We start from the raw sequence: 72,089 nt of genomic DNA on the forward strand, positions 1-72,089 counted from the left end.
ACAAAGCCATATTCAACATTTCTTAAGTAAAAATATGTACTTTACTACTTGGATTCTTTTATTGCATCCAACTCCTCCTCATTTGAGATTCTCAATATTCTTGAGAGTTCTTCATTGATTTTGAAGGCTTAAAATTGTTTATTTTCATGGTATGCTTTGATACATTTCTTCAATGAATGAATCTTATGTTGACAACCCTATAGTTTTTACAACAACTCATCTCTATGTTTTGTTAATAAGTGATTCTCCAATCCAAGCACATTCTTCTTTATAATAAGATTAAGCATATGTCCTAAAAATCTATTATAATCATCACCAATAAACCTCATCAATGAAGAGCTATTGTTAAAAGGAGTAGTATTTTTTATAGGAACTTTGTGGTATAGTCTTCTATCCAACAAAAGATCAAGCTTTTTATTTTCCTCAAATCTAAACACATGTTTCAAGACTCTGTCATGTATCCATTGACTCTAAAATAGTGTTTGGTGGGTCTTTTTTTTTCCAATTAATTCGTGCTCACATTCTAGCTCAATGTGAAGATGATAGAGAGATCTTTTTCCAATACTACAAAGATTATTAGATGATTGATCCATAGCTAAGGATGTGATCTACAACTTTAAATGGAAAAAGTATATGAATTTGAAAAAAAAGAAGAATAAGGAAATAACTAGTAAGCAAGAGAAGAAAGGAATAAGAGAATGAGAATGGAGGAAGGTAATCAAATATCTAAAAAATCAAATTGGATATTCACTTTCACTTTATTAAAAGAGAAGGTAGGATTTTATTAAGTCAATCATTGTCACCTTTATGGTGGCCTAGATTTTTTGGTTTGGTGCAAACTACAATAATATTATGATAATGACTTTTTAATACTTTTTTATATATTTATTTATCAAAATATAATTTTTAAATAATTTTTCAATAATATTTTTTTTATCTCTAAGATCTCTTTATAAGGCATTTTGGAGACATCAAAACTCCTTTAATACTAGGCTTGACATTATCTTCTCTACAAGAGACGATTTTTGAACCACTCTACGAAGTGAAGATTTTGGTTTTATTACTACACGAAATAAAGCATTAATTTCTAAATTATTTATCATGTGCTAAGGATTGAGTTTAACTAATCCTATTTAATGAATTAATAAAAGGGAGCTATTTTAATGTGTCAAAACAGTGTGATAGCATGCTCTACTTGATTAAAACACTAAAGCAAACCCAATCGAGAAAAGTGGGAGGCTTCTATTCTAATGATCAAACACCTATGGTGGCTAGGGAGATTTGATAAGTTAGGTAACTTTCTAATGCTAGATAGAGATATTTAGTTCGTGACCTTTTCAAATTCATTAGGAATAATTACCCAAGTTCAACATTGTTTTACAAGGGCAAAGCTGAGATTTTACCCTATATGTAGGAGGATCGATTTATAATCTCCCCCATCTCTCACTCTTTTTGAACCAAATGTGATGTTAACCCAACTCTCATCTCTGATAAATTAGAAAGTGATATTCTCAAGTGGATGCTACACTCTTATTAGGGGTGAGCTATCCACACTTTTCTTGTGAAGTAGAGCTAGGATTCCCATGTGCAACTAAGCCCAACGTTTCCTAGGGCAAGATTGGATAGCGTTATGCATAGACATGAATTCTAGTCGACTACTAGAGGACTCTTTTGTGCCTAATTGAGAAGGCACCTCATACGTGGTATCAAAGCTAAGGTTTCAAGGTGAAGTAGTCAATGGATAAAAGGAATTGATTAAATAACCACAACTATTTGAACAAATTATTCTTGGTTGTTTTACATTGACTCTAGTATACACACTATGGTCATGGAAAATTAGAGATCATTGGCCATAAGATCGGATAACTTTTCATATAGAGAAGCCATATTTGAGGTCCTAGAGATAATATTCATTCCTCTGAACCTATTGTAACCTCACCTTGAGTCATGATGTATGAGTAAATTTTTGCCACAAGGTAGGTCACGTATGGGAATCTATGCTAGCTGAAACTACCTTCTTCATTATAAGTTGTGGAGGATTCAATGGGCTGAATGGTTAAGGATAGTCAAGATATATATTTTATCTCCTACTTTTGATGAATGGTTACTAGTTGTTGGTAATGAGACTATACCTGAGACATTATGGGTCTATCGATAACTATTGCAAAATAGTACGATATGAAAGAGTTGCTATAGTTTCAATGAGAAGGTCTACTTTTGGAAGTGGATGTTGGGGTTATCTCGAAAAACCACCAAGATGTGTTATTTGTCGTGTATGAGAGACCATTGAGATATGAGGAAATAAACACTAAAAATTTCCATACTAAAAGGGTTCATGAGATGGTGATTTGATAGATCATTTATGATCGATAAATATTTGTAAAAGAATCTTTTGCATTAATAAAAAGCCTTGTGTATGCTTGTTTGCATTAATAAAAAGCCTCGTCATAGTTTTTTTTTAAAAGTCAGAGTATTGAACCCATGTTGATGATTAAGTTACTTTGGCAAGTAAGTAATGAAATGCACTTCATGAAATGATTTCTAAAACCATGTATGCCGTTGCTTGTCACTTGAATGTATTGGAATTTCAAGAGAATGTGGTTGTTATTCTAGAAAATTCATTTTTTGGACTTTTCTAAGTTTACAAATAGGTTATAACTAGAGCTCAACTTGGGGACATGCTAATCCATACTTTTACTTAGATTCTAGTTTGTAAGGGGATGTGAAAACCCATCTCAAGCTGTTGAAGTGGCTTGAGGATCTCAAGCTAATAGGATGATACTTGTATGACACACTTCAAGGGACAAGGTTAAAAAATGGATGCATGACTAGTATACAAAAGTTATTCCTCCTGATAGGTTGTCCTTTTTGGGTATCCAAATTCAAAGAACTATGAGTTCCATGATTTAACTTGATCTCCCAAAGCATTATCGATTCCTAGAGGCTCAACCAGTTTGCTTGCTTTTGTAAACAAAGAACTTGATGAGATACATTGTTAAACTATTGTACTTCTCATGAATTAATAAAGATATCATCCTTTTCTGATAAGTGTAACTATGATCTTTCAATAGGTTGGCCAAGGTTATAATCAATTTCACAGTATTCAAGATTATTTATGTAACTACTTGTTAATAAGAAAATATTTAATTTCTAGAAGCTATGATGACAATCCATGAGAATATGTCAAATCCTCAATACACTCAAATCCAACAAGGATGGTCTAGAGGAATGCCATGGCCCGAATGACTCATAACTTCTTCACAATCAATCTTGATCGAATGGATAACCTCCAAACTAATCTCAAGAGAGTCCTGCAAATTGAAGAATTAATGTTGTTCTAATGATTCCGATTTGAAGGACAAAGGGTTAATGATAGAATAGCAATCGATGGAGAAATGATTATCTTACATCATGGGGTATACGAACAAGTCCTCCTAGCTATACTTCCTGACCATATACTAGTTCATGGGAGATATGCCTAAAATGGTTATACAATCAAAGGATACCCTTGCTTGCCTTCAATTTACAAACCCTTAGAAATAGATAAGAAAACCCCTTATTTGTAAATATATCGTTACTCGAAGATCGCAATTGAAATTGTATTGTAGTCCTTTTAATAAAGATTACCCTAGTCCATAAAACTATATAAGAGAGGAAGGACATAAACTCATGAGTGATTGAATCTAACATTCAACTCATGTGGTAATTAGAATTCTCACCAATCAATGTGAATCAATGATACAAACAAAGAGCTCCAAGAGAAAAAGTTTATTCTAAAGTAGAATTCTCGCCAATCAATGTGAATTAATGATACAGACGAAGAGCTCCAAGAGAAAAAGTTTCTTCTAAAGTAGGCATTGCCATCCAAGTTCCGTGGGGAAGGATCCAAGGTGGAGCAAGATTTAAAAGCATATATTGAAGCCATGGATGACTATTTCTTGGCTACTAAAACTACTGTCACAAACCAATCCATGACTACATGCCTTCGTCTCCCTAGTGAAGCTAAGCTTTGGTGGAAATAGTGGTGCTGAGATAATAGAGTGATGGAAGGAAGCTTCCCAAATTTGGAAACAAATCCAAGAATATGTGAAAGGCCAATACCTTACCACATCCTTTGAGTCAATTAAAACAAATGAATTCTATATCATGCATCAATAGCAATTGAACTTAACCTTAGAAGGGTATTACTAGAGTTCATAAGTCTTCACAAGTATGTAGTTCTATAGTGACTACAACACAAATTGTAAGGTTTTGCCAAGAATTGAATCCACCCTTAGAACACTTGCCTTGAATTAGTTAGGCCAAGGACTCTAGAAGATACCCAAATGTGAGAAATGCCCATAGCCAAGGAAATTTCTCCAAACAACAAAACAAATCTCCCTACAAACAATAACTACAGAAGGAATTATTCAAACCATGGTCCCAACATGGGCAATGACAAAGAAAATGGCAAGGCCAATAACTACGGAAGGAATTATTCAAACCATGGTCCCGACATGGGCAACGACAAAGAAAATGGCAAGGCCAATGCCATCACTCAGAGACCAAATGGCCTAGGCAATAAGTGATGCTACCAAATCAAACGGTCTAAATACCTAAGGTCCAACTTTCCAAATAGTCCCTCAAAATCCAAACCCAAACTAGCCTCTTCTTGGAAAAGGTTGTTGGAATGGAAACAACAAATAAGGCCATGGACATGGAAGAGTGGCTAGAACACCATGATAGTGCAACTAGAAGAGTATACCTTAGGTGAAGAGATCAAAAGAGGATCAATACATGTTGCCACAATTGCCTCTGAACTCTGAGGTTGGCCATGCGATAGAGTTGATTCATGGAGCTAAACTAGTATTCAAGGTCAAATCATAAAAGTTTCAAGTGGATCTTCACCCAAACAGACCTAAACATGAGGCAAAGGAGATGGATAGAGACACTACAAGAGTTAAATTTTGAAATCAAATATTGACTAGGAAAGGGCAATGGTGTTGTGGATGCCTTAAGCTAGAAGGCTTCTCTTAATAGTGTTATTGAGCTATGAAGCCTAAGAACAATGTCCATACCTAATAACCCTATCCTTGAACTTATATACCAAGCTATTCCTTAGGATAGGGAATATGAGGAGTTCACAACTAACATACTTCAAGGTGAAAGTTCTAATAAGTAAAGGATTGAGATAAAGGACTAGCATGCAAGAAATGGTCACATGTATTACCATGATTGTCTTTGTGTTCCAAAAGGTCACGAAGTAAAGGCAAAAATCCTATGGGACGCTCATGATAGCCCAATTTCTACTCATTTAAGATATGCCAAAACTCTCAAAGCATTCATTTAAGCTATCACTAGACAGCCAGCATTGAAAAGAGATATGCTAAGATATGTAACCCAATGCTTGACATGTCAAAGGGTCAAGGCCAAAAGGATTTAAATGTTTGGAGAATGGCAACCCCTAGATATTCCACAAATGAAATGGGAATCCATAAGTATAGATTTTTTTGTTGGACAACCAACTACTGCTAGTGGGTATAATTCCAGCATGGTAGTAGGGTGAATAAACTACCAAGGTTACACATCTAATTCCTATCAAAGAAACTTATAAGTTATTTGATATTTCTCAAGTCTCTGCCAAATAAATATTTGGATTGCATGGACTACCAAACAATATAGTGAGTGATCAAGTACTCCAAATTTACCTCTAAGTTTTGCACTTGCTTGTTTCAAGCTAATGGAACATAGTTATGCTTTAATATAGCATATACACACAACCAAAAAGATTGATCATCTAAAGGCAAAGACATACCAAGGAAGAGCTAATGTTTAAGCTAATGATAGTTGCACCTAGTGCAAGATCAAAGGAGAAGGATACTAAATCAACAACATTAGGTGTCAACGCTAAAAATATAAGGAAGTTGAATAGAAAAAAGTGAGAGATTGAGGAAGAATTCATAATCCTAGAGATTCAAGAGAGAGAAAACATTTACATGGGTCAAGAGTTGATAATACTAGACATTTGGCAATGAGAACACATGCATAGGTCAGATACACAAGAACTTGTCATTGCAAGAAGAATCAATAGTGTTCGTCTATCTGTTGAGAGCTTGATACTCTATTGACCTGCTTAATAATGGACTAGATTGAGAAGTATACAAGTCCTGAAGCATGATGAGTCAATTAAGAGATAATGTTCCCATCCAAATATCCATCAATAAGATGATTGAGCTAGCAAAACAATAGCCTAGGCCATAACTAGCAAGTGATGGAGACCAACACATATCATGAGGCTAACCTAAGATTGAAGATTTGGTGCTTAAGATGAAAAATCCTCTTCTTGTCTATCAAGAAAAGAAACCTAAGCCTACACCAACAAAGGTGTAACAGGTTGATGCAATTTCTACTCCACTGCAAACACCAATGGTGTTTGAGAAGCCATAAACTTGAAATGTGAAAATAATTTGATCACGTCCTTGTGATGCTACTCAAATCATTGGTAGAGAAGGTCCTAAGGGGAAGAAGGTAGAGATATCATGTGTTGATAAGAAAAAACCCAAGGAAGTTGTTGGTCCATCTACACGTCAAAAGTCTCCTAAAAACAAATAACTTTCATCACCTAATTTAAAATTCCAAATCCAACAAGGAGTAGCTTAGTACAATTGGTCATTCCAAGAAAAATGATCCGCAAGAGAAATCCAAGAAAATATCAAAGGATCAATGACCTTCATTTGAGAGTGACATCAAAAGTGCAATTGGAAATTCCAAGGTTGAGAATACTTTTGATCAATATGAGGATCCAAGTGCATAGTCATCCTTGACCAACACGATCGGCCAACACAGTGAATCCATAGTTACTACTTCCAAATCCAAACTGGAATATGCACAATGATAGCCTTTGGTTGCAATCAAAATTATCACTCTTACTGAGGAATAAGACTCTAGTGCTTTTTCATCACAAATGAATACAAGTTTGACATAATAGCCACCCTAATACCCAATATTTCACAAGTCATGTTCTTCTCGATCCAAATCGATAGCACTTTTGAAGCCTAAGAAATCTCTAATTGACATGTTGAGTAAGTCTATGCAAAAAGAAGATCAATGGGAGGCTAAGTGCATGAAGGAACTAAAAAATTAAGGTTGTCAAACTAAAGAGCATGAGAAGCTCTTAGAAAGACCTTTGACACAGGTAGAGCAAGCACAAGTCTATTGAACTTACCCACATGGTAGAAGTCATGAAGAAAATAGCTAATCCTAAGCAAGAGAAGCATTAGTTGATCCCATATTCCACATAGGGAAATATGAGATAAGCAAGGAAAAATTTGTGGCGTTGACCCACAAAGTATCCTAGGATAGTGTTCATTTGAATAGAATCAGGATCCTAGTCAGGGTCTAGCTACAAGATATGGCAATCATATAATGACTATTGTTGAGAAAAGTGACTAGCTCTCACCCACCACAACATAAAGCACAAAAGTAGGATTAGGTAGCAAACTATATGCTTATAGATTTGTTCCTCACCACCATGAAGCCTAAAAATAGACCTCCCTTGCCGTAAATACACACACATGAAAGAATCAAGACACACCCACATTGATCAAGAGATGAGATCAGGTGACTCCTCCTCTTCCTCTACACTCATAAGATCCATAGTTCTTGCACAAAGATAGAGGAACAAGAAGGATGGACAAACAAACTTTGGAAAAGATGAAAGAGAGATGTTAAAATCATGTTATTTGTGAGTTGTAATCTCCCAAGCATCTCAAGGATACATTGCCCTCATGTTGTTGATCTCTCTCTTTCATGCTTTCAAACATCAGATTTTACATTAAATATGTTTACATTATTCTACACCCAAACTCAGCCACCCTGAAAGCCCTCAAAAGTTCCAAACAACATTGAATCAAGCCAAAAAAATCTCTAGAACTTGTTATAGCCTTGGATTTACCCCTAGGTATCAACAAACTTGGATTTTAACGTATGTTCATGTACACTCGTAAAGGTTATATCCGAAAGACTATTTCTATGGCCCCAAAGTGTTGAGGAAAGATTATACGTGCTCCCATCAACAGCGAAGGGATTAGTGAAGCTAAGGCTCAAGGACATGCAACATAAGAAGCCTTGAAACCCATGGAACCTAAAGATACGGTAATTGCATGCCAACCCAAGGTTATGGTCACACGTCATAATGACGATACATAGTCGGACGATAATAAATAGGTTAGATGTAATAATTAAAGTTTTGCAATCACTCACATGAATTTCACAATAATTGAAAAAATCACCCCGAGATGGTAGGAAACAAACATAAGACTACTCTTATGCTTCTTAAAATCAGCTATGGCTATTAATTACTTGAAAACAAACTTAGGAAACATTGAAACACTTTAGAATATCGTATTTTCTCTTTTAGGAAAAGTCCGTTGTCGTGTTGCTGCGCATCCGAGTCGTATAGACCTCCATTTCTTTTGTTGTGCATTTGTGTTAATTTCTGCGTGTGATTCATTGTTTGTGTGATGCATTTTAATAATCCGCATCCAATGTATATATTCCCTTAGTGCATGCATATGATTTTGTTTGGATGCATGATGTGCGTGTATTAGAAAAATATTAAAAAAAACTGATGCCAAAGGACATTATCCAGCTGATAATTTTAATGATGAACTCGAAGAAAAGTGCAGGATACCGTGGAATCAAAGGAAGCTTTATAGAAGCTGGCATTTAAACTATGAAGACAAAGGTGTAAATTCAGGAATATCATGTGTAATGGGCAAAGCTTAAGGAGTGCTGAACGGGTTCCCTTGTCGAGATGTAGACTCTTGGAATGCACTTATTGCTGGGTATGTACAGCACTTGGGACTGCTGTGGTGGATATGTATGCTGAAAGTGATGCATTTGGCATCATCTTTGTTATCTTTTCATTTGGGCACATATCTGGAGCATAAGTCAACCCAGCAGTGACAATAGGATTTGCAAGTGTAGGGAAGTTCCCTTGGCTTGATATTCGTTGGTATATTCTGGGGCAGTTTGCTGGTGGGATCCTTGGATGTGGCATAGGAACATCACTTTATGGAGTGAGTTTAAAGGTTGCTTTGGTAATACCAAATGCTTGGGGATCCCTTGGCTTTCTGCACTGTTTCAGAGAAAGAAAAGGGGGAAAGAATAGCAAAAGATATTCTTAGATTTGTCCAAGAATATCGAGCGGTGGCGGCAAAAACTGATGGGGGAAGAATTCGAATAAGGAGAGCAGAGGAGGCTACGTGTGGCAGAAAAGGCGGAGGCCATTATTTCTGGCACACCATCCATTACGGTGGGGGCAGCTGTAAATGTTCGGAATTTTCTGAAAGAACGGATGGCATCTTATTTTCACTGAGAAGCTTTTGGAGAATGGTCCGTGTTGTGTGGCGTGACATGTATGTGAGGAGGAGAGATGTTACTGACACAGAGACTACATCACAAGAGTTTCCCAATTGGACTGACTCTCACTTAAAGATGGGTGATGCTGCTCTGGAGTTCATCAATTGTGTCCATCGTGTTTTCTCTTTGGGATCAAGGAGTTCAGCATGAAGTGCTGGTAATGCGGAGAGATTTCAGATGTCTGGGATTGGATCATGGATGCTGGCTAGACTACCGGCCCCCGTTTTCCCTGCTGCTCTGTAGCTTACCAAGTCCTTGATCCCGACGTGGCTGTTCGGGCAGTTCGGAACGCAACGCTTCCTTCTTCGTTCACAGGAAACGATCTACAGAAGATGAGATACTGGCTAACCTAGTAGAAAAAAGAGTTCATGGGAGGCTCTTCCTTTCTGTTTGTACGGAAGGCTGGACACAAGGCCTCCATCACCACCGATAGGAACAGCAACAGGGAAGAAGAAAACGAAGATCATGGTCTTAGGAGGAGGGGGGGGGGGGAAAGAAAGAAAACCTTAGCCTTCTCGTTTCAAAGCAGCCCTGCGCCCTCCTGATAATGATGGCCAGCCGATCCCTTCTATGAGCCCAAAAGCACAAAGCCCATTAACTACTGCCCTGAAGGCAGGATTTACTCCCCATGGAACTCCTTTGCTCAGACCTCCCTCCGAACTTCCTTCCACTTCCAGCGGAAGAGCGACTGGATAAACGATCTGAATGCTCCAAAGTACTTTAATGGTTGGAACCATCTCTTCTACCAGTACAACTCAACTCAACCCTACTGGGGCCTTATCTATTCTGTGAATCAGAAGGGAATACGCAGGATGAAGGTGGAGGATATGGCTTTCGCAATATCCCAGAACGAAGCTCGCCTTCTTTTCATGATTTCTGTCATCACGAGGTGTGTTGAACCTAGAGTTTGGGGACAATCCAATTCATTGAGCTCCTGTAATCATTGAGCAAGATAAGCTCTCGACTGAAGCAAGAGATCAAGACATGCTGATAAGAGCTCTCGTCTAATGCAGATGAATCCAAGACTTATTGCTTCATTTTGAACGGAAACCCGATTTAAGCTCTGGTTTTTTTTAAACATGTTCCGTATGAAGGAAAGGAATTAAACTTTCAGCTGGTTATGCATCGAAATGGAAAATTTTTGAGTTCCTGGGCTTGCTCAGCCACATCTACAGGCGTACCTTTGACTCTAGCTTCTTCTACGTCATCAACCATTCTGCAACAAGAATAATTGAAGCTATAATGGACCCTGGATGGCAAACCAAAGAACGAAGAATGCATTCTGTGTTGTTTCCTTGATTGTGGACAGCAGATTTCAATAGGACTGTTATACCACGAATGCAACAAGCAACTAATACTACTACTTTTTATCAAACTTAATCATTGCGAGGCTTTCAGTTGGTTCCAATCATCTTGTGGAGAAGTGGATTTATTTTTGAAGTTGAAAGGCTGTGACTATTCACAGAAGTGAAAATTCCTTGGGAGCAACCAGAATGGAGAATTATAACAAGTATTGAGCTTCATTTGATCTTCTTGGCATTATTCTTTCTTTCAAAGATTCTAGTGTGCATCAGAGAGCAATCGTGAATACAAACCAGCATGGATATGGAGGATTAGAAACCTTTGAAGTAGTGTTGCCTGTGGAGCTGTCAATGTTTAACAAGGACAGCATAGTTCAGCACAACACAGCTATACATGGCTAGCAGCATATGGTTACGTGATTCCAAGTGAAAGATCAAGAGCTTTAAACTATTTAGCAGCCGGTGTCTGTAATTACATGCTGAAGTGGCTGTGACATTATCCTATTCTTTAGCCATAAATCCATTCAACACAAGATGGAATTTGTGATTCTAAACAGCTTGCAATTAGCTTTGCTGGTGGCTACATAACATGAATTTTCTGTCAATGACTCACAACTAGCTATCCATCTTGTGTCATTCCTAAACAACTCAAAGGATGAACAATTTGTTGTAACTGCTTTTCATGTATGAAAGAGTTGATCACTACATTAAATGCTGAAAAGAAGAACAGGGCAACACCTGAATGGAAACAGATTATGATGAACTTCAATTTATTATGAACATGAACTTCTTGTAACTCATTTGACAAGGAATATAGTGAACTTTGGCATCAAATTTTTGAGTTTTTCTTGTTAGTCTCAATTCTTACTGTATCTTGAACCCCGTGTTCTGCAGCCCTTGCGTGAACTCTACGACATTTCTGGTAAACCCGACGTGAAAGTGTTGCGTCATCAGCAAGATGGGAGACTCGCAAGAAGAGATGACAGATGATAATGTTATGAAGAACCTGTTTCAGTCATTTACCATGTATATGCAGCAGCAAGCTCATGCAAAACGAGACAGTGATGCTATGGATGCCTTGAAAGCTGTCCAACAGGAGATGAAGTAGTTTAATGGCCAGCAAGTGTCAACTTACCTGCATTTGTATGAAGAAAAGATGAAGTTTTTTGGGGTTTCTCAAGATGTTTGGAGCCGCTACTTCTTGCGGATTGTGGTGCGCGCTCTTGAAGGTCGAATTGCAGAAATTCAAGAGGCACATGCAGGTTGGGCTGAATTTAAAAAGGCATTAAAAGATGAATATTTCTTGGAGGATACATGTCTTATGAATCGCATGAATTTTTTAGCATGGGTTTCTATGCCTAATAAGGGACTTTCTGTTACCGCTCTTCTGCGAGAATTTGAAAGCCGTTATGATAAGTTGGATGGGACTGAACAGCAAGCTTTGGAGATGCAGAAAGTGGAGTTATTTTTGCAAGCTGCAGATGCTGATTTACAGGAAAAGTTGGATGATCTTTTGGAAGATCAAGCTACTGATTCAAGTTTAAAGACTGAGTGGAGACATGTCATTGATGTTGTGAATGCTCTTGTCAAGAAGCAGCGCAGGAGAGTAAGATTGCATCGAAATACAGGATCAGTTCCTGAAAAATCCTTGGAGACTTCTTCTTCTACCCTTGCTGCAACTTCTTTGCCTAAGCCTACTCCTTCTGTTGTGAATCCACCAGTTCCTGCTGCTCCAGTGCCCTTATCTGTAGATGATGTTATTAAAGGCCTGGCGGATTTGACGATTGAAGCAGTCAAAGCTGAAGTTGGTAAGTTAAAGGAGCAACTTATGTCAGTACCTGCTGTAGCACCTGCTCCAGTGACTGCTTTTCCAGCTGGTCAAAGAAAAGGACGACGATGTATTTGGTGTGATAGTACAGAGCACCAACACTGCAGAGATTGTGATGCTTTTCAGGAAGCATGTAAGAAGAATGTAGTGTTCTGGGGACAAGATGGGAAGATATGGCTGACAGAGACTGGCGCTCCTCTTGACACGAACTTTGGTAAGGGAGGTATGAAGAAGCTTGTTGATGATATGGCTGCGCGATCAGCTTATGTGAGTGTTAGAGGAGATGCTTCAGCTTTTGGAGTCCAGCTTGAGCAGAAATCTGATGGAGACTCTGCTTTATGGTCTTCTGCCTTGGAGATAGCGAGAAGAGGGAAAGTTCAAACTTCTACTATGACTTGTGTGGGCTCTAGCATCCGAGGAGAAACAGGATGGGATTCTCCTGTTGACAGGTATTCTATTTTTGCTTATATGGCTAAAACGCAGGGTTTAGATGCCATGGTTGAGGAAAAGAGAAGAAGAGATGAGGAGGGTCCTAGCTCCTCCAAAAAGACTAGAGGGGGTGACTTTGTTTCACCACCTGTTACAGCTCCACCTATGTCAAATTCTCTAGCTCAAACAGGTTCTGATCAACCAATGGGAGACAAGTAGAAAGAAAAGAGGCAACCAAGAAAAGAGCCAGGATTCAAGCTCTTGTCAGACCTTGATATGCAAACGGATATGAGTAAGATTTTTCATGAAAGAATTTTGAATAGTGAAGTCACTTTTACTGTTGGAGAGGCTCTTGGGATTGCTAGAAGAGAAATACAGGATCAGATGCAGGATCTTTTGCGGAGGAAACGACATGCGATGGAAGGACCTGCTTTACAGGGATTGTGGCATGGAGCTCTTGGAGAAGAGCATGATGATGCAGTGATGGTTGAGAATGCTTCTGTTAATCCGCAATTGGAGAAAATAGTGCAGCCTATGCAGTATGAAGATGATGAGACCCCTATTCTCATTCCTCGCAGCCATTTTTCACGAAGTCATTGGGCTAGAGCAACCACTGAGACAGTGGTAAGGATTGGAGAGAAACAAATTCCCTTGATCGCTTTAGTTGATCATGGTTCTGAAATTAATCTTATTGCTCGAGGTGTTTATGAGAGTGGCAAGTGGCCTATGGATGCAGAGCATGGCTGGCGCATGAGAGCCGCCAATAATACTTCTGGTGATATGTATGCTGCTTGTTCGAGTATCAGAATTTCTATTGGTAATGTTGAAGAGGATTATCATTGCTTTGTTCAGGATTCATGCTCTTATCCGATTATTCTTGGACAGCCTTTCATTACAGAAGCAAGAATGGAAACAAAAGTGATGGATGATGGATCAGCTTATGCATGGATACGCAGTAAAGATGGTATGTGAGCTATTCAGTTTATGACTGTTGGGGTAAATCATCCGAGAAACAGGGACTCCTTGTGTGAGGCACCACTACCTGCGAAGGAGTTGGATTTTCATTAGGTACCGCTGTCTTGCGAGACGCCAGTGGTACGGAGCGGAGAAAAGAGGAGATCTCGCCTCCTGGCAGCCAATCTTTCTCCAATAATTTTGTTGGTTTTTCTTCAGATAGTTCAGTGAGTTATCAGAAAATTTCAGATTTGCCTAGAGCTGCCAGGCAGTACATTGGTCGTAAGGAGAAAGAGTTGAAGAATGCAGGTATTTTGCAAGCAGAAGAGCATGTGGATGGATTGTATGAAGGGATGTCTTATGCAGATACATTGTTTGAGATGAGAGCAATGCTGAAAACTGATGTATGCAAGGGTTCAAAGATCATACCTGTGCAAACCTTGGATATGTTTCAGGAAATTTCTGGTTTTATGCTGCAAACAGAGTTAGAGGCTGAGAAAACTCAGCAAACTGAATTTATGGCTGATCTTGATCAGCTAATAGAATTGCAGAGGGCTGAATCCATTTAGCCAACAGAGTTGAATGCAGAAAAATTTCTGCATACAGAGTTTCAGGATGCATCTATGCAGTCCATAGAGCCGAGGGCTGAATTCATTCAGCCAACAGAGTTGAATGCAGAAAAATTTCTGCATACAGAGTTTCAGGCTGCACCCATGCAGTCCATAGAGCTAAAGGCTGAATTTTTTCAACCAACAGAGTTGAAAGATGCTGAAAATTTGCAGAAATTGCAGCAAAGAAAAGAGTGCTTGAATGATGCCAAGGTTGACACAAAATATAAAACAGTTGATAAGAAGGTTAAGCCGGTTGCAGGCCCGCTTCCTTCTGATAGTGATGAACAGATTGAAAAAGCTATGAAGCAGCCTATGTTGAGGGATCCTGCAAATATTGGACATAAGTTTACAGCTGAAACTCTTGCAGAATTGAAGATTGGAAATGAAGATTTTTTGCTTCCAGTGGAAAAAGAATGTTTTAGAGAGATGCTTGGACGTCATGGTAAGGCATTTGCTTTCTTTCCACATGAAATTGGCTGCATTAGCCCCGAATTGGTTGCACCTATGGTCATCTTCACTGTTCCTCATGTACCATGGAATATACGTCCTATACCTGTGCCTAAAGCACACTTGCCAAAGCTGATAGAGTTGCTGAATGAAAAGATTAAAATGGGGATTTTGGAACCCTCTTCTGCACCCTATTCTAACAGGTGGTTTACTGTACCAAAGAAGAATGGTACTTTGAGATTTATTCAGGATATGCAGCCCGTGAACAAAGTGACAATCAGGAATGTGGGAACAGGTCCAGTTGTGGATGAATTTGCTGAGGCTTTTGCAGGACGAGCCATCTATTCACTAGGTGACTTGTATTCAGGTTATGATGAGTTTCAGCTTGCCTTGGAAAGCAGGGATATTACTACTATGCGGACACCTATTGGTCTTGTAAGGATGTGTACCTTGCCTCAAGGTGCTACAAACTCAGTTGCTCATATGATGAATGCTATGCATAGAGTTCTTTGAGACTATATTCCGTAGTATACCATGCCTTTTCTAGATGATGTGCCTATTAAGGGTTGTGCAGAAGAAGAAAAGAATGAAAGTCTTGATTTGCGTGGATGTAGATAGTTTGTGGCTGACCACTTGATTGCTTGTGAGCAAATATTGACACGATTAGAGGAGGTAAATTTGACACTTTCAGGGCTGAAATCTGTCTTTGCTATTAATGAAGTCATCATAGTTGGGCATATGGTTGGATATTATGGCAGAAAACCTTCTCCTGCAAAGGTGGATGCCATAAACAGGATTGCAGAGTATTGCTCGACTACTTCAGAGGTGCGAAGATTTGTGGGAGCTTGTGTATTTTACATGATTTGGATTCCTCATTTTGCTCATATTGCAGATGTTCTCTATCAGCTGCTTCGAAAGGGGCAGAAATTTCATTGGGATGAGAAGCATTCAAAAGCCATGCGTAAGCTTAAGAAGCTGTTGCAATCAGCTCCTACTCTACGCAAGGCGGATTATCAGTGTGGACGGCCGATCATGTTGACAGTTGATACTAGCCCTATTGGCATTGGTTGGGCTGTGGGACAAGATGATGCTGATGGAAATAGGTATGAAATCCGCTTTGGAGCTAAAGTTCTTAATGAGCGACAAAGGAGATACCCGCAGATCAAAAGAGAGTCGTGGGGAGTAGTCACTGCACTGAAGTGTGACAAAGGGTATTTTATTGGAGCTTCAGTTATTGTGGAAACAGATTGTTTGCCTTTGCTTGGGATGATTACTAGTTGCTCGACTCCAGATATAGCGATGCTTCGGTGGATTGCCTATATCAAATCATTGAATCCAGAATTTCGACACATAGCAGGGAAAGATAATCCAGTTGCTGACATGCTTTCTAGAGCGAGATATGAGGATGAGGAGTCAATGCTTGCAGAAGATGATGAGACAGAGTTTGCTGCTTCTGTCCTTATTCATGATTGTCATGTATCTACTGTTGAAGCTTTTATTGAAGAACTTTATGTTGATGAGTAGCTACAAATTGGACAGTATCTAAGTTCATTGACTCGAAGAGCTGATTGGACAGATGATGAATTCAAGAAAATCAGAAGGAAAGCTTATGGGTATTTCTTGAAAGATGGTTTTCTTTGGAAGCATCCAAGAAAGAGAGGAGGCTTGCCCTTGAGAGTAGTTTGTGATGTAGCGATGCAGATACAGATTATGCGAGAGTTTCATGAGAGCTCATGGGCTGGACATAGAGGTGTGTGGGCTACCTATGAGAAAATCAAAGAAAGATACTGGTGGAAAGGGATGTATAAAGATGTTTCTCACTTTGTGGAGACTTGCAGGGACTGCCAGCTTTACTCTTTAGTGCGACATCGTGATGAGTTGCATCCGACTTATCCACTATGTATGCATTACAAGTGGGTGGTAGACTTGGTTACTTTGCCAGTGGGACTTTGGCAGATGAGATATCTTGTCTTGGCTAGGGAGGATCTTACAAACTATGTTGAAGGTAGACCGTTGCGGACGAAGACCACCACTACAGTATGTAAATTCTTGTTGGAAGAAATATTTTGTAGGTATGGATGTATAGGCAAGATTATAGCTGATCGTGGAGAGCTAGATGCTGATGAAGCTAGAGAATTCTTCTCACGGCTTGGAATTAAATTGGCTCTTACTACTGCCTATAATCCAGAGGGAAATGGCAAAAGTGAAAGAGGACATCCGCGAATAGTTAAAGCATTGGCAAAAGCTTGTAGAGGTCGGATTGGAGATTGGCCGAGATTACTACCTTTTGCATTGTGGGCTGATCGCTCTACACATAGTGTGACTACTGGATACATGCCTGCGGAGTTGATGTATGGGCAAAAACCTGTCATGCCTACTGAAATTTGTGCTCTCACTTGGAGTGTTCTTCCGTGGCATGAGAATTTATCAAGGGAAGAGCTGTTAGCCCTTCGGATTCGTCAACTAGAGAGAAGGACAGAAGATGTGCAGCTAGCAGTTGATCGTTTGAAGGCAGCCCGTCTCAGAAATAAGGACAGGTTTGATTTAAGGCATCGCTTGAGGCCTAGAGCCATAAAAGAAGGAGATTGGGTTCTAGTCTATGACAGTAGTCTAGAAAATCAGCATAGTAGTATGAGAAAAATGGTTCAAAGATGGTTTGGACCATATGAAGTAAAGCAGGTTTTTGAAAATGGTACCTATGAGCTGGCTGAATTAGATGGAATAGTACTGAGGGTACCTATTGCTGGAAAACGAGTCAAGACTTTCAAGAGAAGAGAAGATGAAGAATATGCACTTGAAGCATTGACAGAAGAAGAGCAGGTAGAAGAAAGACAAGCAGAAGAAACAGAGAGCATAGATGATGAAGCTGATCGAGAAAGAGGTCTACTAGAAACAGAAGATGGACTTGACCTGTTTGTGGACTTGAATGATCCTGGATAGTTGGCACATCCGGAGGATGCCCACGTTTAGAGGGGGTGGATGTCGTGTTGTTGCGCATCCGAGTCGTATACACCTCCATTTCTTTTGTTGTGCATTTGTGTTAATTTCTGCGTGTGATTCATTGTTTGTGTGATGCATTTTAATAATCCGCATCCAATGTATATATTCCCTTAGTGTATGCATATGATTTTGTTTGGATGCATGATGTGCGTGTATTAGAAAAATATTAAAAAAAACTGATGCCAAAGGACATTATCCAGTTGATAATTTTAATGATGAACTCGAAGAAAAGTGCAGGATACCGTGGAATCAAAGGAAGCTTTATAGAAGCTGACATTTAAACTATGAAGACAAAGGCGTAAATTCAGGAATATCATGTGTAATGGGCAAAGCTTAAGGAGTGCTGAACGGGTTCCCTTGTCGAGATGTAGACTCTTGGAATGCACTTATTGCTGGGTATGTACAGCACTTGGGACTGCTGTGGTGGATATGTATGCTGAAAGTGATGCATTTGGCATCATCTTTGCTATCTTTTCATTTGGGCACATATCTGGAGCATAAGTCAACCCAGCAGTGACAATAGGATTTGCAAGTGTAGGGAAGTTCCCTTGGCTTGATGTTCGTTGGTATATTCTGGGGCAGTTTGCTGGTGGGATCCTTGGATGTGGCATAGGAACATCACTTTATGGAGTGAGTTTAAAGGTTGCTTTGGTAATACCAAATGCTTGGGGATCCCTTGGCTTTCTGCACCGTTTCAGAGAAAGAAAAGGGGGAAAGAATAGCAAAAGATATTCTTAGATTTGTCCAAGAATATCGAGCGGTGGAGGCAAAAACTGATGGGGGAAGAATTCGAATAAGGAGAGCAGAGGAGGCTACGTGTGGCAGAAAAGGCGGAGGCCATTATTTCTGGCACACCATCCATTACGGTGGGGGCAGCTGTAAATGTTCGGAATTTTCTGAAAGAACGGATGGCATCTTATTTTCACTGAGAAGCTTTTGGAGAATGGTCCGTGTTGTGTGGCGTGACATGAATGTCAGGAGGAGAGATGTTACTGACACAGAGACTACATCACAAGAGTTTCCCAATTGGACTGACTCTCACTTAAAGATGGGTGATGCTGCTCTGGAGTTCATCAATTGTGTCCATCGTGTTTTCTCTTTGGGATCAAGGAGTTCAGCATGAAGTGCTGGTAATGCGGAGAGATTTCAGATGTCTGGGATTGGATCATGGATGCTGGCTAGACTACCGGCCCCCGTTTTCCCTGCTGCTCTGTAGCTTACCAAGTCCTTGATCCCGACGTGGCTGTTCGGGCAGTTCGGAACGCAACGCTTCCTTCTTCGTTCACAGGAAACGATCTACAGAAGATGAGATACTGGCTAACCTAGTAGAAAAAAGAGTTCATGGGAGGCTCTTCCTTTCTGTTTGTACGGAAGGCTGGACACAAGGCCTCCATCACCACCGATAGGAACAGCAACAGGGAAGAAGAAAACGAAGATCGTGGTCTTAGGAGGAGGGGGGGGGGGGAAAGAAAGAAAACCTTAGCCTTCTCGTTTCAAAGCAGCCCTGCGCCCTCCTGATAATGATGGCAGCCGATCCCTTCTATGAGCCCAAAAGCACAAAGCCCATTAACTACTGCCCTGAAGGCAGGATTTACTCCCCATGGAACTCCTCTGCTCAGACCTCCCTCCGAACTTCCTTCCACTTCCAGCGGAAGAGCGACTGGATAAACGATCTGAATGCTCCAAAGTACTTTAATGGTTGGAACCATCTCTTCTACCAGTACAACTCAACTCAACCCTACTGGGGCCTTATCTATTCTGTGAATCAGAAGGGAATACGCAGGATGAAGGTGGAGGATATGGCTTTCGCAATATCCCAGAACGAAGCTCGCCTTCTTTTCATGATTTCTGTCATCACGAGGTGTGTTGAACCTAGAGTTTGGGGACAATCCAATTTGTCGAGCTCCTGTAATCATTGAGCAAGATAAGCTCTCGACTGAAGCAAGAGATCAAGACATGCTGATAAGAGCTCTCGTCTAATGCAGATGAATCCAAGACTTATTGCTTCGTTTTGAACGGAAACCCGATTTAAGCTCTGGTTTTTTTTTAACATGTTCCGTATGAAGGAAATGAATTAAACTTTCAGCTGGTTATGCATCGAAATGGAAAATTTTTGAGTTCCTGGGCTTGCTCAGCCACATCTACAGGCGTACCTTTGACTCCAGCTTCTTCTACGTCATCAACCATTCTGCAACAAGAATAATTGAAGCTATAATGGACCCTGGATGGCAAACCAAAGAACGAAGAATGCATTCTGTGTTGTTTCCTTGATTGTGGACAACAGATTTCAATAGGACTGTTATACCACGAATGCAACAAGCAACTAATACTACTACTTTTTATCAAACTTAATCAATTGCGAGGCTTTCAGTTGGTTCCAATCATCTTGTGGAGAAGTGGATTTATTTTTGAAGTTGAAAGGCTGTGACTATTCACAGAAGTGAAAATTCCTTGGGAGCAACCAGAATGGAGAATTATAACAAGTATTGAGCTTCATTTGATCTTCTTGGCATTATTCTTTCTTTCAAAGATTCTAGTGTGCATCAGAGAGCAATCGTGAATACAAACCAGCATGGATATGGAGGATTAGAAACCTTTGAAGTAGTGTTGCCTGTGGAGCTGTCAATGTTTAACAAGGACAGCATAGTTTAGCACAACACAGCTATACATGGCTAGCAGCATATGGTTACGTGATTCCAAGTGAAAGATCAAGAGCTTTAAACTATTTAGCAGCCGGTGTCTGTAATTACATGCTGAAGTGGCTGTGACATTATCCTATTCTTTAGCCATAAATCCATTCAACACAAGATGGAATTTGTGATTCTAAACAGCTTGCAATTAGCTTTGCTGGTGGCTACATAACAGGAATTTTCTGTCAATAACTCACAACTAGCTATCCATCTTGTGTCATTCCTAAACAACTCAAAGGATGAACAATTTGTTGTAACTGCTTTTCATGTATGAAAGAGTTGATCACTACATTAAATGCTGAAAAGAAGAACAGGGCAACACCTGAATGGAAACAGATTATGATGAACTTCAATTTATTATGAACATGAACTTCTTGTAACTCATTTGACAAGGAATATAGTGAACTTTGGCATCAAATTTTTGAGTTTTTCTTGTTAGTCTCAATTCTTGCTGTATCTTGAACCCCGTGTTCTGCAGCCCTTGCGTGAACTCTACGACACCGTAGGAGTGAAAAGGGAAGTTTCTATACATTGCATATGTTAGAAGTGCTTTAAAAACAATATTTTATAGTTAAGGCTACTTTTCTTTTTTAGAAGTGTTAAGAATATATTATCTTATGGTTCTAGCTTATAACAGCTAGATGGATTAAGGATTATGATGGTTCATGATGTTAGGATCCCCAACACAATGATCCTTAACATTCTACCAGATGCTATTAAAACTCACATATGGGCGAGAGTCCTGCGCTTCCAAGGGAGGTAGGTGTTTTTTGTTTTTTTGATCACTCATGCACATGAGAGGGCAAAGGGTGGAGTGATAAGTTCCTATAAGCTTAGAGGGATTTTGAGCCAATAAATTTCATGTGTCTATAGAAAGAGGGTGATTACCTCAATCTTGTGATATTGAAAGATCCTATCCTATGCTAGACAATGTATTCACTGCGAAGCGACCCTTTTTGTACCATTCTATGGAGTGAAGGTTTTGGTTTTATTATTATGAAATAAAGTATTGTTTGTCATGTGGTGCTAAGGATTAAGTTTAACAAACCCTATTCATATTAATTTTAAAAATCTATATTTATGTGTCAAAATTAGTGTGGTAGCTCTGTTTAATTGGAAAACTAAAGTAAATCCAATCAAGGAAAGTGGGAGGCTTCAATCCTTATGATCAAACACCTACAGTTAGGTAGACTTGATAAGTCGTGTAACTTTCCAACACTGGATAAATTTGTTTAGTACATGACCTTCCCAAATTCAGTACGACTAGTTTCCAAGTTCAACATTGTTTTAGGGGGGTTATAGGTAAGATTTTACCTCAAGGGTCAAGGGATTGAGTTACACTCTCCCCATCTCTCACTCTCTTTGAACCAAGTGCAGTGTTAACCTTGCTCTCACCTATGATCGAAAGCGATCTTCTTAGGTGGGCGCTAGTCTACTATTGGGGGTGACCTATCTACGCTTCCCCTATTTCAATCGACTACTAAATGACTTCTTTATGGAAGAGGCACCTCACATCAATTTTGGAAATTAGTATTAGAGCTTAAAAGACTTCAAGCGAAGAACTTATCATGAAAGTGCATGCCCCTAGCCTCCTCTATGCTCTCCTTCTTTCATGATCATATACTTATGCAAAAGCACCCCCATCTCTTAATTCTCTCAATGGTATTTCCCATGCTAAAAGACATTACATCCTACATGCATAATGTCCATACAAGCTTGGAAGGCCAAGGGTTTAAGAAGTCATTCTAGTAAGAAATTCATGACACATTTATGCCATGTTTTATTCTTATTTACATTATCATCTAGGGTCCACATGTGGCATGGTAGAAAATCTTCCACATTTCAAACTTACAAATGTACATGTAATCACCCATGCAAAACTCCTAGAAAATACATTCACATGCCAATCAAGACATTGGAACGCACACACATGCATGTGCATGCACATGCTTGCATGTACGCACATGTGTGTGCACGCGCGCACACACACACAAGGACAAGGAAGAGTACAGGTCAATATTACAAAGAGAAAGGAGTCATTGATACATGATAATATAATGAAAGAGGCGCAAGAAGATCGAATATAACAAGGAGAGAGAGAGAGAGAGAGAGAGAGAGAGAGAGAGAGAGAGAGAGAGAGAGAGAGAGAGAGAGAGAGAGAGAGAGAGAGAGAGAGAGAGAGGGAGGGAGGGAGGGAGGGAGGGAGGGAGGGAGGGAGGGAGGGAGGTCATTGAGATCAAGATAAGAATAGTTACTCACACAAAATTTTGAACATAACATATTATTTTCATGTCTTGTAGTTTGTGTGCTATGGAAAAATGTTGCCCATAATCTTCATTATGGCATAGGGAAAGTGAAAAATATTAACCAATGAGAGACTGAACCTTTCAAGGTGAAAACAAGCATGATGCTGAATCCATGACCTAGCGAATGAAAAGAGTGCGAGAAGAAGGCAAACGTTTGAAGAATGATTCATAGAAATGTTGGTGTCCGCTCCCTGAATGTGTAGAGCATAATCCTTATTAGTGACAACAACTTGGTTGGATTGATTTTAAAGTCATTTGAAAACCAAAAAAAAAATGTTGTTTTGATGATTATAAGGATATTTTCCAAAATATTTACAACTATTAGATATTTTGGTAGTTCCTGTTAAACCAACCAAGGGTAGTCAAACCCAAATCCATAGATTTTAATGTGCTTACCAACTAACAAAATCTTAAGAGACTCAAGTGGGACCTAGACCTTCAGGATAAAATGAAGTTTGAACCTGAACCTTTGGGATAGCCTTTGTCTATTTTGGTGTGAAATCATGGAGGCTTTTCCAATTGCTTCTTGGTAGTGTTCATAGAAAATCATCCTTTAGTGTATTTTATTTGAGCAAGATTCTCAAAAAACCGATTGAAATTGAAGCTTCTCTTGATGAAAACCGGCCTTTTTTTCACATTTTAGTTATAAAACTGTCTATTTTTTTCCCAAAACTGGTCAGGGTTAAGCATATTCCTTTTTTCCATTGGATGGGAACAAAGTTTTTCGTGAGCAATGCTTGGGACAGAGGATAGTTTTCAACATAGGTCCCACCATTGTGGATAGGTTCTTCCAATCCCACTTATTGGGAGTGAGGATAGTTTTTTGCATGGGTCCCGCCATTGGGAACAGGATCTTCTAGTCCCTAGTAGCATAATTTCTCAGAATTAGAGCACCCCTTAAAAGGGGATTGGCCTATGCTTGAGTTGGTCTCACTAAGATTTGATCTCATCCCAGTCATTGCCTCTTTATCCTAGCCCCACACCCAATCATGATGCCTGCATGTGATCATCCAAAATATGGGATTATTCGCAAAAAATTATATTTAAAGACATGACACACCTAGGAGTTGACAAAGGTTGGGTTCAAACAAGCAGTAAGGCAGAGATATATCAAAGGGGCGTGCTTTTGATGTGGCATCTCTCAGATGGTTGAGACTTCCCTTCCCTTTCTATCGAACCTACCCTCTTTCTACCAACCCCTTCCCCTTTGGAAGAGCCTCGGTACTCATAAAAAACCTCTCTTTACCTTCTTGTGGCACATTGTGCCCACAGCTTCATTGTTCATAGAAAGGAGGTGGAAGGTTGGTCATGGTTTGTAGTGCTACCGTCTTCGTCTGAACCCACATCCAAAGTATGAAAGAATTAAAGCGTGGCATTGGAACTAGTTGCAAAGCAAACTTTCAGCAACTCCAAGGAGTCCATGTAGTCTCTTCAAAAATGGAGGGACTACATGGACTTTCAAAGTTAGGATGATGTGGCAATCATTCATTTGAAAAAAGGAACACTTTCTCTCTCCTCTGACACTGGAGGAGATCGTTCTCTCTCCTCATTGTCGTTTGTCTCCCTCTTGATTTGAACGAAGGAGGAGCCCAACAGGGTTTTCTTTTTAGGGTTGCTGAGTCCTTCTATAAGCATTTTGACCTTCAAGAGAAGGAAAAAAAATTTAAAGCCTTGTCATCGAAGGCCAAGATTTTAAAATTTCCCTTCTTCAGGAAAGGCAAGTTTTATCAAACCTTGCTTTAGAAGAGCACTTTTTTTAATAAAAAAATTAATTAATAATATTATTAAGAGTCAACTTTGGACTCTTGACTCTTGGCCTACCCAAAACCCAAGGCCAAATTTTAGAGGCTCTCGACTGGCTGCCCGGCACCCAAGCAAAAACCCTAATTTTTAACCTAAAGGCAGTATTGAGTACACTCAAAAGTCGTGAGTACGAGAGTCTAGAGATGAGGAAGCTTGACAAAGCTTGACAGTGAGATAGATGAATGATTCACGAATCCATTATCCCCTAAACTTTGAAGGCCTAGGCTCCAATTTCGCTTCGTGAAGAATCGGAATCGTGAGTTGTGTTCAAATTCTAGACTCGTCACTCCACACATTCCAACTTCCAAGCCTCAAGGCTGGAGCCACAAGCGTTGAACGGTGAACATGTCCTATGACTCCAATAGGATGTAGCGACTAGCTTGTGAGTCGTGACCTATCATGTGGGACGGTGGGGCCAACTTCCAAGCCAAGCGGCAGGCCGCAAACCTGTCCAGTGTCCAGAAAATTTCCACCTAGCACCATCTCACATACAAGCGAGGGCTGCAGTTGTTCTCGAGTCCCATAATACTCACATTCCTTGGTTAGTAGCTGCAGCTGCTCTTAACTCCTGTGCATTGTCACAAGAGACTCACGACTCACCACGAGGTATAGTAGGCGACCTGCTTGCTGCGTGCATCGGTGAGACCGAAGCTTGAAAGCTGAAGGTGAGGTAAGACTCAAGATCCATCGCTGCTGCTGTTGTCAACAACGTGCCATCACAGTTGAGGACTCAAGTTCTTAGTGCCCTATCAACTTCAGTCTTCAATCATATTTGTCTCATGATGCTAGCAGCTAGAGGGTTCGTCTAAAGTCAAGTGATGTGTTGGAGGGCTGCTCATGCATCTCTTTAGTTCGTTGCCTCTTGCTTTGGGTCATAGGACTCGAGACTCGGGAGGGATCAAAGTTCAAACTTCAAACACAGCTAGCCTGCCCAGTGCTAGGTGAGGGGGGTAGCCTAGCATTGCCCTCATTGAGAAACTAAGACTATTGTTAATTACTAATCTCTATTATCTTATGTGATACTAAATGGCTATAAATTTATTACACAAGTCCATTGGAATTTGGAGGTTGGTGCATCCATATTATTGAAGTTTATTGTACAAGAGTGAGAGAGGCAGCATATTTTAGCGCAGATCTAGTTTGCAAGTTGATTATCAATCAAGTCATCTAAGATTTGACATGTGAGTTGTCTAACTTAACTAGTCATCAATTGTTATATGTTTATGCAAATTTAAGATAGTCTTGATTAATGTCGGTTGAGAGAGAAGGCATATATTTCAGTGTTTAGGATTGAACTAATGTTAGTTTATTTCTTAAAGTGACTGTCATATATAATAAAATCTTTATGTGTATCCCCAAAACATAAGTACTCGAAATCTTTTGATTGGTGCCCTTGGTCAAATGACTCACATGGTGGCTTAGATAAGAAAATCCTTATAGTAGGAACCATCTTGATTATGCATAAGTTTGACTATTGTATAGTAACATATATATGAAGCATGTATCATGCCATCATGCTTTTAAACTAATTCGTGAGATTAGAAAAATAAGTTGGAATAATCACATGCATGATGCTAGTATACACTTTATAGTTGTATGTTCCATCATTATGTCTTCAAAAAATTTGATTTATCTTCATGGTGGGACCTCAATGATAAGTTATGCGAATAATAAACCATTTTTTCTCTACATTTACTATCAAGGATATCCTCATTTTTCTTTTGTTTGTCTTTTCTCGTAGAAAAAATATGGTATTATAATTCCAATTTAACTAAGAAATGAAACCACTTTTCTTTGAGATGGATGGGTGAAATCTTGACCTTACTAAGATATGTAAGATATAAAATAGTTTATATGTTTGAAAATTTATTTATTTATTCAAAACTTATGAGCTTATTGTTATTGATAGTGAGACCAATTGCATTTGAAGTTATGGCCTTGTCAACAAGATTTGGGCACCCTAAAAAGGATTCTCAGCAATTAAGCCTCTCAATGGCTTTTATGCGACATAGAAAATCAAAGAATATGCCCAATAGTGTTGGGGAGAATGATGTTCCAAATGCAAGCTCTAGTGCATACACACATCCTACAAGGAATGTGAGTGTGGACCTCAATGTGAGGTTAGAAGAGGAGGAAGATAACATTCACATGGAATGCATATAGGAAGTAAGAGAACAATATGAGGCACCTGTGGATGCAGTTTTAGACTATGAAGGTTCAATGTCAAAAAAAGCAAAGTGCCAACATGTGTATCAATAACATTGGAAGGTGTACTTTCCATGGAGCTATGCTACACATGATGCAGATGGAAAACAAAGAATTCGTTGCAAGATGTGTACACACTTTAAGATGAGCAATGTTTTTGCTAATATTGGTAGCTCAGTTCTCCAACGACCATCATTGGAGATACATGAAAAGTCCAAAGAACATAACAAAGCAAAGTTCTTATGGGCAAAGAAAGAGCACAGATCAACTTTACCTCTTGATACACATTTGCACAATATGGATCAAGCAGAGGTAGACAAAAGGGTTGCACGGATTAGAGTGTTGCTTCAAGTGATGTATTTCATTGTGATTAGGGATAAGCCTCTTTTAGACTTTCAAAAGAATGTTGAGGAATTAGTATTTTTTGGGACACCATATGTACCTAGTCAAGCAAGTTATGCATCCTATCTTTCTTCATCTTTTGCTCATATGTTTTTGGAGGCATGATAAAAATACTTGTATGAGAGAGCAAAGGCAGGATGAGAGTACGGACGTTTCTAACGATCACCACATGATCGTATGTATCACATATTTATGTGATAAGGGCAATGGATATGTACGCAATAGATTTGTTTCATTTAGAAAACACATAATGGAACAGCAAAGGGATTGTATGATGGCTCTCAGAGTTCTTACAAAGCTTTGGTTTATCATAGGATTTTCCACTGATGGATGCAGTGTGATGCTTGGGCAAAATGGATTAGTCAACCGATTTGCACGAGAGGTACCACACCTAGTTGGAGTCCATTGTATAGCACCATAGAGATGCATTGGCAGCTAAGGATGCTTTGTCTACATTGTCTATCTTTGAGATAGTAGAAACAACCGCTCAAAAGTCTTACAAATGGTTCAGTAGTTCTTACAAAAGGCATGGAGAATTGAAAGATTTAGCCACTGAATTTGAGCTACCAATTCATGAGCTCTTGAAGGTGCGTGAGATTTGTTGGCTCTCAAGAGGATAAGTAGTGAAAAGGCTTGTTACATTGATGCCAGCTCTATTGCGTATATGGATGAGGGAAAATGCAGAGTTGTATATGTTGTTTACCTCATTCAAGGTTGAAATCTTCCTACATTTGTTAGCTGATGCGCTACACTACCTAAACCTTCTGAATAAAAAGTTCCAAGTTGAACAAGTAGACATAACTTCAATAGGAACAGAGCTTATGGTCACTATAGATATTCTAGAGGCACGCTTCTTATTGGAAGACTTTGGTCATGGGACACAATATCTCACAAAATTTTATCAGCAAGTTAAAGATGGATACATGCATTTTCCAAATTGATCAACAATGCTGGAGTTATGGAAAGGCATACTCTTCATAATAATCAGTTGGGACATAAGGATAAATGTAGCCAATTGGCAACTTGGGAGAGCTGCATTGAAATTGGCAAGCAATTTGTACAAGAAAGTTATGTATGCACTATATGTGAGGTTTGCCTATTTAAAGCTATTTGAGGTTGCAAAGATATTTCGTCCTAAGGATTACGCACATCCGCTCCACTCGAGCGGGGTGCGCCTCGTAAGATACGGACTTGGAAGGTGACTCGTGAGCACGGGTCCCGCCAACTTCTTGGACCTTCCGCCGCTCGTCGGATACCCAACTTCCCCGCAGAGCAAAACAAAACTTCGCATGCGCCGTAAATCTACCATACTAAATTAAGTGCGCGAATCCACGTAAACTGGTTTTCGTATAGAGTCATACGTGGACCCGGGTTTGGTTAATTTGGCTTCTTGCGATAATATTACGGAGCTTCCGAGCTCCATTCATCTGAGTTATCAATTCAGGAGAGAGAGCATCGCAATGTCTGCCCTCTCCTCGATCTTTAATTGCTGGCCTCTCCTGATACATTAGCTGGATGGGCAGCGGCATAAGCAGCTTTTCGACCTTACTAATCCGATCGCTTTTCTAACCATGGACTATATCAGCTGCATAATTCTCCTTCTCATCATAAGCCTGTCGACGATTCTGAGTGCTATAGTGTTTTCCCATCAGCGGCGGTTATATATCAGGCGGAGAATTAAGCACTCACGAAGTAAACATGATGATCAGATTAAGACTCCGAGCGTAGGGCTTGTGGGTCTGCTCTCTAAGCACAGAGAGCACCTTCACGACTATCTGGCAGAGTGTTGCGATCTGTACAGGACCTTCAAGGTGTCTTACCCAACCCACCGATTCTACTACACCGGGGATCCTCGCAATGTGGAGCACATGCTCAAGACCAACTTCCCGAATTACATCAAGGTGATAGTTAATCATGATCCCAATTTGCAAGTACTGCACTTAATGTAGTTACACAACATCAAAATCTGTTACAGTACTATTGCAGATCAGCTCAGATGTGTATTTATCTGCTCACACCATGGTGAAATGTGTCGAGTAAAAAGAATGATAAGAAGCCTTATTAAATATATACTGATCTGACCGGGTGGTAATTATGATCTATACTACTATTTGATATGATATAGGCATTGAATTGCTTATTCCGCTTATGTCTATCATGTATGATGTGGTTGACTCTATTGTCGCACGAGCAGGGCAGGTTCTCTCACGAGAATCTCTTGGAGCTGATGGGGGATGGCATATTCGGTGTAGATGGTGCTGCTTGGAGGCAACAGCGCAAGATTGCAAGCTTTGAATTCTCTTCCAAAGCCCTCAGGGACTTCAGCCACTCAGCGTTTCGGGAACATGGCACCAAGCTCGTGAGCTTTTTACTTCATCAAGCCAAAGCCAACCGCCCGGTTAACTGGCAGGTATCATCATCCCTTCCATCGCATCCAGAAACATAGGGCTTATGCCTATGAGTTCCTCTATACTGTGTGGTCTTCTTCTAGCTAGCTAATTCAGTTTACTCCTAGTATCCTCTTGTGCTCACTTCAGGGTTAAACAGCATGTTGAGGGTCTTTCATGTCTCTAGAGTAGCGAGTCTGTGTGGCGCTTTCAAATTTGAAAGCAACGGTTGAACAGAACTCAGGTGTAAGGTAGAATGGTCTTCATGTGCCCCAGACAAGCTCGAATCTTTCGAAAAAAACGGTATTGATAATTTAACTATAGAAATTATAAAGCCATATAACGGACGGCTATGTTTGAAGAGTAGCTAGTCCCAAACTTTGTCATGGCTGTAATCTTATAAATAACAAGATAAGCAAAGATTGGTGGATAAATTTGTATATATTAGCAGGTAATCCTCCATGGACAGGACAATAGTTGGAGGTCCTATATGACAATGTATACATCAAAACATAGGCAACAAACAGACTTGGCTTTTCAGCAATGTCTGATTTGACTGCCCGTGATGTGGGAGAGAATGATGTCCAGCTCCTATTCTTCATCTAAGGTGCCAAAAGATGGTAGGTTTCTAGCAACATTTTTGGGGAGAGAATGATGCCAAGCTCTTGTTCTTTATTTGAAGTGGCAAAAGATGGTAGGTTTATGACAACAATTTTTGGGAGACTTCTATATTTCCTCTTATGCTTCAAAGCTTTTTTGACAAGTTCATGTTATTCTCTTTCCATTTGCTATAAAAGTTCACATTTTAGAATATGCAGTGAGCTCTTAGATTTACTTTGAAGAAGAGCGTCATTCCTTTGAGTTCAATGTTGCAAAGCTTTCAAAATAGGGAGGATAGTCAACAAGAGTAAATGAGATATTGATTTAGTATGCATACTTTACATCTTGGACATGTACCATCTGTTATTTACTAGTTTGGAAATCCTTTCACCTATCTAGACCTATTGTGGAGGATCAGCCCAAAGAAGAGTACATTTCTTTGTTGGAAGGATGTTAGATGACTAGAGGGTCATTGTTTAAACTTCTAGTTGATATACTATTTATCATTGAGTTTGTTCACTAGTTCTCCACTAGCCTATTAGGGGAAGAGTTTATATTTAGTAATGGTCAAAGCGGTTGATTATTATCCTATGTAAGAGACTTAGGATTGAATTGACTTAGCTATGTTGGGGTATTGGTGGGCAATAGCTCTAGCCCTCCCCTTTTTAGCGAGAATCTAGTTTTGATTGATGTAATATGAGATGCCTACTCTATAAACCTAAAGGAGTCCTCTAGTAGTCAACTAAAATTTGAGCCTATGTGTATCACCATTCAATCGCTTCTTGGAAAATAGCAAGCTTAGTTGGGCACCCGAATTCTAGTTCTATTTCACAAGGGAAATGTGGGATAGTCTCACCTAATAGTAGTCTAGCATCTATGTAAGAAGAGTCACTTCATAACAAATCAAAGGGAGAGTGGGTTAACATTGTTATCGGGATGAACATATAGGAATTGAGACATTGGACGAAACTTAGCTTCTTCAGAAGCTACAACTCACTTTGGTGGCAATCTCTCACCTTGTCTTCTCAACAATTCACTTTTCCCATGTTGTAGTCCAAAAGCAGCTTGAATACTCAAAGATTCCATGACCCAAGCAACACATCTGGTGTCGTCGCTCCTTCACATCCACTACCAAGTACGCTAACGATGAGAGAAGAAGATAGAGATGAGCTTCTCTGCACCGAATTCTTTGCTCTCTTGTAATCTCACAACCTCACACGTAAGTTACAACTCCTATCTCTTACCAAGAATGGAAAGAATAATAATAATAAAAGGAAGAAGATTAGAGTTTCTATGTCCCAAGTTCCTTCTCAACACAAACTTTGAAACTAACCTTCCTTCTGATAGGGTGATAAATAACCTAATCACACACTTATAACAATAATATTCAATTTCACACATATTGAAAATGCAAATTTACCACTTTCTTGGACAATGGACAACCTATTGTCCCCAAAACTAGTGTTTTTTGCGGTATTATTTTATTTTGTATTGCAATCTAGATGGAATACATTGAGATTTTTTGAATCTCCTTCGCTCTACAATTGTCTCTTGCTATCACAAATGACTATCCCGTCTTCAAACTGATTTGCCCCTTGGTTTGCTTAGTGGATTGGCCTTCAATGTGCTCCTCGGGTGACAAATTCACAGTTCCAAATCACTATTGGATGGTTGGACTCTTGAACTTTCTAAAAATTTTCAAGAGTTAGTTGTTGAAATTCAAGCCTTAGTAGACCTATAAATTTTAGCACACTTTCTCAAGTAGTTAGTTGTCAAACTCTAATTTTTGTTGTAAATCAAGGTTTACACAACAAAGATTCTTCAAAATTTTCAAAACTATTGGAATTCGCTCAAGGAATATGAAAAAATAGCTAGAGGATGTGGAGGAATATGGAGGAGAAAATGTGTGGTCGATTTACTACATCCTAGATTCTATAGGGACTATTCTACAAGGACTCAAAATGTCGTCCGCTTGCCATAGGGAGTGCCAATATTGATGATGCCTAATCTTTGTTGTTATCACCAGTTCATGTGGATCCCTGAGCAACTTTGTCACCTCTCTTGTAAAATGACCCTTCCAATGGTTGTAAGAGCTCCCACAATAGGTGCCTACAACTAGATAGTCCTCCTCTTCCTTTCAACCTCTTCAAGATAAAATCACCCTCTCTCAACTTCTTATAGCCTTCTCCCCACTTGCATGGCAATTTTTTGCCAATTGGTGAATGGGCTACCCCTTAGTTCAGCTCTATAAATCTCTTTGCTTTAAGTTGCAATACAAGTGTTGGCTCTTCAATATCAGGCATGGATTTTGAGGTGGCTACGAAAACCTGATTTCTACTATAAAATAGGGTTTCGATAGCAATTTCTGTAAATTTTCTGTATTCCAAGTTGAAATTGGCTGAGAATTGCTTAGGGTTGATTAGTAAACATGAGAGAAACTTAGCTAAATAGAGTATCTTTTGATAGGTAGCTTTGATGGTATTTTTGATGGTACCAATAGCTTTAAAATGGGGATAAAACCCAACTGTGACTAGTGAGCCTTTCTCTTCTGCAAACACATGGAAGAATGTGAGAAGGACAATACTTTGAACTTAACCAACTCAATCAATTATCACCATGAAAATTAGAGAGAGAGAGAGAGAGAGAGAGAGAGAGAGAGAGAGAGAGAGAGAGAGAGAGAGAGAGAGAGAGAGAGAGAGAGAGAGAGAGAGAGAGAGAGAGAGATGAGTTGACACCACATTGAGCGGGGAACCAGACCCTCCTTTTTTACAAGAATATATTTTAACAAACTACGAGCACTGAGTGTCTAAACCATATACAAAAGGGCTTATTTGCTACAATTTTGAAAATAAGCTTTTTGAAATCGTTATTTCTGCGAACTCCGAGCAATAAACTATTTTTTTAAAAAGTGCTTGGACTAGATCAAACTAAGTAGAAAGTGCTTCTTAGATGAGAGATAGATAGGAGAGTACAAAGCATGTGTCTAAAATTTCAGCATGAGAGCTTATCCCAAATGAAGAGAGAGACCTTCAATATATAGATGTGGGGCTTGGGTGATCAAAAGTGGAAAGGAGAGGCTACAAATGACAAGTATTTGTTGAAAATAATAAATATAGAGATATTTTCTCTTCAAAATGACACATTTCCTATTCTAGATGCCACATGTCACTTTTCTAGAGAAAGAAGCTTCCAAACCTTCTACTGTAAAAATATCTCAAATGGCTAAGAATTCGAGATAGCTACTGAAGATAAATTTGCTTCTTGTGAAATTTCAGTCTTTGACACGAACAAAATTTCCATTTGAGCAACTTTTAAAAATAGTAACCTCCTAAATTTTAGGTGTCGTCAAATTTAGTTTCTGGAGAGCTTCATTATATAGGTTCACTAGTTCATGGTTTGTTCTTCAATCATAAGCGTCTAGTTTCACTTTCTAAAACCACTCATTATATGGGCTTCTAGTCACTGTGACTATCTAATTGTGAAAGTCTTAGTCATCTGAGCTTTCTAGTCAATCTAACCACCCACTAAACTTTTAATTTTTCTTGGACATCTTGTCAATGATTACCCAAGTATAATCGTAGGGCACTCAAGCCATTGGCTGTAACCGGCCTGTTCACTGGGAAGGGCGGTAGTGTACAACCAAAATAAATAAATGCTTTCACCCAATTTAATAGTTGCCCACTTTACCTGAACTTAAAGACACATAATGAAGAAGAAAAAAAACAGGAAGCTAAAATGCTCCCGTTGCAACACAGACACCCTGTTGGTCCCTAAGTTAGGCGCCCCTTGTGGTAATTTCTTTATTTTTAAAAAGAGAAAGTACAATGGGCTGTCTTTCACCTATTCTGGGTGAAATTTGACAGTATGACAATACAATTACTGACCTAAAACAAGTTGACTAGGAGGGGAAACTCTACCCAAGTTTGAAACTTCTGGTTGGAGTGCAGATTTGACCATTTCAGTCTGTTGTAATTACTGGTTTATATAGGTTCACTAGTTCATGGTTTGTTCTTCAATCATAAGCGTCTAGTTTCACTTTCTAAAACCACTCATTATATGGGCTTCTAGTCACTGTGACTATCTAATTGTGAAAGTCTTAGTCATCTGAGCTTTCTAGTCAATCTAACCACCCACTAAACTTTTAATTTTTCTTGGACATCTTGTCAATGATTACCCAAGTATAATCGTAGGGCACTCAAGCCATTGGCTGTAACCGGCCTGTTCACTGGGAAGGGCGGTAGTGTACAACCAAAATAAATAAATGCTTTCACCCAATTTAATAGTTGCCCACTTTACCTGAACTTAAAGACACATAATGAAGAAGAAAAAAAACAGGAAGCTAAAATGCTCCCGTTGCAACACAGACACCCTGTTGGTCCCTAAGTTAGGCGCCCCTTGTGGTAATTTCTTTATTTTTAAAAAGAGAAAGTACAATGGGCTGTCTTTCACCTATTCTGGGTGAAATTTGACAGTATGACAATACAATTACTGACCTAAAACAAGTTGACTAGGAGGGGAAACTCTACCCAAGTTTGAAACTTCTGGTTGGAGTGCAGATTTGACCATTTCAGTCTGTTGTAATTACTGGTTTATATAGGTTCACTAGTTCATGGTTTGTTCTTCAATCATAAGCGTCTAGTTTCACTTTCTAAAACCACTCATTATATGGGCTTCTAGTCACTGTGACTATCTAATTGTGAAAGTCTTAGTCATCTGAGCTTTCTAGTCAATCTAACCACCCACTAAACTTTTAATTTTTCTTGGACATCTTGTCAATGATTACCCAAGTATAATCGTAGGGCACTCAAGCCATTGGCTGTAACCGGCCTGTTCACTGGGAAGGGCGGTAGTGTACAACCAAAATAAATAAATGCTTTCACCCAATTTAATAGTTGCCCACTTTACTTGAACTTAAAGACACATAATGAAGAAGAAAAAAAACAGGAAGCTAAAATGCTCCCGTTGCAACACAGACACCCTGTTGGTCCCTAAGTTAGGCGCCCCTTGTGGTAATTTCTTTATTTTTAAAAAGAGAAAGTACAATGGGCTGTCTTTCACCTATTCTGGGTGAAATTTGACAGTATGACAATACAATTACTGACCTAAAACAAGTTGACTAGGAGGGGAAACTCTACCCAAGTTTGAAACTTCTGGTTGGAGTGCAGATTTGACCATTTCAGTCTGTTGTAATTACTGGTTTATATAGGTTCACTAGTTCATGGTTTGTTCTTCAATCATAAGCGTCTAGTTTCACTTTCTAAAACCACTCATTATATGGGCTTCTAGTCACTGTGACTATCTAATTGTGAAAGTCTTAGTCATCTGAGCTTTCTAGTCAATCTAACCACCCACTAAACTTTTAATTTTTCTTGGACATCTTGTCAATGATTACCCAAGTATAATCGTAGGGCACTCAAGCCATTGGCTGTAACCGGCCTGTTCACTGGGAAGGGCGGTAGTGTACAACCAAAATAAATAAATGCTTTCACCCAATTTAATAGTTGCCCACTTTACCTGAACTTAAAGACACATAATGAAGAAGAAAAAAAACAGGAAGCTAAAATGCTCCCGTTGCAACACAGACACCCTGTTGGTCCCTAAGTTAGGCGCCCCTTGTGGTAATTTCTTTATTTTTAAAAAGAGAAAGTACAATGGGCTGTCTTTCACCTATTCTGGGTGAAATTTGACAGTATGACAATACAATTACTGACCTAAAACAAGTTGACTAGGAGGGGAAACTCTACCCAAGTTTGAAACTTCTGGTTGGAGTGCAGATTTGACCATTTCAGTCTGTTGTAATTACTGGTTTATATAGGTTCACTAGTTCATGGTTTGTTCTTCAATCATAAGCGTCTAGTTTCACTTTCTAAAACCACTCATTATATGGGCTTCTAGTCACTGTGACTATCTAATTGTGAAAGTCTTAGTCATCTGAGCTTTCTAGTCAATCTAACCACCCACTAAACTTTTAATTTTTCTTGGACATCTTGTCAATGATTACCCAAGTATAATCGTAGGGCACTCAAGCCATTGGCTGTAACCGGCCTGTTCACTGGGAAGGGCGGTAGTGTACAACCAAAATAAATAAATGCTTTCACCCAATTTAATAGTTGCCCACTTTACTTGAACTTAAAGACACATAATGAAGAAGAAAAAAAACAGGAAGCTAAAATGCTCCCGTTGCAACACAGACACCCTGTTGGTCCCTAAGTTAGGCGCCCCTTGTGGTAATTTCTTTATTTTTAAAAAGAGAAAGTACAATGGGCTGTCTTTCACCTATTCTGGGTGAAATTTGACAGTATGACAATACAATTACTGACCTAAAACAAGTTGACTAGGAGGGGAAACTCTACCCAAGTTTGAAACTTCTGGTTGGAGTGCAGATTTGACCATTTCAGTCTGTTGTAATTACTGGTTCAGACCTATTCTAAGACCTGTTTACAACACATACTATTCCCTGCACTGTTCTGCCCACTATAATTACTGGTTCAGACCTGTTCTAAGACGTGTTTTTAGCTCATACTGTTCCCTGCACTGTCCTCCATCATCTGGACCAAGTGCCCCTTGATTCTGACATCAATTGGGCTTTGAAATACCCTCTAAATAGTCCAAAAATAGTACTGATTCAGTGCTGTTTCAGACACTTACTTGGTGAGATTACCACCCTCACCTGTCCCTGTTGGGACATCAAACAATTGCTCCTGTTCCTGGAGAAAAGAGGCTCTTGCCTCATGCAAAAACAGTATATTCCACATAGCTGTACCTGAATCAGAAGAAAGGCCCTTGATTCTGCAGCATAACCATACTGTCAGGGAGAGAAAGAGAGAGTAGGAAGCAAGCTCAGCAATCTGTGCATCATAGACAAGGTAGACCAGCTCTCAAGAGCTCTCCATATCCAGCAATCCATCTCCCTTTCACAAAATGAGCCTCCCCATGCATTGAAACTCGTTTTTGTGCTGCCCTCTCTCTCTATCTTTTGGGAATTTATGCCCAAATTGTGACACTATGGCATACATGTAACAATTTTCATGTTTAAACCTTTCGGTCTAAAATTCTCCATCCTCGGTTCAAAATTTGACCTCGGCACAGACCAGAGAATTAATCCTCGTACAAAAATGAAGATAATGATGCGAACAGATTCTGGGGTCCAAAAATAGTAACTCCCTAAATTTTAGGAGTTGCTTCCATTGCATCCCCACTAGTCTTCTGACCATCTTTGCAGACTATGGCTACATCCAAATCTGTAATGTAGCTCAATTGAAAGTGAATTTCCACTGATGATCCCACATGGACTAATCTCTTGAAGATTTGTCCATCTTCACTTTGAACTAGTCTCTTCCAGGCTAGTTCTTCAACACACTTGTCTATATACACTTTCACAAGTCTCTTCCAGGCTTGTCAATCTACAGTGCCATCAGTCTCTTCCAGACTTGTACTGGACCTTAACTGTCCAGTCTTGACTCACTAGACATTCCTGTCTGTTTCACATACTGGCCATGCAACTCAGGCGTTTAGATTTCAAGAGGGATCCTTCCAAAAAGAAAAACCAAATAAAATATGTAATAAAGAAATCAACAAAAAGGTAATAGTTGTCATAGTCTTGTGACAGACCTCCCTCTCGAAATTGCAAACGTCCTTGTTTGCATGAATGTCATACATGCTTCCAGCTAACCTAGTGAACTTACACTTGGCAGCACATGTACAACACATACATGCTATCAGTCAACATTGTGTACTGAACACACTATTAACACATATATGTTCTAACTGTGAAACATGGCAGACTATCATCATGTGACTCCACATCACTGTTTCCAGATATAGTGGGCGGTACAGCACAATGATATCCCCATAGTGGCAGATTCTCATTTGATGACTCCACATCACCCTGACTAGAGATCTAGTGGCCGGTACATCAAAATGATATCCCCACTGAGTCAATTCACAGAATACATGTCCGATCGAGTAACCATTGTTACAACATGTATTCAATTCAATAGAAGTAAAAACTGTATTCTTGCAAGCAATACTTCTTTAGCACTGAGAAAACCATATGGACACAATAAGTGTTAACTTGTACTAAATCTGTTTTTGTACATAATTTCTTTCTTAAGCAATTGTCACTTTGACAATCTATTTCAGCTTAGAGATACAAGGGGTCAAGGTAGGTTGCAAGCGAAATGCTTCAAGGTAAAGTTCCAACACATTAGGTGACTCTGCAAGTTCACCTTCGTCCATCCACTTAGCATCTATAGCTGGATAGTTCTTGAACTTAACCAAATACCTTCTAGCAACTTTGCCTTTCACTTTCCTTTCCTTGTGTGCCAGTACCTGTTCTGGAACAAGAATTTCATCAAGTTCCTCAACTTCAGGCTGTTCCTCAGCTGGTATATCTTCTGGCACATCACCCACATAAGGTCTAAGAATACTTACATGGAAAGCATTATGAATTTTCCAATTGTCAGGCAATTTTAGCCTTTAGATGACATCACTAATCTTCTCTGTTACTTGAAAAGGCCCATAGTATCGCATACTAAGCTTAGTGAAAAGACTTTCCTTGCCTTTCTGTTTCTTTAAGTGTGCCTTTTCAAACCGCAATAGTACCCAATCACCAAGTGAAAACAACAATTCACGAGAGTGATGATCAATAGCTTTATTTTTTTGCCCGAGTCCTTTCAAGGGCATGCTTAACTTTCTGATACATTTCACCCATACTCTGCACATAGTGATCTGCCTGAAAGACCTTATCCTTTGTATGCAAAATGGGAGGAACCTTTTTACCACCTTCAACAATTTCAAAAGGGGCTTTGCCTGTTGACGAATGCACAATATTATTGTATGCATACTCGACCAAAGGCAAATACTGCTCCCACTTTGACTTGTGCTCTAACACATAGCACTTAAGTAGATCCAAGATAGTAGAATTTGCCTCTTCTGACTGTCCATTAGTCTGTGGATGAAATGACGATGAGAACTTAAGCGCTGTGCCCATGTTCTCAAATATGCCTCTCCAGAATAGACTTGTCATCCGTGGATCACGGTCACTGACAATAGTCTGTGGCATACCATGATACTTGAAGACATTGCACATAAACAAACGTGCCATCTGATTTGGTTTTATCTTCTTCCTGACAGGAATGAAATGAGCCTGCTTGCTAAACCTGCAAATAATAGTCCATATCCCATCATTTCCTGTCTGTGTTCTTGGAAGATCAAAGATAAAATCCACAGCTATGCTTTCCCATGGTTTATCTGGAATAGGCAATGGCTGTAAAATCCCTGGTGCTTTTTGCCTGTCAAACTTGACCTTTTGGCAAATCAAGCACTGCCGCACAAAAGCATCCACGTCTCTTCTCAAAGTAGGCCAATAAAAGAATGTCTCTACTGCTTTGACTGTTGCATCAATACCACGATGCCCTGCAAACGGTGGAGAACGACTCTCTGTCATAACTTTCCATCTCAATGGCATAGTCACACATAGTCTACCATGCATCAACATGAAACCATCCTTGAGAAGATAATGCTCATGATGGTGTCCATTGACAAGCTGATCAAAGATCCTTGCAAAATCTTCATCATCAGCATACTATTCCTTCATATCATCAAGCTCATGATGATAAGGAATTGACACATCTGAAATTTGTGGCTTCCTTGACAAAGCATCAGCCACAACATTCTTTTTGCCTTCCACATGCACAATCTGAAAATGGAACATTGACAAAAAGTTTGCCCAACGCATATGCTTTTCTGACAGCTTAGTCTGAGTTAAGAAATAACGCAATGTCTGATGATCTGTCTGGACAACAAAATCTGCCCCAAGTAGGTAGTGTTTCCAACAAGAAAGCGCATGAATCACAGCCAGCAATTCTTTCTCATAGACCTGCATAGTCTTCTGTGGCCCTGGCAAGATTCTGCTTTCATATGCCACTACCCAGCCATCTTGCATTAGCACTGCACCAATGCTATTGCCACACGCATCACACTGGACAACAAATGACTTCCTAAGATTTGGCAAAATGATCACTGGACTCGAAGTCATCTTTTCTTTAAGAAGATTAAAAGCTGAAATCTCTTTCTGTGTCCACTGGAAAGAGACTCCTTTCTTCTGTAAAGCATGTAAAGGTGAAGCAATCTTTGCGAAATTGTGAATGAACCTCCTGTAGTAAGAACACAAACCCAAGAAGCTTCTAACATCATGGATAGTCTTCAAATCTGGCCATGTTCTAATTGCTTCAACCTTAGCAGGATCCATTCGGACACCATCCTTTGACACTATGTGCCCCAGAAACTGGATTTCTTCCAAGAAGAACTCACTCTTCTTGCCATTGATAAGCAACCTATTACTGCAAAGCTCATCAAAGACTGCTTTCAAGTGTTCTCTATGCTCCTGTTCATTCTTTGAAAAGACAATCATGTCATCAAAGAATGTACCAACAAACTGCTTGTATGGACGAAAAATCTTGTCCATCATTCGATTAAACGTAGCAAGAGCATTAGTAAGTCCAAATGGCATTACCAAGAACTCATAGAGACCAAACGTGGTCCTAAATGCAATCTTATGTACATCCTCTTGGTTAATCCTGATCTGATGGTATCCACTCTTCAAATCTATCCTGCTGAAAATTGACGCTCCTTCCAAACGGTCAAGGATGTCGTCAATTCTTGGAATGGGAAACCTGTTCTTGATGGTACTCTTGTTCAACGCTCGATAATCTATGCACATGCGCCAAGAGCCATCCTTCTTCTGCACTAGGAGCACTGGTGAGCAAAAGGGAGATGAACTTGGCTGAATCAGCCCTTTTTCCAACAGCTCATTCACGTGGCTCAATATCTCTTCCTATTGGGCTGCACTAACCCTATACGGAGGTCTATTTGGTGGGCTAATACTTGGCACCAAATCTATTGCATGATCCTCAAACTTCTCTGGTGGCAACTGTGATGGTAATGAGTCAGAAAAGCAATCACTGAATTGAGACAAGAAAGCAGACCTGTCTCTATCTAACATAGATAAATTTGACTCATCATTTTCCTTGGCATCATGTGCAAAAATCAAGTACGTAGAAAGATGATTCTTTATTATAGATGTAATGGCAGAAGCCGATACAACATGTACAGACTCTCGTTTAAGCTTCACATCAAGCACATGAGTCTTTCCCCTATGTTCCAAAGTCAGTGTCTTGTTAAAGGCATCCATCACACCATGCTTTCTGAACATCCATGGCATTCCTAACAAGACATCACAGCCTTCAAGTGGCATGATATAAAATTCTTCTGCATCAACATAAGATTGTATATGAAGACGCAGCTTCCCAAGAATGGGTGTCACAGACTCTGAGTGGCCAGGACATGCCAACCCTGCCTCTGCTGTGTAGCCCATCTCATCTACTCTGATGCCCAGAGTAGAAGCCAACTCTGGTGAGATAAAGTTTGCCTTAGCTCCAGGATCAAAGAAAACAAGTACATGTTGATCCCTAACTTTACCCCAAGCTCTGCAGAGCTCATCAGCATCCGAGTGTGGCTTGTCTCCCAGCATATCTGGCACTAAACCTGCTGAAGGTTTGGGCTTCTTTCCTTTCCTGTCCTCTTTATCATCATCAGTTGATCTCTTATTCTTGTGTGGACAGTTAGACGCAATATGACCAGTCTGCTCACAGATAAAGCATTTCCTCTCAGCCATTAAAGCCTTTCTCTCTTCAAGAGACTTGCGCACAAAAGGTTTCTTCTGGTCCTTTGGCTGCTATCCAAAGAACTTGGTTGGCTTCCTCTTGAACTACCAAGATTTACCTGTGCTTTGAGAAATTTGAGAAACCTGTTTACCAAATGGCTTCTTTGCTGAAAATTTTTCAGATTTGTCCTGTTTAATGCTGCCTCCAAAACCACTTGACTGTCCCAACAATAATGCATTTCCTGTGGTAGCATTCTCAATTAACTGAGTCAAAGTGGTGACCTTTGTCTTTGTACAATAATTCGGGAGTTCCTTGGGCAGCCCACAACAATATTTCTCTATCTGCTCAGTCAAAGGCACAACCCTGTAAGAAGTGACTAGGCCTTCCAAAACTTCTTGTTATAATCTTCCAGATCCTTGCATTTAGATGCATCCAAATTGTGCCAAACTGACATAACATCGATCTCAAATTCATTGGTCAACCAAGCAGAAGCAAATACTTGCTTGAAGTAAGTCCAAGTAGCAAGAGCCTGTCCTTGCATCAACAGTGTACTCCACCACTGACTAGCATTGTCCTTAAGAAAAGTGGCAGCTTTCCGGATCTTAGAAGGCTCTGTAAAGTTCCCTCCTACAAATGCGGCATCAAACTGTTGTAAGAAAGAGAGTGCCTTAGTCCTATCTTCAAACCCTCGAAAGATATCAAACTGTACGGCTGTGCCACCTTCCTTGTATGGCTTTGGCTTCTCATGAGCCATCAAAGGGTCCATAGGATATGCCTGCAACATAGGAACACTAACAGGTGGCATAGGAGTTGCCGGACCACTGACTACAGGGCTTGTAGACACAATACTTGCTTGCTGATTTTGATAACCAGCCATACCAAAAGTGCCCTGTGGCATGCTAAAACTACCCTGAACTCCCTGAAATCCAGGCTGCATGCCTATATTACCACACATGGGGTTTGGCATAAAACCTTGTGTACCCCCAAACACTTGTCCTAGTACATAAATCTGGTTTCCAGGCGCATAACCAACCATACTTTGAAATATAGATCCACCTCCAAAGTACCCAGGATGTACAGAGGTCGGTGGGAAAACCTGTGGTAAAGCCTGAAAACTGTTTCCCTGTCCATTTAAACCAACATTTGACTGCTGTAAAGTGGCGAGCTGAACTGGCAATGCCTGTGTAACTAGCGTTTCCGCCATAGTCGGAACCAATCTTGGAGTCTCCATTGACTCCGTAAGCTGCCTTGGTGTTTCCATTGAATCTGCAGCATGCTTACCCTTATCCTAGACCTCTATTGGATCCAAAATCTTTGCAGATGGCTGCAAAAATGCCAAAAACCTTGGATTCTGCATCACTTGAGTAAACATACTCATAGCAGCAACTAACTGAGTCTTGAAAGTGTCTTCATCCATAGAAGAAGCCGTAAGAACTTGTGGCTCAACCATAACAAGAGGAGTAACAAAATGTGGAGGTCTAGAAGACTCTCCCACCTCATGAACAACAGGGATCTCCTGTGATGCAGACGCTTCCTCTCTGGTGTCTTCCTTTCTATCGGCCATAATTCACAATTCTGTGTCTTACACCCAAACCAACCCTGGCTCACTCTTTAGGGAAAAAGTGATTCGGTCCCGGCAACGGAACCATGTAATCGGCCTGTTCACTAGGAAGGGCGGTAGTGTACAACCAAAATAAATAAATGCTTTCACCCAATTTAACAGTCACCCACTTTACCTGAACTTAAAGACACATAATCAAGAAGAAAAAAAACAGGAAGCTAAAATGCTCCCGTTGCAACACAGACACCCTGTTGGCCCCTAAGTTAGGCGCCCCTTGTGGTATTTCTTTATTTTTAAAAAGAGAAAGTACAATGGGCTGTCTTTCACCTATTTTGGGTGAAATTTGATAGCATAACAGTACAATTACTGACCCAAAACAAGTTGACCAGGAGGGGAAAGTTTGATGTATTTTGGAGGAATCTTAGCTCTGCCCAAGTCTAAAACTTCTGGCTAGAGTGCAGATTTGACCATTTCAGTCAGCTGTAATTACTGGTTCAGACCTGTTCTGAGACCTGTTTACAACACATATTGTTCCCTGCACTGTTCTGCCCACTGTAATACTGGTTCAGACCTGTTTTGAGACCTATTTTCAGCTGATACTGTTCCCTGCACTATCTGCATCATCTGGGCCAAGTGCCCCTTGATTCTGACATCAATTGGGCTCTGAAATACCCTCTGAACAGTCTAAAAACAGTATTGATTCAGTGCTATTTCAGACACCTACTTGGTGAGATTACTACCCTCACCTGTCCCTGCTGGGACAGCAAACAATTGCTCCTGTTCCTGGAGAAAAGAGGCTCTTGCCTCATACAAAAACAACATATTCCACACAACTGTACCTGAATCAAAAGAAAGGCCCTTGATTCTGCAGCATAACCATACTATCAGGGAGAGAAAGAGAGAGTAGGAAGCAAGCTCAGCCCTCTGTGCATCATAGACAAGGTAGACTAGCTCTCAAGAGCTCTCCATCTGCAGCAATTCATCTCCCTTTCACAAAATGAGCCCCCCCATGCATTGAAACTCGTTTTTGTGCTGCCCTCTCTCTCTCTCTCTCTCTTTTGGAAATTTATGCCCAAATTGTGACACATGGCATACATGTAACAATTTTCATGTTTAAACCTTTCGGTCTAAAATTCTCCATCCTCGGTTCAAAATTTGACCTCGGCACAGACCAAAAGAATTAATCCTCGTACAAAAATGAAGATAATGGCGCAAACAGATTCTGGGGTCCAAAAATAGTAACTCCCTAAATTTTAGGAGTTGCTTCCATTGCATCCCCACTAGTCTTTTGACCATCTTTGCAGACTATGGCTACATCCAAATTTGTAATGTACCTCAATTGAAAGTGAATTTCCACTGATGACCCCACATGGACTAATCTCTTGAAGATTCGTCTATCTTCACTTTGAACTAGTCTCTTCCAGGCTAGTTCTTCAACACACTTGTCCATATACACTTTCACAAGTCTGTTCTAGGCTTGTCAATCTACAGAGCCATCAGTCTCTTCCTGACTTGTACTGGACCTTAACTATCCAGTCTTGACTCACTAGACATTCATGTCTGTTTCACATACTGGCCATGCAACTCAAGCGTTTAGATTTCAAGAGGGATCCTTCCAAAAAGAAAAAACAAATAAAATATGTAATAAAAAAATCAATAAAAAGGTAATAGTTGTCACAGTCTTGTGACATTGGCCACACTTAAATAGAAAGATGAACATTTAATCATATTTTAAAACACTTAAATAATATAAATCACCTTTTAAAGTACATGAGTTATAAATTAATTTGGAATCATTGAGCCAATATGTCTTGGTAACAATTGATATACAAAAGATTTGTTGCATCCCTCTCTTTTGAAATCTATCTTATTCTCAAGACGTTGCTTGAAGTATTTCTAATATTACAGCTTTTTCATAAGCTACAAGTATTTCTGAATAGTTATTAAAATACTCTTCTAGCATTCTAGAAACTAAATTTGAAGAATTTTAGGGAGATTCAAGAGACCAGCCAGCAATATTAAATTTGGGGCTAAATTTGTCTCCCAAGGAATAGCATAAAGACCAATCCCCCAAGCAAACCAACAGGAAAATTTTGAAGGCTTACTAGTTGTTTATAACAGCAAGAGGCACTTGGATTAGCAAACGAGATTTGAGAATCTCGGTTGTACTCCATCCATTTGCAATCAAAGATAAAGAAAGACCGGGGGGGGGGGGGGGGGGGGGCAAAGTTGGGACCAACAACCTATCCATTGTCCAAGATTAAAGTTATAAAGATAGCCACCTTTCAAATCTTAGAGGATGCCTCCCAAATAGGTTGCATCAAAAGATTGAATAATGATTTTGGTAACATCTTGGCCTTGCAATTTTTGTCCAACCACTTTCTCCTTCTTTCTTATGTTGCAGAAAAAGCCCACAATTTTGTAATAGCTTGGGGCCTTGCAAAAAATATAGAGGAGGGCCAATAATATGACACCTTTTCAACCTTATCCCCCCAATGAATGAATGACACACCATCTACTTTGTACCTTGTTGCGCTTTGCTTTATCATTAAATCAAGAAGTTAACATGATACAAAAATGCCACTAAATAGGGGGGTTTCACTTTTTTGTCCCTCTTACTTGAATTCTTGCCCTAAATTAGGAATTGCAACAAAGGTTCTTCAAAATCTATGTCTCTAATGGTTGGAACTGCTAGAATTTGCGAAGACAAGGTGAAAAAATGGCTAGAGAATAAGTGAGAATAGTGAGAAGAGAGAAAATTCAGAGTTTTATCACCAAAACAAGCTATAATCTACTCTACCACACTATTGTGTGTGGTTGATGCATTGTAGTTCAATATTTAAAGATAATCAAAATGTTGTCACCTATCCCAAGGAGTGTCAAAACTATTGATGCCTGATCTCTAGTGTTGTTGGGAGCAACTGTCACTTACTACAAAGGCCCCTTTCAATTGCTATAATAGCTCTAAGATCAGGTGGCTTTAGTGAGAAAGTCCTCCTCTTCCTTGCTTTAGTCTCCCTCAAGCTAGAATCACCCTCTCTAAGCCTTAAATAGCTTCTCTCCACTTACATGGGCAAGTTTTACTAAGTTGCAACATTCCTAATCCTTTTCTTAGCATTTTCCATTCTAACATTTTCTAGCACTATTAAATCAAATTTTAATTCAAAAAATATTTAATAGTTATCTCTTGCTTAGAAAAATAATATGACCAACCAACAATTAAATTGGCTAGGCCAATTTATCACCCAAGTATTTCTAAGCACTCATTAGCCATTGGACTAGCTTTAATTAATTAATTATTACCAAGTCCCTAGTATCACCACTAACACTTATGGCATAGCATAAAGTGATCTGGGACAATTTTTGTCACCAAGTACCACCTAGTACCTATCAAAAAAGCACAACTTGTTACAATATTTTCCTTTGTCATTCAACCGATATCTCCAGGTCTTAGGTCATCCCACATTGTGAAATAACTAGCCTACAGATCTCATGTGCAAGTCACATTTGCACATTTGATTAACTCTTAATCAAATGCTAAGCAAAGCATCAAAATTTCTCATCATCATCATCATCATCATCGTCTCTCTCTCTCTCTCTCTCTCTCTCTACCCTTAACAAAAAAGACAAGATGGTAGAATAGAAGTAAATGGTTGCTCGAAAGTTACAATGGCAAAGCTTCCACAGTATGGACACACTAACATGGATGAATACGATTGAAACCTCCCATCCTTATATAGACCAAAATTAGAGTTAGGGTTAGGTCCCCTTGATGAATAAGGGTTTGCGCCCCTTCTATATTTTAAGATTTCCACCACTGTGAATTAGGGTTTGTACCCTTTCTTAGGCATCCTATAGGCTTTGTAGACTCTTGGTTGGTCCTTCCATCTAGCATGCTTCTACCTCAATCTAATTGGACCTGGCCTATACCATTGCAATTTCTTAATCCAATTGGACCTAGCCTAGGCCATCTAGCATACTTCTACCTTAATCTAATTGGACATAGCCTAGACCATTGCAATTACATTTTGTAGACTTTCTTAGGCATCCTACACACTTTGTCTCCTTAATTTATTTGGACCTAGCCTAGACCTTTACAATTGCATTTTTGTGTGTGCAACCCACACAATAGTTGTGGGTGCATCAAATAAAACTAAAAGGAATAGTACAATGTACATTGACATGATGAACCTAAATATTACAAAATAATACAACAATGACAATAGGGTGTGTCCATAAACTACCATAAGTCATACAAGTGCCCAAAAAAATATAATGAAGCTTGAAAAGTAATAATCCTTCAAAGAATAATTTCATCACTTAGATTTTGACTTGTCTTAGACCTTCTTTGACTTGTCCTTCCACATTTGTTATTAACATTACCCCCCTTCAAGATAAGTGCCAATCCCACTCATGTCAAAACTAGACATGGAATGCTAGGACGATCAAGGAAGTAGCTCTAATGAAGTAATTGTCCATGTGGTTGACGAAGAACTACAAAACTAATGGAGATAATGTTGTTCTTGTGGTCAGCAAATGATATGGGCCCTCGGATTTCTTTCTAGGTGAAACAACTAATTGGTACTCTAGTAGATGCCAAAGATGCTATAGTTATTGGTTGGTGGCAAGACCTAAAGAACTTGGTGTTGTTGATCAAGATACACTTGACTAGTGATTCCTCTTGTTTAATAGAGCTTGAATGGTCATGGTAAAGGAATTGGAGGTTGTAGAAGATGGGAGATTTGTATTGAAGTAGAAGTGATGGCTTATGATTCTCCACAAACTTGTGTACCTACATAGTAAAGCCACACATGCATTCACTTCCTAGGGGAAATTGCTAGTCTTTTGTTCCCATGTGCAAGGCATATGATGTTGTTGGTTTGGGAGATGGGTCAACAAGCTCTAGGCAAGTTGAAGTGTTGTTCCACACTTGAGGACCCAAAATTGTATATAGGTTATGGTGTAAATACCATGTGAGTGTGCATATTACATAGGGGTTCTTCTGTGCTGATGGTTGATGAAGGAACCTTGACCTAATGAATATGGTAAGAATTGTTGCTACTATGGGGTAAAGGATTCTGGAAAAATTACACATGAAAACATTAAAGGTGAGATGGACAAAAGCTAGAGTCTAATCCAAATAATTCTTGAAAAACATGGTTTTTCTTGGAACCAATAACATGTGTGGAAATTAATGCAAGTGAAGTAACTTTGTCTTGCTTCAAAGTTGATTTTTTGTCATTGGGATGAATAAAGAGATTTAACCAAGGCAAATCAAGACTCGCTAGGTATGTCTTGACCTCGATGGGTCCTAATTAAATGTGGGGGGAAAGGGAATAGGGCTAGGGGTTAAGGACAAAGCTGGTCAATTAGGGTTCTTTGATGTATCCAAGTTGATGACCCTTGGGTGCGGTGTAGCTTGTGAGTGCATTTTTCTTTTTTCTTTTCTTTTCAATCTTTCTAAAATAATAACAATGATGTACAACACATCTTGTAGCCTTACAAAGTTAAAATGAAAGTATGAGGGATCTGAAGGCTTATTGCAAGTCATATACTTGGTTCAAAGAACAAAGTTGTGGACTAGAGTGTGCATGTCAAAGATTGAATATTGAGCCTAAACATTGTGAACACATTACCTTGTTGTTGATGAAGGTGTTGTTTTACAATTTCTCCTCAAGAAGTAGGCAACCATTGTATATTGAAGTTAATGTATGACATGGTTGAAAATTTAGGGCCTTCGTCCTAGATGGTTTCCTAATGACTTGTTGCTCATTTGGGGCTATAGGAAGATCTTGTTGTCTTGTTGTTTCCATGGCCTGAATCTTTAGAGAAAGCTTATGCTTGTTGCTAATGTTATCTTCAACTCCTTAGTTTGGCATAGTTCTTCTATATCACCTATTGTCACTTGATGCTACCTTGTATTCACTCGGTGAAGCTTTGAGAGTACCATGCAATAGGTTCAAATTCAAAAGAGAGAGAATTGAGTACGAATTTTCTTCTTTTTTGTATTCCTAGAGCTTTTATATCTATCTCAATCACGAGGGTGAGAGGGAGGGAATGAGCACACAAAAAAAATTTGGTGGGAACTAAGATTCCCCTTATTCTTCATTATCACTTATATATGATTGTATAATATGTACCAGTACAAGGGTGTCCACCTAGCCTTTAGCCATTGGCCTTTACCCAACAACCTCCAAAGATCCCCCTTAAAAGGACAATGCACCTTTGAGGGGGATGAAGATACTATCTAATGCCTATCAACATGTTGCAATGTGCAAATTTCACAGAAGATAAAATCTTTTAAAGAAGATATGCATGGTTATAATCCATGTGAATCTTGACCAAATCAATCAAATTGTCCTCAAGAAACTCCTTGATGAAGTGATACTTCATCTGAACGTGCTTTGCCTGTGTGATATGGCACTTTCACAATACAAAATGGACACCTCTCCCAAAATACCCTTAACTCTATATATCTCCAACTAGATAAGTAAGCCATATAGCTTCCTTGCATGCCTCAATGGGTTGCAACAACATAATCAACCTCCATGGTAGATAAAGCCATACATGGTTGCAATCGAGAGACCCATGAGACTGCACCTCCTATGAATTGGAATACAAAGCCTACTATAGACTTCCTAGAGTCCAACATTCTATGCAAAATCGGCATGCAAAATCAACATCTATATAGTCAATGAAAAATGTGTCCTTCCAAAGCAATGAAGCTCAAATCCTCAACCTCATGATGAAGCTTGAGTCCTTACACTCCCTCACCTCAACCATGAGCTCCCGTGGATGCCACTCTAATACTAGTTGAGAGGAAAGTGATGGTGAGATGTAGAGTCAATGCAATGAGAAGAGCGAGGCGCGTGCGCAGGGGGGGGGAGAGAGAGAGAGAGAGAGAGAGAGAGAGAGAGAGAGAGAGAGAGAGAGAGAGAGAGAGAGAGAGAGAGAGAGAGAGAGAGAGAGAGAGAGAGAGAGAGAGAGAGAGAGAGAGAGAGAGAGAGAGAGAGAGAGAGAGAGAGAGAGAGAGAGAGAGAGAGAGAGAGAGAGCTTTTTGGTAGGCACTAAGATTACCCTTATTCTTCATTATCTTCACCTATATATGAATGTACATGGTGAATTAGTACAAAGGTGTCTGTTGTACATTGTGTACTAGTATGGCCTTTGGCCATTGGCCTTCATTCATGCCACTAGATGAGTCCACATGTTTGACTAAAATCTAAGGGAGCATATATGTTCTATTGTCAATGAGGCTTCCATGTCCATTACTCTACGTTGCTTAAGATCCTATATTAATTCTTTCAAAGTGTATGAGCCTTGACCTACATGCATTTGAGGTAGAGGACCATAGGGGGCCATAATTAGAATCAAAATTAAGCAAAATGAAGCTCATACTCTCAAGATTTCCCAAATTCTTTTCCTGCAAAACTAGGACACAAAAGTGAGTGAGGAGGCCATTCCTAGGCCTCCTCCAATGGGGGATATGAGAGAACTTACATAAGCCACAAATGAAATATTTGACAAATGGATCTCAAGGTGACTCCTTTGCATGCATGAACAAGTGTCACAATATGGCACTCTTCCCTTGGATAGAATGGACAAATGCATGATACGATGTTGGAGCAATGATGGCTAGTTTGAGGGATTGTTGATCCAAAGTTATGACAACTTAGATTGTGTTGAACCTTCATCAACATCTTTAAATTTTAAATTAAAGGTTCTCATCTCTTCTCCAAGTTGTATGTCCTTTATGAACACAAGTGGGATTTGATTTAACCAAGTGAAGTTCACACGTAAACTTCCCTATCTTGCCTTCTTAGGTCTGCTCTTTTCACTTCAACATACTCTAGAGTCAATGGAGTTACCTCATAAGTTCTACTTAGTGCATGTTTGATCTTGTGTAAACTATCAAAACTATGTATTGCATGGATTGGCCCCAAGAAAATCAAATGTTTTTTTCTTTGTGGTGTCGAATTTCCATGACTTTGGTGCTTTTATAAGCCTTCTTTTTAAAATACATAGAATTAAGTGTCACTAGATATGTACATAATGGCATATAAAATACCATAACATGTTTTCTTTTTTTAAAGTCTATTTAGGAAAACCAAATAAAAGAGTAAATTAGAACATTAGTAGGTTCAATTTGTTCAAAGACTAGTTTCGAGCTTGCAACCACAATGGTCCACATGTGACTGACTTTAGCATGAATGATTTAAACATTTAGAAATTTAGCACAAATGCAAATTGATTCCCCAATATGTGACTAACATTGTCTTGAGTTGTGAACTAGTTTTAACACTAGTTGTGAATCAAGCTACTCTTGGGAATAGGTTCCATGTTGAAATAGTGTAAATTAGAACATTATGAGATTCCAAATAAAATGGTTAATGTGTAACATACACCAGCATCATTGCGAATTCCATGTTAATTCAAAAGAAAATTTTAATGTTCGTAGTAGACTAGTATGAGTGTGATATCATTTTTGTATTAATGTAGAGTAGAATCTAAAGTATATGCACAAAAATTCACTCAAGAACCAAACAGTAAGAGCAACAAATTGGTTATCATCTTGCCATATATGAAGAGTGCCTTGCAAATTCCAAATAGAGTTGTTAAGCAAGAGTTTCATTCCTTTGCTACAACATGCAAACGATAGGAAATTAGTTTTGAAAATTGAATTAGAAAAGGAGGAAAATCAAGAACCTTGAAAAAGTACAAAACAAAAGTGTGAGGCCTAAAAAGATTAACTAGAAAATCTTTCAAAAGATGGTGATGGTTACTTGAGGTGGTTATTGTTTTTAGACAAATTTTATGAATCTTTTTATATCAATTGCATTTAAGCTTATATAAAGAAGTTCCATGTATACATATTTGAGGTAACTTATAGAACTCTTTAAATGTAGAACATGCCCTTTGTAATGAATGGTCTATGCATATATATATATATATATATATATATATATATATATATATATATATATATATATATATATATATATTGTCTCTTAAAATCCAACCAGCCCCTCTCATAGAATAACAAAAACATTGTTTGAAATGAAACTAAAATCTTCAAACATTGACAATTGACTAGTTTTTTCAATCAACTTTGACATTCTACAAGACTTCTAAACATTTTGCAAGTTCTTTTGACATATTATAAGTATTTTGATTGTGGATTATGCAATAAAAACCTTCTCTTGAATGTTTTCTTAGTATTTCATCAAATTCAATAGTCCACTTGACATTGAAACTAGCTTTTTTGTGAAGAGTGACATTGTATTTGTATTTAGATAGATATTATGCTGAAACATAGTGAAAAGTTGCTAGAAAGTCAAAATAAATTTGTCCAGAAATTAGGGTTTATAGTTGAGAGGAGTGAGAATATGCAGTCAAGAAATCTAAAGAGAAAAACTAAAAATGATGAGACAAAGTTGATTGGATTCTCTAGCTAGCCGCTCCACCCATCCACATAACTCATTAAAGTACTAATTCATGTGTTCTTTGGAAATTAAGGGTAATGTTTGCAAGTTACCATATCACCTTAGTTAAATGGTTCTAAGCTTTATTTACATGTCAATTGGATTAACACTCGAAACCAATGGTTCGATCTTGTGTTCATACAAAAACACATGCAAAAATTATACTAGTGTCCCTTGAATCCTCTACGTGCATTAAAATAACACGTGTAGAGTATCCAACACTCATTGTCTCCCCATAATGTCAAATTAGTTAACCTCACAATAAATAACTTGATGTTTTTAATATTTATTTACTAATTAACCATTTTCTTTGTTGGAAGGCCCATGTGGTTTTATTAGTACTTGTTTTTTCCTTAGGACTTTGAAGTTTTGTACCCAAAAAAAAGGAAGCGATAATTTCTAATTTCATGATTGAATTTAAAAATTAATGATTTTTTTTCTAACTTCATGATGGATTGTTATTCCTTTTTGGAAAAATAGGATGTGATGATGCGAATGACATTGGACTCCATTTGCAAGCTAGGCTTTGGTGTGGACATGGGGAACCTATCAAAGTTGGAGCCATCACGTGATTCTCTTAATAATGAGGAGTTTGCTCATGCGTTTGATAGATCAAGCGAAGCCATATTCTGGCGGTTCATGGACCCATTCTGGAAGGTAAAGAAGTGGCTCGGGTTGGGAGCTGAAGCACAACTTGCCAAAGACATTGCCACCATCGACACTTTCATATATTTTGTGCTACGGGAACGTAAGCAAGAGCTGCTAATGCAACACAACCAAACAAGCTTACATGTAATTATAATTAAACATGCTATTATTATGCTAACTAGTCTCTAATTGCTCTTAACGTCAACTACTAAAATCATGCTAATTAAGCTCTAAGTATGACTCTTCCCAACTACTTCGTCTCTTTTACATGCTTCATTTATGACTCTGGATAGGACTTGCTTTCAAGGTTCTTGGCCCTTAGTAAGGAAGATCCTCAAAATTTCACAGACAAGAAGATCAGGGACATCATCCTCAATTTCATGGTTGCAGGCCGTGACACCACCTCTGTTACCTTATGTTGGTTCTTGTATATGCTCACAAAGCACCCTGATGTTGAAGCCAAGGCAATCCAAGAAATACTTGATCTAGAAGGTGGTGGTGGTGATGATGATGATGGTGCTGGTGGTGCTGGAGGATTCCCTTCTGAAGCAAGGGTTCACAAATTTGCCGAGCTTCTAACTTACGAGAGATTGAATCGGTTGAACTACCTCCATGCCTGCTTGGCAGAGACCTTAAGACTTTACCCTGCAGTTCCACTGGTGGGCCTTTTGAATAGCTAGCTAGCATTGTAAAGGTTATTAAAGCTTTCTACCTTTTTTTTGGTTGAAAATTTTGTAGTGTACTACTAACAAGTTCAAAGTGTTGTTCTTCTTGGTTGTTATTTGCATGCAGGATTCAAGAGTTGCAGTCTCAGATGATGAGTTACCAGATGGGACACATATCAAAGGGGGTGATGTTTTGGGTTACCATGCTTATGGGATGGGTAGAATGAAGTGGATTTGGGGAGAAGATGTTGCTGAGTTCAGGCCAGAACGCTTTTTGAAGGATGGAGTATACCAACCAGAGTCCCCATTCAAACATCCTGCATTTCATGTGAGTGGAGTGTTTTAGTTAGATTTAGTGTATTTATAGGGGAAGAGAGAGAGAGAGAGAGAGAGAGAGAGAGAGAGAGAGAGAGAGAGAGAGAGAGAGAGAGAGAGAGAGAGAGAGAGAGAGAGAGAGAGAGAGAGAGAGAGAGAGAGAGAGAGAGAGAGAGAGACGTTGGGATCGGGGGTGTTCTTTGGCATGATACTTAAGAAGTGATTTCTTATCTTCTCCATCCAATCACAATTTATATCCTGGGCTAACTCATTGCGACACGTGTGGTTTCTGTCTTATTATGTAGGCTGGTCCACGCATGTGCTTGGGCAAGGATTTTGCATACCTCCAAATGAAGGTCACGGCTGCCCTCTTATTACGATTTCTAAGGTGGGAGCTTGTTCTAGGTCAAAAGGTCCATTACAGGCTTATGATCACCCTTAACCAAGAGGGTTTTGTTACACACATCTTGCCTAGGCAAACCTCGAAGAAAAGTCATCAACCTTAAGGTCGTGAATGATAGGGGCTTGATAAAATGTTTTTATGAGAAATGTTTGCTTTGTGGGCCAAATTTTCATCGATGAGAATGTGCATGGACTTACATAATAAAGATGATTTAAGACATGGGGCTACAATTAAAAGGAGATTCCTAACTACCATGTGTAGATAAGACCCGAGCCCTTTTCTACTAAAGGCTGACAAGCCAACCTCCCTTCACTAGGAGGGATTGCCTTTGTTTCAAAGTGGTATGGCCCTAGCCTCTTTTTGTAAAAGACAGGCAACCATCTACTTCATATGTTAATGTTTAAAACCAAATCATTGTCCTAACCTTAACATGCTCTATTATTTTGGCATGATTGACATGATTGAGAAATTGATTGTGATATAAAGCTTAGTCTAGTTGGCATTGTAAAGAACATTGATATGAATCTAATGGTCTACTAACTCTATCACAACAATTGAATGTCCTTGATAAATGATATGAAATTAGGATTAAGTTTTTGTGAACTCTTTTAAGAGTTCTTACAATTCTTGGTGATACTTTTGACTAAATGTTTCGATCTCATTGTAACAGTAGGAGGAGAAGAAAGTGCTTTGACAATTGAATGGCTTTTTGGTAGTTGCCTTTTGTTGCAAAGATTCAATTTTATTTGCATATCAAATCATAATTTTAAATGCATGATCTTCATCCTCAAAAATTCTTACATCCTTAAAAACCTATGTTAAGCTTCAATAGTGCAAATGGCACATGGGGTTGCCCTTTGCTCTTTTATATGTCCTCACACATTACGCTGTTCCTATATGCACTTAGTGTTTATGTAATAAACTCAATTATGAAACATTGCCTTATGTCCTAAAAATATATGTAGTTCCCCTTTTCTCTTTTCAATGCCCTCATACATTAGAGTGTAATAAACTCACTTACCAAGCACATTGTGTTATATGTCCTAAAACCTATTTCATTCCCTAATTAGCACTAACTTAGCATGGATGAACTATCATTTTGTAGCTTTGCTTCACTCCTGTTCGAATAGTGTACATTATACCTCACTTTGCTCAATGCATCCCACATGAAACATGTTAAGCAAGTGTTAGCTTTTGACCCTATGGAACTTTAGACACAACTTCCTATGCTCACAACCTAGGAGTCTAGATTAGTATCCTGCATATGAATTCGTTTTGCTTACAATATTTCATTGCAATGTGGTTCACACCAAGTACACCTTGCTTCACATAATTGGAGGGGGCATAAATAGTTGGGTATGCACGCATATGGATAGAGTTTTGCTATTACATTTGAGCAAATGAATCCATAAAGTAAAATGTCTACATTTCTCTTTACCACATTACAAGTCTCATTTTTTGGCAAAATGAAAATATAATGGAAAAAGTAAAATTTTGACAACCTTGTTTATATCTATGTCAGTTTTGGGAGGCTTCATTTTATCAAGTTTGCATGTCATGTTTATGTAATGAATTCTTGTGATCCCTAGCTCTCTTTTGTACTCTTACAATTGTTGTCCCTCCAAGAGCATATATAGTCAACACTTCGGAACTTCCATAAACAATTGCACCCAAAATAAAACTCAAGAGAATTGAATCCCAAATGCACATTCTCTATGTCTACCACAAATTTGAACAAAAGAAAATCAAAATTGAATAATAGATAGATGAATCCACATCTATTGAGGGAACAAATCTTTAGCAATATTTGGAGTGCATTTATGTATGCATATGTCAACAAGTATTGGGTGTAGTGTGGGTGGTGTGTAAATCATGTTTGGATAATATGTTCTTGCATTGCATGGCTCATTTTACACATACTTGTGATTCTCTCCCCCCTAGAAGATGTAATGAATGAGGATCACGGGAATATGGCATGGGAACATACCAGTCACACTGACGGTATATAAGGTGTAAGAGTATTTTGAGGCATGACATAAATTATCAAGAAACTCTCTTTTCACCTTCTCAAGCTTCCATGGCTTCCTCTTCTTCTTCCTCTCTCCCTCTTTCTCTCTCTTCTTCTTGCCTTTCTCTCTCCTCTCCCTCTTCTTCTGCAATCCTTCTCTCTCTCCTTCCCCTTAGTTAGGACAGTTAGGTCTCCTTCATTCCAAGTGGTATCAGAGCTTTGTCCTTGATCCTTATTTTTCCCCATAGATTTAGGGCTCTCACAATTTCCCACAGTTAGGAAGCTCCAGTTACATCTCTTTCACAGATACACAGGAGTACTCAGTCAGGCTGTCAGCCCTCTTGAAGACTGTGGCAGCCTTTCTTGGAGCTTTCCCAAGAACCATGGACAAATCTGGAGGCGGGCAGACAAATTTGATAGGTCGTCACTAATTTTCATGCAAGTTTTTAGGGTTTTGGGCAAAAAAGGAGGGTAGCACAGTTAGAGAAGGCAAAAAACTCAGTTACTTTTCAAGAAGACTTTCTCTCTCCTCTTTTCCCCAAGCTGCCATGGAAGCTCCAGTCCAAGAAACTCAGAAATCTTGCTCCCCCCCTCCTTCCTCAGCAAGATTGGCTTGTCCCAAGGCTTTTCCCTCAGCTGGAGCATCACATTGAGCAGCAGCAACCCTGGTCTTCCCTGCCTGTGGCCCCCCTAGGAGTAGCCCGAAATTTGTGGCACAAAAAGTGGGCTACTTCTTGGCCTGCAAGACAGCTCTCCCAGCCCTCCTCTCCTTCCTGGCTTCACTCCTAGCTCTTGGCAACCTTCTTGGGCAGCATTAGAGGCATCTTCCTCATCCCTTGGACTCCCCTTTGCACTTCAAGAAACCCTGGTCTGGTGTAGTCCATGGCAGCCATGGAACCTTGGCATCAAGCTCAAAAATCTTGAAGATTTTGGTCTCTTCTTGGTCCCCGAGAGTCCCTCTTCAACCTAGCTCAAGATTTCAGCCCATCAAGAAGCACGGGAAGAAGATTACAAGCAAGATTTGAAGGTATGCACTTGTGGGCAGCCATGGCTATGGAGTAGGACTTTAATTTCAGCAAGAACTCTTCATGGGAAGGTCCTGAACCATCCTGCCCCAAGCTTGACTTCACCCTTTCTTGACGGAGCACAACCATTTTGGAGCCATGGAGCATGCGAGATCAAGTGGATCTCTCATGAAGGACTGAGGTGGCATTAGTGGCTGCCTTCTTCTCCAAAAGACTCAAGGTAACCGATTCTTGGCTCTCATTCTCTCCGTTTAAGCCTCTTGTTGAATCCCATCCACTTGTTTGAGATAATGTATGAGTCCAAGTAGATAATAGGAGTCCCAGACCTTGAATGCATGCTGAGTATTAATCCCAGTCATTTCCCTTTGATCTTATAGTACTGAAATGGATTTTACTCATGCTGAAGCTTCATTGTGATTATATTTTGCTTATCCATAACCCGTTTGGCTTCTTGTGAATTGGCTGAGCCAAGAAGTGATAAAAAAATCCATTGTATAAGGGTGAGTAGGCAGTGAATCACTGCCGGTAAGCTCTCTATCCCTATTCCCCATTCCAATTCCATGCACTTCATGAAAAGCCCCAAATTTTGATTCTTGAAATGCATCTCATGCTGGTTGTTTAATTAATAAATGTCTACCATGTATATTCCGGGTGAGGAAAAGCCCGATGCTAGGCGAGGTGGCAAGACAAAAGAGGGGTGACCCCCCCTTGCCATCAAAGACCCTGAAGGGGTGCACAACCCGGCCCGAGGGGAACTTTGCCCACCTCCCGGTGATCCGGAGCCCAAAGAATTATTGCAGGTGCAGGTACATTTGATGGAATAGCCCGAACCCTAATCACTTGAGCCTACAAACCCCTACATGCATTGGTAATGTCACGAACCACTTGGTAATGTATGGTGGATGCAATGCAAGAAGGGCAAGGTATGCAGTTGTGGAATTGGTCTCAGCAATGAGCTATGGATGAAAAGGATGTATGGCTTTATGGGGCATTAAGAGCCACCGTTGAGGCCTTGGATGTCTAGGATAAGACCCTCAGCATTGGGATAAAGTATGCTCCTTGAGGGAGTCTTTGCAGAGTATTGCAGACAGCCAGTCCTACATAGTCAGCCTGCAAAAGTTGATTACAGCAAAGCCTTCTTGTGAGACTGAGTGCAAGATCTATAGCTTGATTCTAAGAGGGCATCTTCCCCTTCGATCTGAGCTAAAAACCTCCCCATTCCGCCTTACGATTTGGGAGATACACTTAGTTTTGTGCTCAAAGGTACTGTGGGACAAGCAGCAATCCTACACAGTCAGCCCGCAAAAGTTGATTACACCAAAGCCTTCTTGTGTGACTAAGCACAAGCTCTATAGTTTCATTCAAAGAGGGACGTGTTCCCCTTCGATGTGAGCTAAAAACCTCCCCATTTTGCCCTACGGTTTGGGAGATACACTCAGTTTTGTGCCCAGAGGTATTGTGGGACAGGCAGCAGTCCTACACAGTCAGCCCACAAAAAGTGATTATAGCAAAGCCTTGATCATTTACTGTCGAAGATATTTTTACATAGCCTCGTAGAGGGGATCAAGGGCTTTCATTTTAATCAGAAAGTTTGGCAATCGGAGTTCCCTAGCTCAAGTTATCGTCATTTCTGTAACAAGGGGTTTGGTGGACTGTACTTGGGATGGCAGGCCACAAGGGTAAAGCAAAGGCCCAGGAGGAATTTCAACGTGAAATAAGGGACTCCCGTGCCTCAATAAACGATCCCAGCTCAGCCTAGGAGGATCGTGAAGACATGTTTGAAGAGGGTGCCCCCGAGATAGACCGCTTGTCTCTGCTCAACCAAACCTTATGCCAACATGAGACCCATCATGCTGAACGATATCGAGAGATAGAGCAACGCCATAGGGAGATGGAAACCCGCCAAGATCACCGTCATTCTGAGATGATGGCCAAGATGGACTTACTCATAGAGCGCATGGGCGCCCTCATCCCTGCCATTGCCCCCCCCTCGGATCGACCCAAGGAGTATGTCCCTCCCCGTGAGGCTAACCGCCCTCCCCCCTTGGAGACCGGGCGTAGCCCACAAGGTCTCGGTGGTACCCATGGCATCCCCCATAGCATTTATGAGACGGGTGATCCCTCCACTCGACATGATGAGCCCCTCCTTCCCTCCCCCGTTGCGAATCCTTCAAGGCCATCATTGGCACCCCAACTCCCCCGTAACGGAAGCTACTTGCACACTCAAGGGAATGGCTCCAATGAAAATCTTGGGCAGCATGGAATGCACGGAGTGCATGGGCAGCATGCGTATGGCAATGGGCAGCATGCATATGGCAATGGGCAGCATGCATATGGTAATGGGCAGCATGGACATTTTGGACAGCAAGGTCCTAATGGACAATTTGGTCCTCATGTAATGCACGAGCAGCATGGCCCCCATGGGAATTTTGGACAGCAAGGCATGTATGTTGAGATATCGAGCTCCACTCGTGATATGCCAGGGTGACCGTTGTGCATTTATGTCACCGACTTGTCAGTTGCAGATGCGGTTGGTACACCGCCCATGAATAATAGCTACATGATAGCTATCCTTATCTACTCTAGTTCGTGGCTCAGTTAGTATGCCACCTTAGTTAGTTGATTTTGGTTTGAGACCCATATATAGGGTTCTTCTATTTCTTTGTACTAGAGTTCTTTTGGCTTCCACAATTAAGAAGAGGAAAAACTGTTTTCAGCCTCCACCCTTGTGTATATTCCCCCATTTGTGCAAGCAAGAAAGCTACAAGTGAGACTCCTTCCTTCTCTCCCACAATCTTAACATGGTATCAGAGCCTTGTTCGTGGTAAGGAGCTCAAGAAAGCAAGCCAAGCTCGCCGTGTTCTGGTAAGAGGAGCAGTGTTGCTTTCATTTTCTGTTTTGGGAGCAGATCTCTGCAGGTAGCACAGCCGGAAATTGCAAGAGTGCATTGTCTCAGGTTGAGACGCCCTTCGCGGTGAAGCAAGAGGGGAGTATATGCTGCGACCCAGTTTTTTTGATTTGAGGCCATTTCGGGGCCTGTTTTGGAGGTGAAAGTTTTCTGCACGCACTCAGGAAAAGGCCCAGTTTTATGCTGTGCAGCCACTGTTCTACAGGTCGGTGAAAAGTTACTGTAGAAATTGCATCATATGCCTGTGCGCAGAGACATTGGGAGTTATAGAATCATCCTTGTTGCCTGTTGATGCAAAATCGTCACTAGGAAGTGACTGTGTGGTCAAATACCACTTTCGTCAGTTTTGCAGATTTGCCCTTGTGAGGCTGAAGTTGTGTTCTTTGCAGTGACAGAATTTTTTGCAGTGTTCTGTAATGGCGTCTGATTCTCTTTCACAGATTGTCACTGAAAAGCTTGACAAGAACAACTTCCAAGCATGGAAGTTTAGAATGACGAATTTCCTTATGGGAAAAGGATATTGGGAATTTGTTGCAAGAAATGAAGAAGAACCAGTTCTTCCTGATGTTCCCAATCAACAGCAAATGCAGGCATTTAAAGCATGGCATGAGAGAGCCAGGAAAGTTATGTATTGGCTGTCTATCAGCATTTCAAACTCTATGATTGTGCATATTCAGGATGCAAGTACACCAAAGGAGGCATGGGATACTTTGTCAAAAATGTATAGCACAAATACGCAAGCCAGGAAAATGCAGCTCAAGCAAGAGTTGCATAATGTGCAAAGAGAAAATATGAGCATCAATGACTACCACATGAAGGTGAAGAAGATTGCAGATGCACTTGCTTCCATTGGGTCGCCAGTGGAAGATGATGATTTAGTTTCTGTGACCTTGAATGGTCTAGGAAAGGATTATGCACAGTTTCGGACATCCATTTCAGTTCGTGAAAGATTTCCTGATTTTGAGGAGTTGATTGCTCTTCTAATTTCTGAGGAGCAGAGAAATGGTGGTGCATCTTCTTCAGGAGGAACTTCAAAAGAAGCTGTCTTCTACTCAAATGATGGAAGAGGTAGAGGCAGAGGTAGAGGAGGCCGATTTGGAGGCCGTGGTAGAAATCAGAATATGCAGCAAACTCGAGAAAACCAGTCCTATGGAGGAGGACGTGGTAACTCTAGAGGTAGGGGGAGCTAAAGAGGTCGTGGTGGATGGCAAAGAGGCCAAAATGCAAACAGTAATGTTGAATGCTACTACTGTGGTAAAATGGGTCATATGGCTAAAGACTGCTATAAAAAGCAGAATGACATAATGAATGAAAAACTGCAACAAGGGAATTATGCATCCTCTAGTAGACAGGGTGATGACAGAAATGAGCATTTGTTTATGGTGCAGCACATGAACAATTCTGTGACAAGTGCAGAAGAAAGCAACAATGTATTGTATGTTGACTCAGGTGCATCAAACCACATGACAGGTCATGCAGAATGGATGGAGGATGCAAGGAAAATGGAAAAACCAGGATTTGTGGAGATTGGTGATGATACTGCACATCCTATTGTGCAGATTGGAAAAATTCCTTTGTCTATGCAAGATGGGAAAAAGAAATACCTGTCCGATGTATTTCATGTCCCGAATATCACCAAGAATCTGGTTTCTGTTGGTCAAATGGTTGAGCAGGGCTTGCAGGTCAGATTTAATCCTCATGGATGCTTTGTTGAGGATATGAAAAATAAAGGTCGCTTGATAGCAAAAGGAAATAAGAAGGGCAGAATGTTTACGTTGAATGCAGACATGTCTGAATTGAGTGCAGCAATGTTTGCACATGGGACCGGTGTAGTTGCAAATATTGATATCTGGCATAAACGCATTGGTCATGTTAATGTATAGCGACTTAAATCAATGCAGGCCCAAAATATTATTGCAGGATTGCCAAAATTCAAGGTTGCAGAAATGCATAAGGTATGTGAAGCCTGTCAGTTTGGAAAACAGGCAAGGAAACCATTTCCTAGACATGTTCAAGAGAGTAAGAAGCCATTGGAATTAATCCACTCTGATGTGTGGACAACTAAAGCTGCATCTCTTGAAGGCTGTCATTATTTTGTCACTTTTATTGATGACTATAGCAGAAAAGTTTGGGTGTATTTTATGAAAAAGAAAAGTGAAGTTTTTGGGCATTTCAAAACTCTTAAAGCTATGGTTGAAAAAGAAACAGGCCTGCAAATAAAATGCCTAAGGTCAAATGGAGGGGGAGAGTACCTCTCAAATGAGTTTGCAAGGTTCCTGCAGGAGCATGGCATAAAGCAGCAATATTCATGCAGTCATACCCCACAACAAAATGGAATTGCAGAAAGGAAAAACAGGCATATTGGAGAGGTATCTCGTGCCATGCTCAACGAAAAAAACTTGCCAGATTTTTACTGGGCTGAAGTAGTTGCTACAACAGTCTATATAATGAACAGGACTCCCACTGCAGCAATACATGGGATGACTCCAGAGGAGAGGTATACTGGTAGGAAACCAGATATTTTTCATTTGAAAATTTTTGGTTGCATTGCCTATGTACATGTGCCAGATGAGTTGAGATCCAAGTTGGATCCAAAAGCTGAGAAGTGCATCTTTATTGGTTACTCTCTGCAGCAGAAAGGGTATAGATGCTATAACCCTTCTACTCGTAAGTTTACAGTGAGCAAAGATGTTGTTTTTGATGAGATGAGTAGCTGGTATAAACCAGTAAATGTGATTGATGATGTAGATGCACAAAATGGTAATGCTGCATAGAATTCACAGCAGCAGTCACAAAATATTAGTGGACCTGGAGTGTCCTCTAGCAGTGGTTCACATTCTTCGCCATGGACAGGCAGATTGAGATCATGAGAATCTTCTCAAAGCAATGCAGATAGTGGTATGCAGGTTTCACGAAAAGGAAAAGAGAAGGTAGATCAGCCCATGTTTGATGTGAATGCAGGTCACTCTTATGTGGATGGTGAATCCAGTGGCTCAGAACATAGCATTGATGATGAGTTGGGTATCCCCTCTATTGTTACACCTGGAGTAAGGAAGACCAGGGATGTTTTGAGAGCACCTGGAAGTGAGCCTACTTTGCGTAGGTCTACCAGAGCTAGGTATCCTGTGGATAGGCTGAAATATGATGGATTTACAGCCATTCACTATCCATATATGGTCAAAGTGATATAGGAACCAGAACCCACTTCTTTTGAGCAAGCCATGGGAAAAGAAAAATGGGAGAAAGCCATGGATGAAGAAATGGACGCCTTGGAAGAAAATGCTACATGGGAATTGGTACCTTTGCCTAAAGGTAAGAATGCAATTGGCTGTAAGTGGGTTTATAAGGTGAAGCACAATGCAGATGGTTCTGTGAACAGATACAAGGCAAGATTAGTAGTCAAGGGGTATGCACAAACATATGGCATTGACTATGAAGAAACATTCAGTCCGGTTGCAAGGATGGCAATCGTAAGAGCAATCATTGCTATGGCTGCATCAAAGGGATGGTCTTTACATCAGATGGATGTAAAGAATGCCTTCTTGCATGGTGATTTGCAAGAAGAGGTCTATATGGAGCAGCCACCAGGTTATGTGCATGCTGTTCATCCTGAGTTTGTTTGCAGGTTGAAGAAAGCCTTGTATGGCTTGAAGCAAGCACCTAGAGCATGGTCTGACAAGATAGGACAGTATCTTGTCACTATTGGCTTTCAAATTTCTAAGGCAGATTTCTCACTTTATGTGAGAAAAACAGAGAAAGGTATTATGCTACTTGTCATTTATGTTGATGATTTGATTATGACAGGTGACAGTGATGAAGATATCCTTCATGTGAAAATGCTATTGAAGCAGAAGTTTGAGATGAAGGATTTGGGAGAGCTGCATTATTTCTTGGGCATTGAGGTGATTAGATCACCAAGTGGGATACAGCTCTTGCAGAGGCAGTATGGATTGGACTTGCTGTCCAAATATGGGATGACAGGCTGTAAGCCTATTTCAGTTCCTTTGGAGCAGAATGTAAAGCTGAGCACAGATGCAGGTGAGCTTCTGGAAGACCCTACTATGTACAGACGCATAGTAGGAAGCTTGATTTATATGACCATTACCAGGCCAGATTTGAGCTATGCTATTGGATTGGTAAGTCTGTTTATGCAGGCTCCAAGGAAACCGCATTTGGATGCGGCTAGACGCATACTCAGGTATGTGAAGTCCACATTGCAGTATGGACTATTTTATGAGACTGGGGTTCAGATACAGTTGCATGGATACACTGATGCTGATTGGGCTGGTAGCATTTCTGATAGACGATCTACCAGTGGATATGTGTTCTCTTTTGGGAGTGCTACAATTACTTGGAGCAGCAAGAAACAGCCTACAGTTGCCTTGTCCAGCACAGAGGCTGAGTACAGGGGTGCAGCAATGGCTGCATGTGAGGTAGCTTGGTTGCATAAGCTACTTTATGATATGCATCAGCCTACAGATGGGCCAGTTGTCATTTATTGTGACAACATGAGTAGTATACACTTGGCAAATAACCCAGTCTATCATGTTAGAACAAAGCACATTGAGGTGCATTATCACTATGTGCGGGAGAGGGTTTTACTAGGTCTTATTGATCTAGTTTATGTCAGCACAGAGGATCAGGTAGCTGACATATTTACGAAGGCATTGGGCGCAGAGAAGCTGCGCAAGTTCAGAGACCTGCTTGGTGTGCAGGAATTGGGATTGAGCTCGAGGGGCAGTGTTGAGATATCGAGCTCCACTCGTGATATGCCAGGGTGACCGTTGTGCATTTATGTCATCGACTTATCAGTTGCAGATGCGGTTGGTACACCACCCATGAATAATAGCTACATGATAGCTATCCTTATCTACTCTAGTTCGTGGCTCAATTAGTATGCCACCTTAGTTAGTTGAGTTTGGTTTGAGACCCATATATAGGGTTCTTCTATTTCTTTGTACTAGAGTTCTTTTGGCTTCCACAACTAAGAAGAGGAAAAACTGTTTTCAGCCTCCACCCTTGTGTATATTCCCCCATTTGTGCAAGCAAGAAAGCTACAAGTGAGACTCCTTCCTTCTCTCCCACAATCTTGACATGGGCAACATGTAGCACATGACATTCATGGACAGCCAAGCCCAAATGAGCTGCGTGACAAGATCGTGTTTACAAAATTCAATGGACAATCCTCATCCCCAGCTGAACTAGATGAATGGACCTCTAAATTGGAAGCCTATTTTCTCATCTACCCCCGTACCGATGAGGCAAAGATCATTTTTGCCTCCCTTCATTTAGAAGGTTCTGCCCACACATGGTGGAGATTTGTTCAAAGAGAAAATCAGCAATTTCGTGATTGGGAAGAGTTCAAGATGCATATGATCCAAGTTTTTGTTTCCCCGGTGGAAAAAGAACTCTTGGCTAGGCAATGGTATCAGTTTGATCAGCAAAATCTCACCGTGAGGGAATCCACCAACCAATTTATGAACCTATCCATGTATGTTGAGGCAGTCAGTGATGAGGCCAAATTGCATAAATACATTTATGGGCTAGATGCGCATCTTTCAGCTGATGTAATGGCTCAAAAGCCAGCCACCCTATTTGCAGCCATAGAATTGGCCGAACGCTATGGTTGAAAATACCGCCACAATGAGAGCATGCAGCCCATTGCAGGATAGCAAAGATACCCTATCAGGCAACCCCCATATGCTAATAATTATCACAGCAACAATGCAGGGAATGGCAGCCCCAAAATTGCTACTTACCCCACTTTTAATGCTGAAAGGAAATATGGTAGTTTTGGGACAGCACCAACCTCCAAAAGTGACCCAAAGTATGCTGAAAATAAGGCAACGAATGGCTTCTGAGTCCTAACAGTCAAAAATTCATTCCTCCTGAAGTTGTCAAGGATAGAAAATCCAAAGGCTTGTGCTTTAAATGCGGAGATAAGTACATGACTGATCATGCATCCAAATGCCCCTTTAAGAATGCCATTGTCAAGTTTAATAGCATGTATGTGCTGGAAGATAGTGACAAGCTGGAAGAGGACATGCATGACAACTCTCCAATAATGACACTTGCTAAAAATGTTGAATATGAGGAGGATATTGATCCCGATTAGTTTTATGACTCACCAGACGGGTTCCCTTTTGACCCCGGTGGCTGCCCCATTGATGACATGCTTGGGAATGACCCTTGGCACCCCTCATTCACCGCTATATCAGCCTGCTCGATCTCCATGGATGCATGGACCAGCTCTAGGAGCCCGAACACCCTACGGGTGCATGGTAACATTGATGGCAAGAGTGTATACATCCTCATAGATAGTGGCAGCACGCACAGTTTTGTGAATAAATCAACTCTTGGCCATTTGACATGTGTTCCCACTGAATTACGGCAACCTCTTCGGGTTCAAGTGGCCAATGGAAATGAGGAAGTGAGCTCCCATGTATGCACACAAGTGTCTCTTATGCTGGCTGAAAATTACACAACAAAGGTGGACTTAATTACCCTTGATATGGGCCCTGTGGATGTTGTATTGGGATGTGATTGGCTTCAGCAGTTGGGAAAAATCTCTATGGACTTCTTTCAGCTGTATATGGAGTTTGTAATGCATGGGCAGCTTGTACACTTGGAGGGAATCAAAGAAAATGCAGATTTTCAGCTTATAATAGCAAGACAACTCAAAAAAGAATTCAAGAAACGCTCCCAAATCTTTGTCTTGCATTTTCATAAGGATAATGATGACCAACACACCTTGGGGAAGAAAAATGCAGCACTAAAAGCTCTTTTGGCTGAATATGAGGACCTATTTCAACCCCCCACTACCCTTCCCCCTCAAAGATTGGTGGATCACCCGATTGACTTAGAGCCCCATGCCAAGCCCATTAATAAACCCCCATATCGACTCTCTAAATGTGAGAGAGAGGAAGTAGCAAAGCAAGTCAAGGAGCTCACTGAGATGGGATTCATAGAGCCTAGCTCTTCCCCTTATGCCTCCCCGGTTCTATTGGTTAAGAAAAAGGACGGATCTTTTCAGTTGTGCATTGACTACCGTGATCTCAATAAGATCACTATCAAAAATAGATACCCCATCCCTCGAATTGATGACTTGCTTGATGAACTCAGGGGAGCATGCTACTTCACCAAGATTGATTTGCAATCTGGTTACCACCAAATCAGAATGAGGGTGGGTGATGAAGTCAAAACAGCCTTTCGGACTAATCGTGGCTTGTACCATTTCCTTGTCATGCCATTTGGGCTCACTAATGCACCCGCCACATTTCAGAGCTTAATGAACAAGATATTGCAGCCATGGCTTTTCCAGTTTGTGTTGGTATTCTTTGATGATATACTCATTGACAGCAAGTCACTGCATGAGCACCTGAAGCATGCCAGGCAAATTTTTGATGTACTGAGAGAGCACCAGCTATTTGCCAAAGAAAGCAAGTGTGTCTTCATGCAAACAGAGGTTGAGTACTTAGGACACATCGTTAGTGAAAAAGACATCAAATCTAATCATAAGAAAGTGCAATGTGTCCGGGAGTGGCCCATCCCCACTACCACTACCTCCTTGCGTGGTTTTCTTGGCCCCTCCTCCTTTTATCGGAGATTTATTCACCATTATGCCACAATTGCAACCCCGTTAACAAACAAGCTGAAAAAAGAGGCTTTCCTATGGGATGAATTGGCTGACCGTAGTTTTCAGCAGCTGAAAGAGTTGCTCACTTCAGCCCCCATCCTCATATGCCCTGACTTTTCAAAGGATTTTACCATCCAGTGTGATGCTAGTGGACGGGGTATTGGTGCAGTCTTGTTGTAGGAACACAGGGTAATAGCATTTGAGAGCCAAAAATTGGATGATAAAGAGAGAGAGTTGCATGTCTATGATCAGGAGATGTTGGCAGTCATTCATGCTATCAAAAAGTGGCATCACTACTTGTATGGCAGCAGATTTAAGGTGAAAAGTGACCACCGTGTGCTCAAATATTTCTTGACTCAGCCCAACCTCACTCCCAAACAACGTAGATGGGTGGTGACCCTACAAAACTATGACTTTGAGATTACCCACACCCATGGCAAGGACAATGTAGTGGCTGATGCACTCTCTCGCATGTGGGCATGCAAGGTTTCATCCATCACTGAACTCCACCATGATTGTATTGAAGAGCTCCAAGAGGCATACTTGCTTGATGGTGAATTCATCCCTCTTTTCCAGAAATTACAGCAAGGTGTCATGGATGACAATTCCCAATATCAGCTCCACAATGGTCTCATTTGGATCCATGGCCGTATGGTGATTCCCCATGCCTCTCCCTTCACCCAAAGGATCCTTGAAGAGATGCATTCTTCACCGATTGCTAGCCACTTAGGGGTCTTCAAAACATATGGCCGAGTTTCGAAAAGCTTCCATTGGAAAGGCCTATGGCGAGATGTTAAAGACTTTGTGTCTAGATGTGTGCCTTGCCAACAAAATAAAGATAGCTCTCTTAAACCAGGTGGCTTGTTGCAGCCTTTACCTATGCTCGAAGGAAAATGGACCCACATTACCATGGATTTCATCACTGGTTTACCTACAACCAAGAAGGGTTGGGATAGCGTATACGTGGTAGTTGACCGACTCACTAAAGCAGCCCATTTCATCCCTACAAAATCCCAGTTTATAGCATCCCAAGTTGCCACTCAGTTTATGGAGCATGTTTTTAAGTTGCATGGCTTGCCCCAAGTCATAGTACATGATCGGGACACCAAATTTATGAGTCAGTTTTGGCATACCATTTTCAGCTCCATGGGGACCAAATTGGCTCCGTCCACAGCCTATCATCCCCAAACGGATGGGCAGACCGAGAGAGTTAATAAGTGGCTTGAAACTTATTTGCGACATTTTTGTCATGATGTGCAGAATTCTTGGGATGTATGGCTGCACTTGGCTGAATTTTCTTACAACAAATCCACTCATTCGAGCATTGGATTCTCTCCCTTCGAAGCATTGTATGGTTATCGGGTGCCCCTTCCTACCGTGATATTCAATGAAAAGCTCAACCCCCTGGGAAAAGAAGAGTTGGACCGCATGCAAGCTCTACTTCAACAATGCAAGGTAAACCTCAAAAGGGCTCAAGAGCACATGAAGCTCCATGCTGATGCAAAAAGAAGACCCCTTGACTTTCAAGAGGGTGAAATGGTACTCCTCAAGGTCCCCAAGTCCCGTTATGCTATGCTAAAGGACAGTTCTTGCAACAAGTTGGCACACCGTTACTATGGGCCCTACAAGATCATTAAGAAGGTCGATGACTTGGCTTACCGTCTCCAACTCCCTCCCACCACTAAGATCCATGATGCCTTCCACATGAGCCACTTGAAACCTTTCATTGGCACTCCCAAAGATCATGTAGAGGAGCTACCACCCATAGATGAGGAGGGCCTTATTCAATACATTCCTGAAGCGGTCATTGGGCAACGTGAAAAGTAACTCCGCACCCGTTCCATACATGAATACCTGATCAAATGGCAAGGCCTACCAATAGAGGAAGCCTCTTGGCGCCCAGCATCTATATTGGATGAATTTCCACACCTCAAGGAGGCTGCGTTGGCTGGCACTTAACCATGACCCCTGTTTTGGGCTGCAGTCTACATCTGGACAACCATCTGTTTTGTACCAGATTTGGTCCTGGTCCATTTTCAGTCCCATTCTCCATACATGGGCTGAAAGTACACCTCGAGGGCTCCGTGCCGACCCCTTACTTGCCCCGATCGGAGTTCCCTAGTGGAAGTTATGGCTGTTTTTTCTCTAGCCATACCATCTAGGACTACACACTAATTCCTCGATATCCCTTTATTTTGTACCAGTTTTGGTCCTGACCTGATTGCAGCCCTGCCCCACCCACATGGGCTGAAATTACATCTCATGGGCTCTGTAACGACACCTCAACTGCCCCATTCAAAGTTTCCCACACAAAGTTGTGGCTGATTTCCTACAGCACACCCTTACAGTCCATGACTACATCCCTTGTTTTTTAGGACAAAAACTTTATGAGACGGGATGGTTTGTAATGAACGGAGATCATGGGAATATGGCATGGGAACATACCAGTCACACTAATGGTATATAAGGTGTAAGAGAGTATTTTGAGGCATGACAGAAATTATCAAGAAACTCTCTTTTCACCTTCTCAAGCTTCCATGGCTTCCTCTTCTTCTTCCTCTCCCCCTCTTTCTCTCTATTCTTCTTTCCTTTCTCTCTCCTCTCCCTCTTCTTTTGCAGTCCTTCTCTCTCTCCTTCCCCTTAGTTAGGACAATTAGGTCTCCTTCATTACAAAAGGTGTCTTAAAAGGACCCATATATAGAACTCAAGGACAATGGAACCACAAATACAAATTTATTGTCTACCACAAATTTGAAGAAAAGAAAACCAAATTTTGATATTAGATAGATGAATCTAAACCCATATCTATATAATTTATTAAAGAAAGTGTTCAATCCTAACATCAAAGTGATAAGGCACATGAGCACCAGAATTTGCACCACCAAACCTAATAAAGTATTCCACAAATGAGAGAGAGAGAGAGAGAGAGAGAGAGAGAGAGAGTGTGTGTGTGTGTGTGTGTGTGTGTGTGTTTTGGAAGGTAAATAAATTATTGAAAAACAGCTCTGTGTGTGTGTGTGTGTGTGTGTGTGTGTTTTGGAAGGTAAATAAATTATTAAAAAATAGCTCTCTCTCTCTCTCAATGATTACGAGAGTATTGTTACTTAATTTTAATTTTTTAATTATTTTAAGTTGTAGTTCTAGATCACACACACATTATGCATGCATACATTATATCAACATGCTCGTTCTTTATTAATCTTTTGTAAAAAATATCAATATTTGTTTGCAATTCTTGGAACCTCCTAAATAGTCATTCCTTGTTATAAGTAGATGCTCTCTGCTAGTATTCTCCTAGTTCTTTCCATCAAGGTTCAAAAGCATGTTTCACAATGAAAGAGGGCTCATGGAAGGTTGATATAAGAAACATAATTCAAAATTTAAAAGCTTTGGCAACTTACGCTAAT

General features: G+C 40.2%; 1 protein-coding gene across 1 annotated transcript; it reads left to right on the top strand.

The window, feature by feature from the left end:
• The first annotated feature begins 28,836 nt into the window (after positions 1–28,836).
• LOC148019182 (cytochrome P450 704C1-like) lies at positions 28,837–55,601 on the top strand. The gene is made up of 6 exons (XM_087701182.1): positions 28,837–29,279; positions 29,573–29,788; positions 53,555–53,866; positions 54,016–54,381; positions 54,515–54,715; positions 55,008–55,601. Exons 1-6 carry the CDS (start codon positions 28,950–28,952, stop codon positions 55,206–55,208), a joined length of 1,626 nt encoding a protein of 541 aa, XP_087557308.1. The 5' UTR covers positions 28,837–28,949; the 3' UTR covers positions 55,209–55,601.
• Positions 55,602–72,089: the final 16,488 nt, after the last annotated feature.

This window comes from Lygodium microphyllum, chromosome 20 (genome assembly GCF_053477565.2).
Source record: "Lygodium microphyllum isolate KBCC chromosome 20, Lygodium_microphyllum_v1.1.10, whole genome shotgun sequence".
Classification (NCBI taxonomy): Eukaryota; Viridiplantae; Streptophyta; class Polypodiopsida; order Schizaeales; family Lygodiaceae; genus Lygodium; species Lygodium microphyllum.

Bases quoted from the DNA above. Each gene is read 5' to 3' on its own strand.
- LOC148019182 (XM_087701182.1), top strand. From the start codon at position 28,950: ATGGACTATATCAGCTGCATAATTCTCCTTCTCATCATAAGCCTGTCG. The intron at 53,867-54,015 runs GTAATTATAATT...GACTCTGGATAG, and splicing joins ACAACCAAACAAGCTTACAT to GACTTGCTTTCAAGGTTCTT. The intron at 54,716-55,007 runs GTGAGTGGAGTG...CTTATTATGTAG, and splicing joins TCAAACATCCTGCATTTCAT to GCTGGTCCACGCATGTGCTT.